The 72,089-nt window shown below is 41.0% G+C and overlaps 1 protein-coding gene across 1 annotated transcript; it reads left to right on the top strand.

Annotated features, from left to right (window-relative positions):
* The first annotated feature begins 23,885 nt into the window (after nucleotides 1-23,885).
* GAS2L3 (growth arrest specific 2 like 3) lies at nucleotides 23,886-45,021 on the top strand. Its single transcript, XM_075209244.1, has 10 exons — nucleotides 23,886-24,045; nucleotides 30,879-30,938; nucleotides 32,337-32,376; nucleotides 33,438-33,606; nucleotides 33,889-34,007; nucleotides 34,966-35,107; nucleotides 37,049-37,112; nucleotides 37,253-37,388; nucleotides 38,641-38,748; nucleotides 41,148-45,021. The coding sequence occupies exons 3-10, from the start codon at nucleotides 32,359-32,361 to the stop codon at nucleotides 42,429-42,431; spliced, it is 2,040 nt and encodes a 679-aa protein (XP_075065345.1). The 5' UTR covers nucleotides 23,886-24,045; nucleotides 30,879-30,938; nucleotides 32,337-32,358; the 3' UTR covers nucleotides 42,432-45,021.
* Nucleotides 45,022-72,089: the final 27,068 nt, after the last annotated feature.

Here is a 72,089-nt window from a genome sequence, read left to right on the forward strand (position 1 = left end):
AATAGAAGAAACTCAAAAATAAGTTGATAACTATGTGAAAGAATCAGAAAATATTCTACAGATATCTATTTGTTTAGATATGTGTAAGGCAAAACTGATGTAAGGCACTCATCCCTCCAGAACCATGTCTAGGGCAGAGTACCCGCAGATAGAAAGCAACCTTTCAGACAGACACAGTATACTGCTGAGAGAGCAGCCTGTCAGTTACACACAGAATACTGCTGATCAGTAGCGGTGTCTGTGAGGTAAAACTGCTCAGGAGTTTCTTCAGCTGTCTACTGTCCAGTTCCGTGAATTGGCTTCAAGGAGCATACCAATTTGTGAAGGGGGAGCAGTCCTATATTAAAATGACATGCTCCTCCTCAGATTTTAACCACTATATGTTATTATTTAAAAAGAAGCAGACAGGCCATAAATAATCACACCAGAGATAAAAGATAGCATGATCACTTGTTTTGACTGTGGCTGTTGCCTCAAAACAGTATGGAAATTAATCTCTGGATAATAAAACATACTTGCCAACATTATGTATTTTGCTTCCGCGAGCTGCAGGGAGGGAGGTGGCTGTGCGGTGGGCGGGGCTACAAAATCGTGTAATTTTGGACCCGGGTCCAAATGCCGCGATTTCCGAAGAATTGCGGTATTTTGACCCTAATTCTGCCCAATGCGGGAGGTTGCCATACTCTCCCGGGAGTCTGTGAGACTCACCCGAAATGCGGGAGTCTGCTGGACATTCCGGGAGAGTTGGCAAGTATGTAATAAAATGAATGTCTCATAATAATTTGACTGAACACTCATGTAAAATACTGTCTCCATTAACTTTAGAGAATTCTATAATAAAGCTCTAAACTGTAGGTAGATATATATATACACAGATTTCTCTCTATTACCACAAGGAACCTCATTAACTAGTTATTCCCCAGTGGGGTTCTTAGCTGCTGAGCATAGTTTCACACTCTATACAAACGGCTCCCTGGTCTGTTTGCCCCACAGGGAATTTGGCAGAGAATTTTGAACAGGTATAAAATTCAGCACAAGAATTTTTGTTCTTATCAGTCATTAAATTTTTTTTTTTTTTTTAAAGAAATACAGATTAGGCAACTGTCACAGAGAAAAATACAGTAAAATAATTACTACTTCTGACTCTGTTAATAGCCTCAAAACAATAATATAAATATCTGTGGTAATAATAATGTAAAAGTGGAAGATATTGTGAAAATTCACCTAAGTGCAGATAGAGTCTATTTATAACCCTATGTGCCCTTTGTAAACACACATATATATATATATATATATATATATATATATATATATATATATATATATATATATAAACATACACACACATATATATATATTTTTTTTTTTATTATTTTTTTTTGTCTGAGAGGCATGTTAGTGTCAGTAGCTGAGGGGGAGTGCTGACATTGGATTGCTATTTGGAGGCTTCTGGGGTACCTCATTGATGCATTGGTAAAGAAAGCATCTTCCGAGTTCTAGCCAATGCTATTATTCTGGGAGAAGACCCTGTTTTGGAGTCAGGACGTTACATTACAGCGGTCCGTTACAGACCATATTCATGTGAAGGTCTATGAGCACTTATTCAAGGTAATTTGAATTTGAATTTCTGGTACGGGAATTGCACATTTGTGGACTATCCCAAAGATGTTATACATTTAATGCACTATGTTGGCGCCCCTTTCTCTTTTTGTATTTTATTAGGCTGATACCTGCAGATAGGTGTCGAATGTATTGGGAGCTGCCATCTCATGTACTGAGTATACAAATAATTTTTTTCTGTCACTATCACTTTGTGGTTGCACACTTATAAGCGCATGTGTAGCTTAGAAATTTGGTGGGAATATATATATATATATATATATATATATATATATATATATCTATAATATAAATGCTTAGTGGCGTGTGTTAGTCTGTCTGTGTGTGGAAAAAATAAAACCAAGCTGCAGCGCCACCTGCTGGGCGGAGTTATACACTGACCTACTAAATTCTTAGTGTGTGTGGAAAAAAAAATTCAGAAAGGGCTGAAATTTGGTATACTAAGATGTTTTTAATTTGTTAATTTAATTTGTTAATTGTTAAAAGTGTTTATAAAGATTTTAAAAAAATATGTATATATTTCTTTAAGGAGAAGTGACAGTTGGGAGTGGTTGGTGGTTGCCGGGGGTGACAGTGGGGAGTGGTTGGTGGTTGAGGCCTGGGCTATGGCCAAAATTCATGACAAGAACCTTTTTAACACCTTAAGTAGCTTGATTTGACTAGAATGCATGAGTATCATGCACGGGTTAACTTGTGTATATATATATATATATATATATATATATATATATATATATATATATATATATCTGCTGACTTATCAAAGACAACTTCCCCCACTGGGGTACTTAGCTGCAATTGTCTCTTCAAGGAAGGGAAGCCAGCAGCAGGTGGATTCTCCATTATTTCAGTCAGGAGTCCATCTGAGGTAAACTCTAACTGAATTTTCACACCTTTGGAGTGCACCAATCAGCAGGAAGGGGGGGGGGGTCTCCTTTACACTCCCCGCACTGGAGGCTTTTCCTTTGGGGAGGATTATCCTACCGGCTCACTGGAGGTTTCTTTTGCGTTGCAGTCTTTTAATCTGTGCTGAGATTAGAGATGGTCACTGACCCCCGTGTTTTGGTTTTGTATTCGGTTTTGGATCTGGATTACTGTCGTGTTTTGGTTTTGGTTTTGCAAAACCGCCAATGCGTGTTTTGGTTTTGGTTTTGTTTGGTTTTGTCTTGCTATTTTGTTGGAAAATCAATGTTTTTGGGCCTAAAATAACCAAATTTAGTCCTCCACCTGTTTCTTGGATAAGTAACGTAATTGTAAAACTAATAAATTATCAAAAAAACTGTTTAATTCCTGGTAGGTAGGCCTTCATTAATTCTACACACAAACCAGATTGTCTTCCTCTCCATCTATGCATTGTCACGGTTACAAAAGGAGTACAGCTAGGAGTCACGAATATGGTAAAAACACTCTGTTTATTTGCAGAAAAGTATAAACAGCAGGTAATCGAGAGCAGTAGTAAATACCAGGTGCAAGCTGATGCAGGAAATAATAAGAATGTTCAGAAACCAGCAGGTAAACAGCTAATGCAGGGAAGCAGGATGTATGAACAGGTTCCAAGCAGGCATGAACCAGAGGAGCAAGGCAGAAGGAAGAATCCACAGGTTGCAACAAGGATATGACATCACAGGATGGGACAACAATAACCAGCCCTGTGTGCTGGGAGTAACAGGTATATAAAGGGAAAAAGAGACCACACCCAGGTGCATGGAATAATTGGAGAACAGAAAAGTTAACCCTTAAAGCACAAGAAATGCACAATAGCAGCACCTCTGGACATCAGAGGTACTGCTGCAAACACATAAAAAGAACAAATACAAATAATAAAGTCCAAAAGGTAGGAGCTGCCAGGCGGATCATGACATGCATATTGGCAATGCAGCCATCGTCTTTGGGTGTATATTACACCCTACACTTATAGTTAAATATGTAAATAAATGGACAAAGGCAGTTTGGTTTCTGTCTCTATATGCCCCCCTCCAGTTGTAGAAAACACACAAAAAAATCAGCCGTTATAGACTGTACAATATTATTTGAAATGGACAAAGGCAGTTTGGGGTCAGTGTGTGTATGACACCCTACCCATAATGATAAATTTCCAAAACAGCAACCTTTCAAGATGGTACGTGATATGGAAATGCCCCAAGTCCCTTTCCTCTTTGGGGGTAGATTGAACCCTAGACTTAAATAGAAAGTTTTAAAAAGATGCTATCGTCATTGTCACGAACATGCTCCCAGCTGAAAATACAGGATCAAATACAATGGATGTCTGTGATCTGCATATCTTAAGCTGGTCTCTGCCCAAAGGGTTTACCTAATTCAATTACCTGCTCCTGGGCTCATTTGGTCACACCTTTATCTAAATTGAAGATCAGGTTAATTTAGGTATTCATGCAAAGAGTTATTTTGGGTCCTGACATCCAATATTCTATTTCAGCATATCAGATTTATGCTCTCATCCTGACAGTCATCATCTGGATCTTCATCCTTACCCTCATCAGTGTGTACGTCATCATCACAGACTGTCACTCACCAGAATGTGAGTGCCTCCACTCTGGTACATGGTTCTCCATCTTTCCCGCTCACACCTGTGTGGAACCGCGGCCGTCCGCCATCCTGTCGCACTGGGCATGCGCAGGTCCCTTTAACAACTACACCTGACCACTAATGTGATTGATGGATCAATCACCCCTCCTCACTTAAGGCACCTGCAGCCTTAGGTAGTGGCCTGATCTTGAAGTCTCACTCCCAGTGAACTTCTATAGGTGTGTGCAGTTTCCAAACTGCTTCCAGCTCTACTCCTGTGTGCAGTTTCCAAACTGCTTCCAGCTCTACTCCTGTGTGCAGTTTCCAAACTGCTTCCAGCTCTACTCCTGTGTGCAGTTTCCAATCTGCTTCCAGCTCTACTCCTGTGTGCAGTTTCCAATCTGCTTCCAGCTCTACTCCTGTGTGCAGTTTCCAAACTGCTTCCAGCTCTACTCCTGTGTGCAGTTTCCAAACTGCTTCCAGCTCTACTCCTGTGTGCAGTTTCCAAACTGCTTCCAGCTCTACTCCTGTGTGCAGTTTCCAAACTGCTTCCAGCTCTACTCCTGTGTGCAGTTTCCAAACTGCTTCCAGCTCTACTCGTGTGTACAGTTTCCAAACTGCTTCCAGCTCTACTCGTGCTTCAGCTTCCACGCTGCTCCCTGCTCAACTCAGCGGCGGTTCCCATACCGCTACAACGCTTCACTTCTCAGCTGATTCCGGATCTACACAACTGGGTATGCTCTACTGACTATTGACTATTGCCTATTGCTCGCATACCAGTTGTATCCATTGTTGTTTGCTGCACAGGGTACAAGTACCCATATAGACTGTGTTACTGCATTGCTTCATTTAGGACAAGCTTTCACTCAAGCTACGATATCTCCTCACGCTACTACTTGGCGTTATTGTGCATATCTGCTGTGACCAGCTTCTCCTCACTGCAAGGCATCTACTCCATACAGACTATTCATTGTGCCTTCCATCTCTGCCTCACAAGACATTGCTCTACTCGCGCTGTTTCCATACAGCCACAGTTTGCCTTTCAACTTCACTCTCCTGCACCTGGACAAGTCCTCATTCCTTCTCACAGCAGTGGTACAACTTGCTGCACGCAGACCACTGACTTCCCTGCTACCTACCCGCACCTGGACAAGTCCTCCTATCACAGCGGTGGTACAACTTGCTATACGCAGATCACTGACTCTCCTATTACCTACCTACACCTGGACCAGACTCCTCACCATAGCGGTGGTACAACTTGCTGAACGCAGACCACCGACTACCCTGCTTCCTACCTGCACCAGTACTATTCTTCCCATCACTGCAGTGGTACAACTTGCTATACGCAGACCACTGACTCTCCTATTACCTACCTACACCTGGACCAGACTCCTCACCATAGCGGTGGTACAACTTGCTGAACGCAGACCACCGACTACCCTGCTTCCTACCTGCACCAGTACTATTCTTCCCATCACTACAGTGGTACAACTTGCTGTACGCAGACCACTGACTCTCCTATTACCTACCTACACCTGGACCAGACTCCTCACCATAGCGGTGGTACAACTTGCTGAACGCAGACCACCGACTACCCTGCTTCCTACCTGCACCAGTACTATTCTTCCCATCACTGCAGTGGTACAACTTGCTGTACGCAGACCACTGACTCCTCCTCTACCTACCATCACCTATCCACGTCCACTCCTCGTGTCTACATTATCTTCAGCCTCCAGTTTACTGCTCCAAGTCGCTGACTTTCCTCTAACCATAGCTGCAAGTCGCTGACTTCCTCAGACTATCTCTACTCTCCTGCTGTTGTGTCGCTCCAATCATTCACCTGCCTGCTTTGAGGTGCGTGCCATAACCCCGCCTCTCTAGCAGAGTTCCATCTAGTGAAACTCGGGTAAGCAACTCCTAGTGCCCGTGACACACACTATCAATTCATCGCCGATTGAATCCGCCATTAGAGAACAGTCAGTGCTTGGATGTCTTGGATGGTGAAGGCCTTCCTCGTGGAAGATGTAGTTCATTTTTATAAACATCATTTTCTCCACATTTTTTGGAAGTAACCTTCTACGGCGATCACTGACTAAGTTCCCGGCTGTACTGAATACTCGTTCAGAGTACACACTGGAGCATGGGCAGCTTAGGTATTGCAAAGCAAGTTTGTACATGGGTTTCCAAATGGCCTGCTTTTCCTCCCAGTAAGGAAAGAGACTGTCTGACATTTCCATATCAATTACCTCTTGAAAATAATCCTCCACCATCCTTTGCTTGTTTATACTCGTATTGGATGGAGTTATGGGCAAGGTGACACATTTTTTAGAAAAATCCTTCAAACCAGCCCAGATGTTAAATTGTTCTGGTCTGCCCCCTGCGTCTTCCCTGCTTCTTTTTTGGAAATGTAATTTTTACGAGCAGCAGCAGCTTGAGAAAGTGAAGGAGGACACGTAGTCAAGTCGAGGCCCAGTTCAGCGGCCAACTTGCTGAGCAATAGCTCCTTGCAAAAGTTCACATCTCGCTCATTTACAAGTAAAGACTCAATGTAGGTCTTAAACCTTGGATCAAGCACAGTGGCCAAAATGTACTGATCCGAGTTCAAGATCTTAATAACTCGAGGATCATTGTGAAGTGAATGAAGTACTTGATCGACAAGGCCAACATACTTTGTTCAATTGCTTGCTTTCATCTACTCCTTCAGTTTCTCAAGCTGCTTTTCCAATAGTCTAATTAAAGGAATGACTTGGCTCAAACTAGCAGAGTCTGCAGTCACCTCACACGTCACAACTTCAAATGGTTTCAGCGCCTTGCACAGCACTGAAAGGATTCCCCACTGTGCAAGAGTGAAATACATCCCCCCTCCTTTTCCAATGTCATGGCTTGTGCAATATGCTTGGATGGCTATGCGCTGTTCCTCCATCCTCTGAAGCATGTACAGGGTGGAATTCCACCTAGTTACCACCTCTTGCTTAAGTTGGTGGCAGGGCAAGTTAAACTGTTCTTGGAGCTGCTGTAATCTCCTACATGCTGTGGTTGAATGCCTGAAATGGCCTGAAATTTTACGGGCCACCGAAAGCATCTCCTGCACCTCACGGTTATTTCGTAGGTAGCTCTGCACCACCAAGTTGATGGTGTGAGCAAAACAGGGAATGTGCTGGAAATCACCCAGCTGTAATGCTCGCACTATATTGTTGGCGTTATCAGAAATGACATATCCTGGGGAGAGTCCAAGTGGTATAAGCCATGTATCAATCACATCTCTTCGTTTGCGTAACAAATTTTCAGCTGTATGCCTGTTAGTGAAGCCGTTGATACAAAGAGTGGCCTGCCTGTGACAAATGTTACGTAGTGGTGTACATGCTGCTGCTGTTCCTGCTGGTGAAGGTAAATGACCAACCCAGTGGGCTTCACAGTCATATAGTCTTTGGTTTGCCCACTTCCACTTGTCCACATATCTGTGGTTAAGTGGACAGTGGGCAAAATGGCATTTTTCAGTGCAATCTCTACATTTTTACACACTTTTCGGTATAGTTGTGGAATTGCTTTACGGGAAAAATGGTGTCGCAACGAAATTCTGTAACGTGGACACAAAACCTCAATTAACTGTGAAAAACCAGCTGCGTTTATTGTGGATATTGGATGTAGATCTAACACTAACATTGCAGCCATGGCGTCTGTGATTCGCTTGGCGACTGGGTGACTGCTGTCTTTTTTGCTTCCCCTAGCAAATGATTGTTTCACAGTTAATTGCTGAAATGTAGGACTGCTCATTTTCTTGACCTGCCTCTGGGCTGACGATTCACTCCCAGCAGCAGCAACAGCAGCAGCAGTGGGATTAACACTTTCTTCAGAGGAATCAATTAGAGTGCAGGAGTCATCCAGCCTTAATAAGTGGGATGCAGGGCTAACTCCAAGCGCTACTGAGGATATTGATGAGGATGGTGTGGTGGGTGTATTTTGTAGCCGTTGGGATGTCGGTGACCGGAGGGACTTAGCTGATGATGGAGTGCTGTTGTTTTTTTTGGAAGAACTTTCAGCTTTTCCCAACACTTTGCCATGAACTCTAGTTAAATGGCGTAACATAGACGAGGTTCCAAGATGGTTAAGGTCCCTCCCTCGACTGACTGTGGCTTGACATACACTACAAATGGCTAGACAATTGTTGTCTGGATTTGGGTAGAAATAATTCCACACATAAGAAGTGGATTTTTTTGTTTTATGGCCTGGCATGACAATGGCCTTTTTCTTGTCACGTGCCAGAACTGCTGACACTGGTGCAGGACTGACACAAACAACCTCATCCTCATCAACATCCTCATTAGCGCCCTCGTCACCTCCACAAATCTATCCCTCATCCTCATCTATTTCCAAAGTGGCATCCTCAATTTGTGTATCACCGGCTACACTCAGGCTGTTCAGGCACACATCAGCAGAACTGCTGAAAGGGTCCCTCTTTATGGGTACACTAACAGAATGCTCACGATTAGATATCCCACTGTTGGATGGACTCTCCACAGGGATTGGTGTCATTTGTGATTCAGAGCAAACATTATCCTCTAATGCCTTACTGTTATCTTGCAGCTCGGCTTTGACGCGTAACAGTAGTTGTGCACCACTTGTAGGCTCGGTAACATTTTTAGATCTGCCACTAATAGACAAAGGTGAAGGCCTCATTCTCTCTTTGCCACTGCGTGTATAGAATGGCATGTTGGCAATTTTTTTTTTATCGGCACTTAACTTTTCCTCAGTTACACTTCTTTTGCGCTTCAACACGGTAAAAAAAAATTTGGTGTGTGTTTTTTTGACTGCTTTCAAAAGACTGTGTAGTTTGACATCGCCTTTCCCAGATGACATACTGGGAACACTACCATCAGGACTGGTGACAGAACCTGGTTGCTGATTCTGCTCATATGTGGACTGCTTTGAATCCATTATGAGACCAACGCACTTGTAATGCTACAAATTGTTTTAGATACTGCTGACAAATATGACTTTTGACAGCCACAAAAAATAATGCAAAAGAATGGGGGACACCCCAAAAGCACTTGAGAGTGCTAAAAATTATTTTTAAGATTGCTGACAAACAGGACTTTTGACAGCCAGAAATATTAATGTAGAAGAATGGGGGACACCCCAAAAGCACTTGGGGGTAAATGTATTAATGTCCGGATTCTTCAACTCCGGCGTGTTCAGCGTCTTCGGCGATTAAATTTAAAGCGGCGCTGCATTGTACAATGCAGCGCCGCTTTAAATTTAATCGCCAAAGACGCTGAACACGCCGGAGTTGAAGAATCCGGACATTAATACATTTACCCCTTGGAGTGCTAAATATTATATTTTAAATCTGCTGACAGATAGTACTTTTTACAGCCAGAAATATTAATGCAAAAGAATGGGGGACACCCAAAAAGCACTTGGGAGTGCTAAAAAAAATAATTAAAATCTGCTGACAGATAGTACTTTTGACAGCCAGAAATATTAATGCTAAACAATGGGGGACACCCAAAAAGCACTTGTGAGTGCTAAAAATTATTTTTTAAATCTACTGACAGATAGTACTTTGGACAGCCACAAATATTAATGCACAACAATGGGGGACACCCAAAAAGCACTTGGGTGTGCTAAAAATTATTTTTTAAATCTACTGACAGATAGTACTTTGGACAGCCAGAAATATTAATGAAAAAGAATGGGGGATACCCAAAAAGCACTTGGAGTGCCAAATATTGAAAAAAAAAAAGACTCCTCTATCCTCCTCTCTTCTCTATCGATTGTTATCACAATTGGAATCAGAATTGTATTGTCTGTCCCTGCTCTAATCAGCCTGTGACTACCCCTTGCTCTCTCCCTCTGTCAAATGGCGATGGATTGCTGTGGAGGCAGGTATTTATAATTTTCAAGTATCGCAAGAACCGAGCCCCGAGATCCGACGACGTCACGATGACGTTCGGCCTCGATTTGGATTCCGAGCGGGCGGAGAGTACCGAGCCTACTCGGCTCGGTACTCGGAAAGGCAAAGTTTGGGTGGGTTTGGTTCTCGGGGAACCGAGCCCGTCCATCTCTAGCTCAGATTGTGGCCAGATGAAATCCAAGTCAACCCTCCGCCTCAGCGGGGAACTTGGCATTTCGCTGAAAATGGCCACTAATCAGACCAAGTCTCCGCGCTCTATGCCAGAGGCAGCGCCGGACCCGTTGGGAGAATACAGTGACAGTCGCATAGTGGCTGTCAATGCCTGCAGGCTGATTCTTTTCTATCTTCTTTCTTGTTCTTTTTTTTTAATAAACAAAAACAGAACTATATTCCATTTAAAACCTAAATGAACCACTGTAAAACACTAATCCACTCCTAACCTCACTGATATGTCAGTAACACTAAGAAAGTAATAAAACTCTAATCTAGCAGCAAATACTGCATACCAGTACTTAAACAGCCCAACTCCTAGGGCACTTAAACTAACTGTTTGTGGGGAGAGGAGTCAGCAGCAAACTTAGCTGTTAACTATGTAAGTGCCAACCCCATGCGCCCTCATACAACCCCATGGTAGCAGTGTCCCCCAGAGTGGATGAAGGAGAAATATATGTCTCTCTGTCCTTGTCTAAAGAAGAGAAAATAAAAAAAAACCAAAGTTTAATTAGTGTCAGAAAACAAACAAAACATTTTCATTTCTTTACTTTCAATCCTTATCATCAACTAGAGATGCTCACTGACCCCTGTGAAGTGGTTTTGGTTTTGGATCTGGATTAACTTCGTGTTTTGGTTTTGGCTTTGACAAAACCACCCTCATGTTTTGGATCTGTATTTTTTTTAGAAAAATTGCTAAAATATGCTAAAATCACATAATTTTGCTCTTTTTTTTCTTCCTACATTATTATTAACCTCACAAACACTAATTTCAAGTCATTTACAGTCAATTTTGACCACCTTACAGGTCACATTATTATTTTCATACACTTTCGGACAAATACTGCAGCGACCAGGCTGGATGCTAAGCGACAAAGCAAAAAACACAACCCAGTTCCTAGCACATATAGGACACATTGGAACACAGCAGTGGCAGAAAAGAAAAGTGGTGCAAGATGGAATTGTCCTTGGGCCCTCCCACCCACCCTTATGTTGGATCTTAAAAAGGACATGCACACTTTAACAAACCAAGCACTTCAGCCACAAAGGTGGCACTCCTTGTGGCTATGGTGCTTGGTTTGTTTGGGCCCCCACAAAACAAGGTAACAATGGCCTTAAGCCACCTAAGGTAACAGTGGTGTTAATGAACTCTACTGTGGCAAGATGTTGTTGTCATCATCCTCGGCCTCATCCTCACCCTCATCAGTGTGTACATCATCCTCACACATTATTAATTCATCACCGCTGGAATCCATTACAGAAGTCCAATTACAAAGTAGCATCCTCAATTTGTGTATCACCGGCTACACTCTGGCTGTTCAAGCACACATTAGCAGAAATGCTGAAAGCGGCCTTCTTTATGGGTACATTATCAGAATGGTCACGATTACACATAGCACTGGTGGATGGACTCTTCTCAGGGATTTGTGTCATTTCTGAATCTGAGCATACATTTTCCTCTAATGCCTTACTGTTTTCTTCCAGCTTGGCTTTTACACGTAAAAGTATTTGGGCACCACTTTTGGAGTCCGAATTACTTGGTCTTGCTTGGTCACGAGTGACCTTACAAGAAGATGCCTCAGTAACAGTTTTAGATCTCGCACTCATAGAGAAAGGCAAAAGCCTCATACTTTCTTTGCCACTGCGTGTGTAGAATGGCATGTTGGCAATTTTTTTTTTTTTTGGCAGATAACTTTGCCTGGATTACAGCTCTTTTTTCTTGACCACGGTAAAAGGTGTTTTTTTAGCTGTTTGTTTCCCTGACTTAAAAAGACTATGTACTTTTTCATAGGCTTTACCAGATGACGTACAGGGATTACTATCATCAGGACTGGTGGCAGCAACTGCTTGCTGCTCCTGCTCTTCTGTGTACTGCTGTGAATCCATTGGATAACACCGTACACTTTTTGGTGCAAATTCAGAAGAAAAGCCTGCAAGGACTACTATTTGTATTTCAGCAATGACAATTAGCAATGCAACTCTCCTTTTTGTGTTACCTATATAACACTGTAGAATTTTACTGCAGACTTACACCAACCCTGACAGCACTAGTATTTGTATTTTCTGCAATGAGATTTAACACTGGAGCTCTCCTATATATGTGTTATCTATATAACACAGTAGAACTGGACTCCAGAATTACATCAACCCTGTAAGCACTATTATTAGTATTTTCCTGCAATGAGATTTAACACTGGAGCTCTCCTTTCTGTGTGTTACCTATATAACAGAGTAGAATTGGACTGCAGAATTACATCAACCCTGTAAGCACTATTATTTGTATTTTTCTGCAATGAGATTTAACACTGGAACTATGGAGCTCTCCTGAATTACTTTGTTTAACATTGCTACCACCCTCCTCTTTCAATTCTCTAACTTTGCCTGCCCAACTACTCTACACTCTATACTACCCTTTCTGTGTCCTTCTCTCAAATGGTGCTATATCGCTGTGGAGGGCGGTATTTATAGATTCCAAAACTTGCGAGATCCAACGACGTCACAATGATGTTTTGCCTCGTTTTCGAATCCGAAAAAGCGCGAAAGTACAGAGCCGTACCCAGATCCCCTAAGTTTGGGTGTGTTCGGTTCCCGAGGAACCGAGCCTGAGCATCTCTATCATCAACCAACCACAAAAACATCAGAAAAAAAACAAGAAACAAAAACTCACACTGTATCCATTCGTTGGCAGCAACTGTTTCTTATGTAAATAATTCCCTAGCAACTGTTATCTCTAGTCTTTTGTATTGTTCTAACTCTAGCCTCATTGCAGCCAAGGTCAATTAGCTAAAACCATTTGTCTGTTCACAATGGATATCTCTCACCTACTAATAGCACTTAAATGTGAAACCTTATTTCTCCTTTTAGGATTTCTGAAACTAAGCCATTACAGGGACACAACAAACTTGTTTTACTAATATTAATACATGGCACACTTTTTTCCCTGGCTGCACTTTACAAAACACAGCGCTAGGCTACTTTGTCAATTCCTATATGTATGGAGAAAAAACAGGGCAGAAACCATCAATATAAAAAAATATATGCAGTTTATTACAGAAATTGCCTGTTGGTCTGATATTTTCATATTAAGGGTGATCCAATCTTTAAACAATATTTTTAGGAGGTATTTTTTGTCTATTTGAGCTCATAATATTAATGTTTTTACAAACAACAGGCAATTTCTGTAATAAACTCCATATATTTTTATATATTGATGGTTTCTGCCCTGGTTTTTCTCCATACATATAGGAATTGACAAAGTAGCCTATCGCTGTGTTTTGCTTTTAGTTGAATGTTTGGAGTTTGCTCCGTTTGGGGATTGGATTTAATATACATTGTACACAGCCTAGCGCAGGATATTTTTATTTTTTTCTGGCTGCACTTTAGTAATTATCCAGAGATGCTCAGGCTCGGTTCCCCGAGAACCAAACATAGCCGAACTTAGCAGATCGCTCGGCTTGGTACTTTCGCGCACCCTCGGATTTGAAAACGAGGCAAAATGTCATTGTTACATCGTCGGATCTCGCAAGTTTTGGATTCCTTTTTCAGATCCAACATAACGGTGGGTGGGAGGGAGGGCGGTCCCAAGGACAATTCCATCTTTTCTGCCACTGCTGTCTGCCAATGTGTCCTAGATGTGCTAGGAACTGCCATGTGTTTGAGCCATTGCTCTGTCGCTTACCATCCAGCCAGGTCGCTGCAGTCTTTGTTTGAAAGTGTATGAAAATAATTACGATTATGACGCGTCTTCCACTCTTTGTTGAGAAACCGAAATTCGTAGGTTTTGCGAATCTTACGATATTTCCATTCAGAGCCCCCAAATTTTTATTTTCATTTTATCGCTGCCAATAAACATTGATTCAATAATCCAATGCGATTATTGTGGTTCCAACGCACAAAGATATTTAATTGCAAAGCATAGCAGGATTTACAGCAAGTCATGCTGGAGCATAAAACATATAACAATAAACAGGACAGTATAAAAACCAAATATCTGGGCCCAGGTCCATATAGTTTGCAGTCAGGAAAATAGAGATTTTAGCAATGGCCCAGGAGCTTGCTTATATGCAGTTTCAGTTAACAAAAAAACCCACTGATGATGTCACTTTGTAGTACACAGACAACACTCAGAGGGGTCTTCGTTGGTCCAGGGTTAACGATGTTCCAGTTGTCTGCTGGTTGTAGACCAGTTCATTTGATCTTCTAACAAAGGAGGGGCTGCTCGCTCCAACTGCTGCCTATGCGTCTTTCCGCTGAAGGACCAGTTCAAACTAACCCACAAAGTACTTTTGAGTATTAATCTCATATTGCTCATAACTTGCGATCGCTACTCTGCCGAAACCGAGTTAATGCTGGTGAAATAAGCTTTAATATGATACCTTTTAAAGAACCTGAACCATAAATACCTTTACTATAGTTTTATCTATGTATATATAATCCTTTAATACATTTTACTAATAAATAAATGTGTACTATTTACAAGTGTAAGTGTGAATATAAATTAGGGATGTGCACCGGCGACTTTTGAGGTCTCGTGTTTTGTGTTTTGGATCCGGATTTTCGTTATTTTTGAGGTTCGGATTTGTCTCGCAAAACACTTGAGGAAAGGTCTCGGTTCGGATTTAAGGTATTGGATTCGGATTTTTTTTGAAAAAAACATAAAAAGTTTAAAAATCAAGTTTTTGGGCTTATTTTCACTCCTAGGCTATTATTAACCTCAATAACATTCAATAACAAGCATTTCCACTAATTTACAGTGTATTCTGAACACCTCACAATATAGTTATTAGTCCAAAACGTTGCAACAAGGTATCTTTCTGGACTGCGTAGAGGAGTGGGTCACCACAATATATTATAAACCCTGAACTTTTATGATTCGCACCAATAATTGTACCTGGACTGCGTAGAGGAGTGGGTCACCACAATATATATTAAAAACCCTGAACTTTTATGATTCGCACCAATAATTATACCTGGACTGCGTAGAGGAGTGGGTCACCACAATATCTTAAAAACCCTGAACTTTTATGATTCGCACCAATAATTGTACCTGGACTGCGTAGAGGAGTGGGTCACCACAATATATTAAAAACCCTGAACTTTTATGATTCGCACCAATAATTGTACCTGGACTGCGTAGAGGAGTGGGTCACCACAATATCTTAAAAACCCTGAACTTTTATGATTCGCACCAATAAATGTACCTGGACTGCGTAGAGGAGTGGGTCACCACAATATATATAATAAGAAAACCATCAACTTGTATGATTCGCACCAATAAATGTACCTGGACTGCGTAGAGGAGTGGGTCACCACAATATATATTAAAAACACTGAACTTTTATGAATCACACCAATAAATGTACCTGGACTGCGTAGAGGAGTGGGTCACCACAATATATTAAAAACCCTGAATTTGTATGATTCGCACCAATAATTGTACCTGGACTGCGTAGAGGAGTGGGTCACCACAATATCTTAAAAACCCTGAACTTTTATGATTCGCACCAATAATTGTACCTGGACTGCGTAGAGGAGTGGGTCACCACAATATCTTAAAAACCCTGAACTTTTATGATTCGCACCAATAATTGTACCTGGACTGCGTAGAGGAGTGGGTCACCACAATATCTTAAAAACCCTGAACTTTTATGATTCGCACCAATAATTGTACCTGGACTGCGTAGAGGAGTGGGTCACCACAATATCTTAAAAACCCTGAACTTTTATGATTCGCACCAATAATTGTACCTGGACTGCGTAGAGGAGTGGGTCACCACAATATCTTAAAAACCCTGAACTTTTATGATTCGCACCAATAATTGTACCTGGACTGCGTAGAGGAGTGGGCACTGGGCACCACAATAAAATATATAAAAAACCTTCAACAGATCTGCATTACACTACACATACGGCTGCTCCTCCATCCTCTCCATCATATACATGTTGGAGTTTTAGCGTGTGACAACCTCTTGTTTTTGATAATGTCAGTGCATTTTGAATATTTTTCAATTTGCCCCACACCACTGAATGTACTTTATCTATGATACGCAATACGCATCTATCTATCTTGACTGCGTAGTGTGGTGGCCCCGGTACACAATTTGGTACCGAGGCCACAATATAATTAAAAAACCCTCCACGTGTCTGAATTCCACCAAACAAGTATCTGGACTGCATAGTGGGGTGGCCCCGGTACCCAATTTGATACCGGGGCCACAATACCTCCTCCAAACATGGTACAGACAATTCGTCATTGAGAGACCCCAGACAGACAGGGTCGAAGTGTTATTGTTTGACTTTGTAAACCCAAAAAAATGTCCCTGTTGCACATAGTCGTGCAATGAAGACTGACTTTTTCATTTAAAGGCACGATCTTTAAAGTGTAGTGTTTGTAAGTCTAAGTCATATTATACTTTTGGTAAAATTGGTTTATTTTGTTCCTCTTTATGGTAATTAATTAGTAATAGAATTAAAGTAGGAAATAGAATTAAAGTATGAAATAGAATTAAAGTAGGAAATAGAATTAAAGTATGAAATAGAATTAAAGTAGGAAATAGAGTGGTATAGAGTTGTAGTGTGGTATAGATAGAGTGGTCCACACAATATAATAATAAAACCCTCAACTGGTCTGAATTCCACCAAACAAGTATCTGGACTGCGTAGTGGGGTGGCCCCGGTACACAATTTGGTACCGGGGCCACAATACCTCCTCCAAACATGGTACAGACAATTCGTCATTGAGAGACCCCAGACAGACAGGGTCGAAGTGTTATTGTTTGACTTTGTAAACCCAAAAAAATGTCCCTGTTGCACATAGTCGTGCAATGAAGACTGACTTTTTCATTTAAAGGCACGATCTTTAAAGTGTAGTGTTTGTAAGTCTAAGTCATATTATACTTTTGGTAAAATTGGTTTATTTTGTTCCTCTTTATGGTAATTAATTAGTAATAGAATTAAAGTAGGAAATAGAATTAAAGTATGAAATAGAATTAAAGTAGGAAATAGAATTAAAGTATGAAATAGAATTAAAGTAGGAAATAGAGTGGTATAGAGTTGTAGTGTGGTATAGATAGAGTGGTCCACACAATATAATAATAAAACCCTCAACTGGTCTGAATTCCACCAAACAAGTATCTGGACTGCGTAGTGGGGTGGCCCCGGTACACAATTTGGTACCGAGGCCACAATATAATTAAAAAATTGGGCATCAACTGTCACCGTTGTTTAATATCTGATACACCTAAATATGGACTGCACAGTGGAGTGGCCCCGGTAGTAAATTTGGTGCCGGGGCCACAATACCTCCTCCAACTTCCAAGTGTAGTGTTTATAAAGACACACAGCGTCGAAGTGTTATTATTAGTTGACTTTCTTAACCCTCAAATTGTCCCTGTTGCAAATATTCGTGCAATGGACAGTTACTTTTCTATTGAAAGACTCAAGCTTTCAAGTGTAGTGTTTATAAAATATAAACAACAATACAGTAGTTTTAGAGCACGTCAATACCTCTTGTTTTAAATTATGACACGGCATTTTACTTTTGGTTTAATTTCTTGAATTTTTTTACATTTGGTTTTACTTTTTGAACATGGCAAACGACTGTTGCTTGGTCATATAATGCAAAAAAAAAAGTTCCAAGATGAAATTGTCCTTGGGCCCTCACACCCACCCTTATGTTGTTGAAATAGGACATGCACACTTTAACAAACCAATCATTTCAGCGACAGGGCCTACCAAACAACTTTGGCTGAAATGATTGGTTTGTTTGGGCCCCCACACCAAAAAAGCTATTCATCTCTCCCTGTACAGACTAAACAGGCTCTACTGAGGCAAGATGTCGTCCTCATCCTCAACCTCTGATTCCTCTCCCCCTACAGTGTGTACTTCCTCCTCATCACACATTATCAATTCGTCCCCGCTGGACTCCACAACCACAGGTCCCTCTGTAGTATCTGGAGGGCAGTGCTGTACTTCATTGAGGAATTGATTATTCATTTTTATAAACATCATTTTTTCAACGTTGTGAGGAAGCAACCTCCTTCGCCGCTCACTGACCAGGTTCCCCGCTGCACTAAAAACTCTTTCCGAGTACACACTGGAGGGGGGACAACTCAGGTAAAATAGAGCCAGTTTGTACAGGGGCTTCCAAACTGCCTTTTTTTCCTGCCAGTAACAATATGGACTGTCTGACATGTCTACTTGGATGGTGTCAGCAAAGTAATCATCCACAATTTTTTCTATTGTGACAGCATCCAATGCAGCGAGAGTAGACATGTCTGCAATGGTTGGCAGGTCCTTCAGTCCGGACCAGATGTTATCAGCATCCCCGCCAGTGCCTCTTTTGGGAAAACTGAGCTTTTTCCTCGCAGCCATAGATGTGGAAGAAAATGAGGGTGGAGCTGTTGGCATGTCACGGTCCTCTTCAGAGGACAATCTCCTGACCAGCAGGTCTTTGCACCGCTGTAGACTTGTGTCCGCCGGAAACAGAGACACAACATACGCTTTAAACCGAGGATCGAGCACGGTGGCCAGAATGTATTCCTCTGACTTTAAAAGAGTGACCACCCTCGGATCCTGGCAAAGCGTACGAAGGGCTACATCCACAAGAGCTACATGCTTGGTGTAATCGCAATGGCTTACCAGCTCCTCCCTCACTTTCTCCAGCTGCTTCTGCAACAGCCTGATCAGGGGAATGACCTGACTCAAGCTGGCAGTGTCGGAACTGACTTCTCGTGTGGCAAGTTCAAATGGCTGCAGAACCTTGCACAACACGGAAATCAGTCTCCACTGCGCTTGACTGAGGCGCATCCCCACTCCTTTGCCTATGTCGTAGGTGGCTGTGTAGGCCTGAATGGCCTTTTGCTGCTCCTCCATCCTCTGCAGCATATAGAGGGTGGAGTTCCAGCGCGTCACAACCTCTTGTTTGAGGTGATGGCAGGGCAGGTTCATGCTTTTTTGATGTGCCTCTAGTCTGCGGTAGGCACTGGCTGAATGCCGAAAGTGTCCAGCAATTTTGCGCGCCACCGCAAGCATCTCCTGCACACCCCTGTCACTCTTGAGGTAATGCTGCACCACCAAATTAATGGTGTGGGCAAAACATGGGACGTGCTGGAAATTGCCCATATTTAATGCCCGCACAATGTTACTGGCATTGTCTGACACCACAAATCCCCATGAGAGTCTAAGTGGGGTAAGCCACTGGGAGATAATTTCCCTCATTTTCTCTAATATGTTGTCAGCGTTGTGCCTCTTATTAAAGCCTGTAATGCACAATGTTGCCTGCCTTTGCATGAGCAGCCATTTTGTAGATGCTGCTACTGATGCAGCTGTTGCTGTTGCTGCGGAAGGGGATGCATCTACCCAGTGGGCTGTCACAGTCATATAGTCCTTCGTTTGCCCAGAACCACTTGTCCACATGTCCGTGGTTAAGTGGACAGTGGGTACAACCGCATTTTTAAGAGCACTGAGGACACTTGATCGTACTTCTCTGTACATTTTTGGTATCGCCTGCCTAGTGAAGTGGAATCTCGAGGGGATTTGGTACCGGGGACACAATACCTCCATCAACCCTCTAAATCCCACTCCACTGATGGCGGACACCGGGCGCACGTCTAACACCAACATTGCAGTTGCAGCCGCAGTTATACGCTTTGCAATAGGGTGACTACTATCGTATTTGGTGGTCATGGCAAACGACTGTTGGACGGTCAATTGTTTTGTGAAAGACTTAGCGGTCTTACGACTTCCCCTCTGGGAAGATGACCGACTAACAGCAGCAACAGCAGCAGTGGCAGTAGTAGGCGTACCGCTGCAGGATTCCTCGGATGAATCCCGTATTGAGGAGGACTCAGTCTGGCTGCTGACTTGGGCTGCAGGACTGAATCTGATGGAGATTATGGAGGAAGTTGACGAGGAGGGTGTTGCTGGTGTGTATCCAACTGGACCACGGGATTTAGGTGTCCCTGTACCGATGAGGGTCCTAGCCCCAGTTCCTGAACTAACCACTGAACTATGAAGGTTATTCAGGTGACGTATAAGGGAGGATGTTCCTAGGTGGGCAAGATCCTTACCCCTGCTTATTTGAGCTTTACATAAGCTACATATTGCCATACATTGGTTGTCTGGATTTGGATAAAAATAACTCCAGACCGAAGAGGTGCATTTTTTGGTCTTCTGACCAGGCATGACGATGGGCTTTTTCATCCCATGGACATCAGCTGTTTCCCCCCCTGGTGCCTCATTTACAATAACCACATCACCATCCTCATCATCAAGTTCCTCCACAGCGCCAGCTACATCATCAATAGCCTCCTCCCGAGCCACCTCTTCCCGTACAGTGATGGGAAGGTCAGGCTTGACAACCACCAACACCCTTGGACTCGCCTTGGGGATTTGTGATAATTTCTCTTTAGAAGGCAGAGTTGTTTGCTGTTTTGTTGCTGACAGCATAACTCTCTTCAATTTTTTGTAGGGGGGGGGAGGAGGAGGAGGGCTAAGATCCGTGGGTGAAGCTGAACCACTAGTCATGAACACGGGCCAGGGCCTAAGCCGTTCCTTGCCACTCCGTGTCGTAAATGGCATATTGGCAACTTTACGTTTCTCCTCAGATGATTTTAAGTTTCTCTTTTTGCTACTTTTTCTTAACTTGGGCTTTTTGGATTTTACATGCCCGGTACTACGAGATTGGGCATCGGGCTTGGAAGACGACGTTGATGGCATTTCATCGTCTATGTCATGACTAGTGGCAGCAGCTTCAGCATTAGGAGGAAGTGGGTCTTGATCTTTCCCTACTTTATCCTCCAAATTTTTGGTCTCCATTATATGTAGCACAAGATACTGCAGAATGTGTGAACTTTGTAATATTGCAGTACCAATGGACTTATACTGCTGGATTGGTTTTGCAAATTTGGTTATAATTATTATATATTTTTTTTTTTTTAAATTTTTTATTTTTTTTTACTTTTTTTTTATTTTTAAAAAACTTGGGAATAGTGGGGAAATAACTATGCCCTTAGAAGCACAGAGCACAGGACACAGCACCACTGGACTGAACAGGACACGGCACAGGACCCAGCAGCACTACGGAACTCAGCAGGACAGAGCACAGGACACAGCACCACTGGACTGATACTGCAGAATGTGTGAACTTGGTAATATTGCAGTACCAATGGACTTATAATGCTGGATTGGTTTTGCAAATTTGGTTATAATTATTATATATTTTTTTTTTTTTTAAATTTTTTATTTTTTTTTACTTTTTTTTTATTTTTTAAAAACTTGGGAATAATGGGGAAATAACTATGCCCTTAGAAGCACAGAGCACAGGACACAGCACCACTGGACTGAACAGGACACGGCACAGGACCCAGCAGCACTACGGAACTCAGCAGGACAGAGCACAGGACACAGCACCACTGGACTGATACTGCAGAATGTGTAAACTTTGTAATATTGCAGTACCACTGGACTTTTACTGCTGAATGTGTGAACTTGGTAATATTGCAGTACCAATGGGCTTATACTGCAGGATTGGTTGTGCAAATTTTGTGGTAATTAAAAAATATTAAAGTAGTTTTTGGTATTTTTTAAAAAAAACTTTTTTTTATTTTTTTAAACACAGGGGAATATTGGGGAAATAACTATGCCCTTAGAAGCACAGAGCACAGGACACAGCACCACTGGACTGAACAGGACACAGCACAGGACCCAGCAGCACCACTGACCTCAGAAGGACAGAGCACAGCACACAGCACCACTGGACTGATACTGCAGAACACAGCACAGCACAGCACAGCACAGCACAGCACAGCACAGAACTAAACAGCACAGAACTAAACAGCACAGAACTAAACAGCACAGAACTAAACAGCACAGAACTAAACAGCACAGAGGACCACCTAACACACCCTCCCTCTACCCTGATCAATGCCCGAGTGAAGATGGCGGCGACTAGTGGGGAATTTATAGGATCCGAGTATCGCGAGATCCGACAACGGGATTATGAGTCAGAGCCTCAGTTTCACTTTTGAATTTGGCGCCAATACCCGGATCTGTCTCGGATCCGACTCGGATCCGCAACGTTCGGGTGGGCTCGGATTTCATAAATCCGAGTGCGCTCATCCCTAATATAAATGTGTGTGTTATTAATCCGTGCGATTGTGTCATTACACGTGGTGTACTAATCCCAATTGCACGATAAAACCATATTGATCAATTTAGTTTACTTCATCTAATTATTTGACTTTCACATAAGAGGAGATGCAGTAGTTAAAGAAAGAGATTAGAGAACAAATTTAACACTAACCCCTGTTCTGGTGCTTAATGTACAAAACAGATCCTCCCTTTAGGTTCTCTACCATACTTGGCACAAAGTTATCCAGGAGGGGTCTCGGTGGTGGGGGCGTGGCCACACGAATTGCGTTGCTAGACCCCGCTCCTGTCAAAGTTTGACAATTTTGACCTATCACAGCACCCACTTCACCAACGAAGAGGGTAGGCTGCGGGAGGTTACCCTGCTCTTCTGGGAGAACTCCCAAAAATTCAGGAATCTCCCGGACATTCTGGGAAAACAGGCAAACTATGTTCTCTACTGCACTGTATAATTTTATTGTTTATCATTATTATCATTCATTTATATAGCACCAATCATATTACATAGCTCTGTATAGACAATATGAAGTCATTCACATCAGTGCCTGCCACATTGGAGCTTAAATTCTAAATTAGACTACCAGAATGTTTTTGGAATGTGGGAGGAAAGTGGAGCACCCAGATGAAACCCAAACACAGAGCGAGCTTACAAACTGCACACAGAAAGGGTCCTGGAATTGAAATCATGACACCAGCTCTTGGAGGCAGAACTGCTAACCTCTGTGACACCCAGGGGAGGGCTGGCAAATTTTAGCCTAGGGGGCAAGACTCTACTCAGCAGCCTATTAGGAACATTTTAAAGAGAAAAAAATTCAGGTGGCCCAGTGACCCAGCCCAAGGTAGCCCACTATGGGATCAAACTGGGGGGGCAGATGTCCCCCTGCCCCTGGTGCTACCCATATACAGACAATGGTAAAATAAAAGCCAAAGGTGTAATATTACATTTGTTTATTGTAGCAGAATAAACAGCAGCAGTATATGTAATGAAGCTCAGTAGCTGTTCTAGATGATCAGAGTTGAGAGGTTAGACAAAAGCTAGGTCACACATAGTAACAAGTAGATGAATAGCCGTCTAGTACACAGAACAGGTAATCTAATATAAATCAGGTCATACATAACATGGATCTACAAGGTAATAGCAGGATCAATACATGAGCAGGGACAGAAACATGGTTCTGGAAACTGTATTTTTAAAGGTAGGAAAGCATCAGTATATAATGCTTATCCTACTGAGATTTCCAAATGACATTAAACAGCATCACCCATCGCCCCACCCCCCAGACAGCTGAGGCGTCAGGAATGATGGAAGCATCGTGCCCCCTATTTCTCACACATCTGCCCGGGGCGTCTGCTGAGAGAGTGAGGGAGTGTCTCTCAAAGGAACAAGTCTATTGGATAATTCGAAGACGTACAGTATAGAGCTCACCAATCAGAGAGAGCTAAGTGGGTGGAGGCGGGGCTGGCGGTTTGTCCGAACAGGAGAATTAGTGGGAGTGTGGCCGGGAGCTGCAGATATTGCGCAGTGTGAGGTGGAGTGCTGAGACAGCGTGCTGGGCATGTCATCTGTTACTGGGCGCTAGAACGGACCTCAAGCGGCACCTGGAATGCTCTAATAGTATTACCGTTAAGTAAGTAAATGGGTGACCATATGAGTTGTGCGATCTGTGGTGTATTGGAGCTGTGATTTAGCATTGGAGTATGACACGGCGCTTTGATTGGATAGTTGTCTTGTTCCGTGTTTTGATTGGTTTCCTGAGCTGTCAGTTCGGTTGTTGTATGTAGAGGACAGTGGTTGTTGCGGGTGGTCACATTATGTTCATGTGACCATCGAAGTATAGTTTATGTTAGAAGTACTTTAAATGTAGATACGTGAAATACCCAATGTACAATAAACAGTAAAGTTTTTTTATTAAAGCTAAACAGTTTAATTGAGATGTATTAGGGAGTGAGTGTTCTTAAACCAAAATGTAATTCGTGTAAGTATTGTGCTGGCTGTGGCTGGGGTCGGGTATGTATTATAATGCTTAGAATATTTCTAAAGCACGCTTTCTCCATAGGACTAATGTGTAGTTGGTGAGTAATATGTATCCTGTCAGCTTGCAGTTTTCAGGATGGGGAATGATGACTCACAAATATTGATGTTATGAATTTAAAAAGTGTGTCATGACTGGAATGAAAGAAGATTGACATTAGTTAAGTAAGTAGGGACAATATTTTCTTAAATGTGTACTTAAATAGATATGTATTTTTCAAACAGGAAAAAAATAAATTGTTTTTTTTCTGCATCTCAATATGCCTTAAAAAAAACATATCTAAAAATAAATAAATAATTCTATCATCATATGTCTTCTTAAATCTTAAACTAATTTGGGCAGGGCCATCATTACTGTCTTCTAGAAGTAGCCGGCCTCTCCCAGGGTGCACCTCTGCCAGCTGTCAATTTAGAGAAGAGCTGGAGAGTGCACCACTCAGAGGGGCTCATGTAGAGTTAAACACATAGGCACTCAAAACGTATACAGGAAAAAGATGCATGTTATAAAAGCATATGTACATGCATCTGTTCTGTAGCTTAAAACAGATGAGGTTCCATCTCTACATGAAGCCCATAGTGTGTGTGCTCATTCCAATAAAAGTTCTAGTGAAGAATGGGGTGGTGTGGGAAACCATGCTATCGGGATGAGGGTGGAGTATTTTGAGGAGAAGGGTGCTTGCGTGCCTTGACTGTCCAGATGACTGTGTCCCCCCTGTGTTCTGTTGTATATAGAATTACTGTGGGTGTATAGTGGAAACCAGATGTTTCAGCATGCCATGTTAATGGTTGTTCTTGTATGCCAGGGCACAAAGTTGGCTGTGTTATTGTAAAAAGTAAGGCGGCCTGTGCACTATTACCATTATTACTGTTACCGTTGGTACAGCAATAGTGCACTTAAATAATGATATTATAGTAATTTCAACGGTGGCTTTTTGCTCTCTGAGCTACGACCAGAAAGCCGGGTTGAATTTACTGAAATAACTGTAACAGAGTTAACGTGGCGCTAATTTGGGGGAATTGAATTACCCCAAAGATTATCATGGCACAGACATTTTTACTAGTTTAGATTTTTTCATGGTTTATATATGCAGGATATAGACTTACTGTGGTGGAAACATGTATCCATATTCCACAGTAATTGTATGTATGTGTGTGTTTCCTGTGACAATTTCCCTGCTTGGTTGGTTACTTTCCAGCTTGTGTAACATTACAGATGTTCTTTCCTATTGTCTCCCAAAAATCGACTCGGCACCTCTGATCGCCTCCATCACATCCCCCAGTTATGGTTGCCCAGAACCTTTTAATGTGGGATTTTGTCATTACCGCGTAAAAAAGACCATGAGATCATGTTTGATTTTGTTTTTGCTGGTTGGCACCGAATTGCATTAGGAACTCACATCATTGTTCTCTCTGGAAGGTATTTCTAACCTATACTTCTATGGTGCCTTTAAAAGGAGCAAGGGATTTTACTTTTGTTGTCTAAAGTCAGCTGGATAAGTAAGACACTGATCTTTTTACTATGTAAATGGAATGACAATTCTTTCCGGTACTGCCGTGGAGCTGAGCCCTTCCTTGACAGCTGTCTAAGTAATGTATTTTTCAAAATCCTGGCTAGTGGGATGGGCGTGTTCATAAAATCTCTTACATAAGTGGTAGTGCATCTTTAAGTACAACTTAAATTCTATTTAGTTGAACTCCACCCAATTCTAATTTTTACAAAAAATCTATTCTATTTCTTCTTAAATAATCTCATCCAAACCCTTGCAAAATACCTGACCTAATAGGGGTCCAATGCTTATCAAGATATATGCATCCTCCTGGCCCCCTCTAATGGCCTATCCCCAGCCTTTGATGGAGAACTTGGATATTCAGATGTTTTCACATATAGAAACTTCTCATGTGGCCAGTGCACTAATCCATACTATCAACATATTATAACACACCCACTATGTGTAGAAAGCACTGAATTCAGTATGTAGGTTAACAAACCTGGATGCACATACTTTCTGACAAACTTTTATTTTACTTTGCACTGTATCGTTTTATGTGGCCTGCAGTGTTTAGTTGTTATCACTTGGTAAACACCCTTCCATGTACTATGTAACATACACATGTGGCAGTGTTCAAGAACAAGTCTGAAGACAGGTCATGTTAATTACACATCACCTGCACTTCAATGTCTGTCCATGTATGTATGTATGTGTATGTGTGTGTGTGTGTATATATATATATATATATATATATATATATATATATATATATATATATATATATATATATATATATATATGGCTTTTGTCTCTGCAACCGAGCTTGGCAACCAGCCAACAGCCTCTGCATTTACAGTTACCCAAAAGATAGAATCATAAGGAGGATTTTTAAAGGTGCATTTTTCTACTCTGAAAAACCACAGTATTGTAAAGCCAGAATAGTAACATATAGTATTACATATCGATGGGAATCATGTCTCTAATAACCCTGCATGCATGTTTTATTAGCTCTACTGTCTGTTACTAATGAAGCTTCAGATACCTGCAAATAATCTTATAATCTTATCCAATGGGAGATATTAAATATTTCAATGGCATTTTATTAATTTGCTTAATGTATGCTTGCACCCACATGACACTGATGCACTACTGACTCTGCTCTTAACTCCCTATTGATTTCCCAAAGCACAGAAACAATCTGTGTAGTAGGGCCAGGGCTGCCAAGAGGAATTCAGGGCCCCGGTACAGCAACTTCATGGGGCCCCTCCCCGTTGCAGTGGAGAATTTTTTTCCACCGCAGCTTCGCTTCACGCCCCAATATATAATTGGGACGTGGCTATGGCGGGTGTGGTCATTCAATTGGGGTGTGGCTATCCCGGTAGTGGTCATACAATTGGGCGTGGTTATGGTGGGGGTGGTCATACAATTGGGCGTGGCTATGGTGGGAGTGGTCATACATATTTGTACACATTGGCCCCAGTGCACTGGGTTTAAACAGGTTAAAACAAAAATGGTTACAGGGTCCCCTTATAACCATACATAAAGGCATGCATTTGCAAACGTCACAGTGTTGTTAGTAATGGTGTGCTATCTCACTTAAATACCCGGTCTTGGCTATATTAGTCCACAGGTATAATAACAAGGCAACAGGCTGACATAAATAGAAGTCCTCCTCCGTTGGCAGGAACTCGCTGGTGGTGGTGGTGACTGGAGTTTGGGGCACACATTGCAATGAGAGAATGGTGGGGTGAAGATGTGATAAGGGGAGGTGGGGAGGATATTTGTCAAAGATTCCATACCCAATATTCCCCCATGATTCTCTCTATCCACTGGTCATAGGTGCCCCATGCTCTTCCTCTCTTTGCCATATATGATATGACAATGAGATGTTGGGACATGTGACAAGGTTTAGGCAGGAGGTTGGGTTATGTTATAAGTGGAGTGTGAGGAGGACATAATGTGACCCAGGACAGCAGAGAGGTGTGGGTGGTAGCTGCATGTGACTACATGTGGTGTGCCAATAATGTATGTTTCCACCACTGATAATAACAATAAACTCAACTTACCTTTTGGTCTGTCATTACCCCAATCTGCCTGGTTACCTTGAAGGCTCCAGGTCACAAAAACTCTGATACTCTCATCCACTGCAGCTTGCTGATAGCAGCTGTGTTGTTGATGTCTCTACCTCTTGATCTTCCCATTCATATGAAATGGCAGGGGCAATGCCAATACCGCTTAGTTTGAATAGGAGAAAAAAGGAGGAGTACAACCGCACTAGGTCTATAGCCAAGTATCCTATATATATCAGTTTATAGTTGATAATATACTTATCATTGAAATCAGCAGAATCGCTGAAAGGTGCACCCTATAACCTAGAGATATATTGGTAGCAAAAAGTACAGAACAGAGGCTATAACGTGGGGCACTCTAGCGTGCCCCACGTTATAACCTCTGTTCTGCCCTTTTTGCTACCTTAGTTTGAATAGGCCCAACTATTATCTTTGTGAGCTTCACCCAAAACAAGCAGCACCACTAAGTCACACAAGAGCACAGCAAGGGACTCTCGCGTGACGTCATTGGATCGGCGGACCCAGCGGCCGTCAGCAGCAGAGCCGCAACTGCACTGGACCGTAAACAAAAAAAAGTTGTTAGAAAAAAAAAAATGTTGAAAAAGAAAAGTCGCCAGAGCAGCCCGAGCCCCCTGGCACACCCCGGCCCGGGTAAATAGTATTTGCCCCCTCTTGGCGGCCCTGAGTAGGGCATCCGACAATTTATATCTCTAGTAGCAAAATATGTTTTAAAAACTGATTTGTAATAAATGTATCACTACTCTGCTAATCAGTTTAAATGCTTATTTTCAAGTATAAAGTAGTAGAAATGAACCGTCTCATTTGTCGGCATATGTGGTGGTCCCATGGATCCTGATTTTTTTGTTATTATTTTTTTGAATTATGTAAAGCAATTGTCCTGCATGTTAGCAGGTCTAATACTAGTAATGATTGTTTCTTGTATTTATCTCATGAAAATGCACCTGGAATCTTGCAGTGAACTATAAAACGGTAGTAAAAATGCATATCAAGTGGAGTGGATCCAATTCAGTCCCGTAGGAGCTTCCAGAAGTGCATCTCCGTGGAATGTTCAGTACCTAAATCATCTCTGATGTTTTTGAGTCCATAATACCTGGAAGTGTACGCATCCACACATTGTGTGCGTCTCCTACCAAAATATTGTACTGAATTGAATTGCCCCCTAAATGCGTAAGAAAAAAAGTAAAACTCGAGTGGATATGAGTCCAAAATGAAACCTCTGTTTGTATCTTTAAGCTATATCAAAAAGCCTAAATAAGAATATTGGTTCCCTGTCTGCTGAGAAATGTTGTCATATGTTCTCATTTCAAAATCCTACAAAGAAAGCTCTGTCTTAAAATGTCACAGAACAGTCTTCTAGTGCAGAAATTCCTTGGCAATTGCCCATCAGGCTGTGATATTCAGAATGTAAAGCGCTCCATTCAGTGACAGTCCATGTGGGCTGCTGTTGAATGTCTAATGTCACTGCTGGAGAGGGTAGTATTATACTCCACTTCTTCTTTCTTTTTTTTTTTTTTTTTTTACATTCCTGGGCAATATCCTGGCATTTTAGGGTTAAGAGAGATACTGCGTGTTTGTTGAATTAAGGGATTGATCAAAGAAACTATTGTGCAGTTGGCAAAATCCCAAATAAACTAAATATACTGTATTTGAATGAATGGTCTTTGCCTCATGCACCATATGCATAGTGAAACAACTTGAGCTATTGGGTACTTCACTACAGCTGCTGGCTGTTATCTCACATTCTTGACCTTTAAACTGTAGTAGTAAACCATGACCTGTATAAATCCAGCTTGTGTGAGCTCATGCTCCATCTTTTCAGCTTGTCATTCTTTTATGCTGAGATGATCCAACATGTGCATAAACGATGGGCAATTGTGCTGCTAGGACAGAAGCGTTATTATACTCTGTTCCATTCCTAAATCTCTGACCCTGTGTTCCTCTGGTTGCATATTCTGCTCTTGCTGTGTGGGAGTGCAGTGACACACATGTTCCTACACCAGTGGGGCTGAGAACACACATTGACTTGTACAATACTAAGGAATTGGAGAAAATTGTACACTCATGTCCATAATTACAGATACCAATAGGTCCATGAAAGTAGGAGATATATATTTTTATATATATATATAACAACCCCCCCCCCCCCCCACCATGCTTTGCTCCAGTTTAGTTGTGTGTTTCATTGTGTCCTGTATATAAATCACTTTACGCTTCTCATCGGATCCCATTCTTTTTAAAAGAAACCATTAATGTTAATTTCTTAGTTTTTCTACTAAAAATGATATAGAGTTCCTCTTTCATTCTTCACTCATCCTTAACATTACCCAAGGGGAATGAAGACATATAGAAAGGAATGCTGCAATATGATCTGTCTCACAAACTACTAAAATCCAGGCAAAGCTGGGCTTTCAATTTTCTTTCCATAATTAAACAGTCCTCAGTAGGGACATGAAAGTACGAAAGTGCATTCAGGTAATCAAATATAACTGATAGCAATAGAACAGAAAGCTGATGTGTTTGGTGGCCTGTAGTTACCATGCTCACTCTGATACCAGCTCCATTATGTGTCATTAGTGTAAGTATCGTGTGGTCCCTGATGACCTCTCAGATTGCTATTTTGTGACCTAATGCTGCGTTCACTGTTCTTGTCCTACCACACACTTACAAAATTGACATAATTATGCGTTCATAATATGTTTTCAATCCTCGCTACTAAAAATAGCAGGAACCAGTGCGGAGCGTGTGGCCGCTGAAGTTTTTTTTGAAAATATGAAATAATACTTTATGAAATCCCTCAGTGGCAGTGTTTATTTCTCTTGTTATAACTGTAATGTATGTTTCCTCTGAAGGTCATGGCACCCAGTATGAACTTGTAAAGCAGCAAGCAGACAGAAGTTCCTTAACAGCAGGTGGGTTTTCTGTGCTGGTCTCCGCTACTTGGAAATTGTCAGACAAAACCATATAAAAGTAATACATTTTTTTTACATCTGAAAACATTACATTATTTCACCGGACAAAATTTGCAGATGTTAAGCACATGCATTTGAGATGGGACTTGTAATATCACACTTTGATTTAAAAATTGCAACAACAAACCGTACAGTTCTTTTGTTTGTTTGTTTATTTTTATTCTTCTAATGTGTAACCTTCCCATGAGCGAATATATTTGCTCACGTTGCACCTTTTCCCCTATGTGATCGAGTTTCACGTTTAAAAGGGAGCCTTGTGTGCACAGGAAAATGTGTTTTCTCTATAAGAATGGTTTGATGCTCATAAGGTGCTGAAACTTTTATTTCTGTTTCACATAATTTAACTTTTGTAGCCTGAATAATATCTTTTCTAGTTTTGCCAAAAGACAAATCCACATAAAAATAACCCCTCTTTTTCTAGCAACTGCTGTGAACTTATAAATGGATTGAGCAAGTTCCATTTCTGTATTTTTGTTTGCAAAAGACAAATCAAGGCAACTTCCTAGAAATAAATGGAGAAATTAAAAGTACAACGATCTGCAATCCATCTTGTTTTGATTGGTGAATGAATATGCGGCTTATTCAATTAGCCGCGAGGCACCCCCAGACATTGCCTGGATGTCCAGCAGCTCACCTTGCAGGCTAATACAGTGCAGAAGTTTTACATCACATCTCAATGGAACGCGAGTGAAAATTAGCTGAGATTTCTATAAAAACTCTGATACAGTGGGGGAGATTCAATTTGCGCATCATTACCGTTTGTACGGTAAGTTTAACATGGATTTCTGCTCATGGCGCTGTGGCCAAAAATCAGTGTTGAAATGACAGTACTAACGGCAATGATGCGCATCATTTACCGTAGTAACAGAAAATATGGACAATGTATTTCCCTTCTGTATGCTACCTGAGTTTCTCCTAGGTTACAGTCACTCCCCCCCCCCCAGCCCCGCCCGCTAGAAATCTTGATCCCTCAATACTTATTTTTCAGACCCCTGATGATCCCATATTAACAGGATATTGGCGGATGGGTTCCTATTCAAGACCTAAAAAGAAGCAAGGGGTGATTTTTATCATTTGACAGCATATTAGGTTTTATGGGTTTTCATTTCAAAATGATGGGACCCTTATATATTTTATATAGGGATAATGAAGTCATGTCTACTTCATTCTATCGCAGCATCACAGTAGTCTGTGGAGCCACAGCTTAAATAGTGACCGTATTGACAGCAGTTTCTTAATTACAATTTCATTAGTATCCTGCAGTAATTTTGATTTTTGGCAGAATGTGAAATTGAATTCAACTTTTTTTTTATTTATTTTGCTTCTTTCTTGTTTTAGAAATCATAATCTTCAGAGAAATATGCATCATGCAATTCAGGTATATATTTGTTTCCTAATCACCACCACTACCAGTATGAAGCAAAGCAATGTAATCTCTCGCGCACAGGGTCCTGTCTCCCTATTGTCCCATGTCTGTCCACTGCCTGACTCCCTTGTACGCTCTGCTATGTATTTTGCTGCACTCCGTGTGCGTCCCCATAGTATTACTGTGTACTTACGTGTATTATCTCATTTATTTGTTACTTGCTTCTGTATGCGGCGCTACGGAATCTGTGGTGCCTTGGGAATAAATAATAAAGGCTTTGCATGACATCACACGCTGTTTGTTTTGCATGTACTGGTAAAGAAATCCATTAAAATAAATGTCTTAGGAGTAAATCACACATTGCCATAACTAGCAGAACCACAGTATACTGGTCATTGAGCAAATGGGTGTGGGAGGAACTCTACTCCAATTGTACTTGCACTCCCATGATCGCATCCTAGAGCTTGAAATGATGTAAATAGAGGTTTCTGACCCTGTTCAAATAGATGCATCCAAATGCAGCAATTTATATTCCAACTTTAGAGTATGAGGCTTATGTGAGTGTATGTACCAGCGGAAGTTTCTTCTAAACCGCAGGCGTCCATGGCATGGTTCCACCGTGGTTCTGCTAATTGGTGGGATGAGAAGGTTCTTCCCTTAATGCAGCCTTTTATATTTTTCTTTCTGTTCATGTACAGTGTAAGGAAGGAATTGCTGCAATGAAATACAAAACTTGTGTGTAGGGTGGTGGTCATTGTTAAATGATTTCTTTTTCATATCAAATTATGATGAAATGTATTTTTATTATATGTACTTTACACAAAACCCTGACATCATGAATGTAGATAAATGTAGGTAAAGTAGCTTGAGAGTAACAATGTTTTTTTTAAATAATGTAAAATCAGCATAGATCTCCCTATATATCTGCTAGTAACTACAATTCCTGGAGTTTCATACAATGTTACGGACTGCGGATTAGGTCATTTCGGAACAATACACTGTCTACAATATTTCATGTATCCATTTGATGCCTTTGTCCTTTCTTTTAAGATTATGACATGTTTATTGTCCAGGTTTGGTTTGGAGATGATCTTCCATTGTGTCCAAAAAGCCCTTTGACTCCAAGACATGGCCCGGGCCTGTCTGATGTTTCCCAGTATGATCAGTGGTTGGCTGTGCGCCATGAAGCTACGCTGGTACCTATGCAGGAAGATTTGGCAATATGGCTGAGTGGCTTGTTAGGTAAGTATTACTACACATATATGTTTGTAATCTAATGATGGCTGCTGTTAGATTTGAAACAACTAGTCAGTTTTTGCAGTTGAAACTGGAATTTTTTTGTAGGTAAAGATGTTCCCAAATATTTCAAGGTGCTCTATAGCCGTGTATAAAGACAGGTCTGAGTTGCAGTCAGGAAGTGTCTGAGCGCAGCTCCACCTTGCCATCAACAGGCGCTCAGCAGTGCCATGTGTATAGAACCTGCATGCGTAATGCCCACTTTATTCACACCATGTCTCATAACAGGTGTAGAGATTAGAGGAGAGCGATTTATGGAAGAGCTTGACAATGGTGTTTATCTCTGCCAACTGACCCATGTTGTGCAAAACACTATGAGACAATGCTGCACAACTGAAGAGCTGATGGTAAGTTGATGATGATGATGTCTCTTGTTTGCTTTTAGACCTCTATTTAAAAAAAAAAAATGCACTATCCACATATTTATATTTACAGATTTAAATTCATTTTCAGTGTACATATTCTTTTAAGCGCTCTTTACTATCTCTGCTTCTCTCGTATACTTACCCATATCATTGCTTCCCTTCGAGATCTGTCATAACAGGAATAGGCATAGGTAGTAAAAAAAACAAAAAAAAACCCCATAATGGCTTTTATTAGATACTAACAGATGAGTAAAACGCCACCATCACAAGTGGACAGTCCATCTTTAAATGAACATTCCTCCCCATATAGCATTAAGAGGGAACCCTTATTTGCTCTACATGAGGGTTATATTAATTTAAGAAGTTGTTATCCAAATTGGACAGTCCTGTTTTATATTTAAAATATTGGGCCTGACGCATTGAGGAACGTAAATGTCGGCGTTAAATTGCACTGTGCGCACCCAGAAATAGATTATACGCCAGTGAATGCAAGTCCATCCAATTCATCTTCGAGCGCAAAGTAAGCTTGCAACTTCTTGGCCAGAACGGGAGAAGAAAGAGGCGTATGAATGTAGTTAATGTATAGTAAGCCTGTGCCAAGCTAGAGCGCACATAGCAGCGTCCGATTCAGTGCAGCAAATGCCGTATTTGCAGTGCGTACTTACACCCGTATTGAATAAAAGCAGTTTTTTTCAGATCTGCTTCTAGTTGAATACGGATATGCGTAAGCCATAATGACGTGCGTTTTTTAAAAACGCACAGTGAGTTTGTTTTGTGTGCCCATTGTGTTTTGTGGATCATATCTTTGCTTGGTATGTTAAAGTAAGGAAATATTTTTGTAAATTTCACACAACTTGTTTTTTTGCTATAAAATTTGTGTAAAATTCACCTCTCCAGATAGCACATTATGATATCACATTAACACTTTTGCCCATTCCAGGGTATGCCTACGAGAATGGTTCCCTGCAGAAAAGATGCTCCATCCGGATCATTCTTTGCTCGTGACAACACCGCCAACTTTCTCCGCTGGTGTAAGAGCATTAAGGTGGATGATGCTTATCTTTTTGAATCCGAAGGCTTGGGTAAGATTCCACAGCATGGAAAAAGGTGTTTTTTTTTTTGTTTGGTATACTATTTGTATGAAATATGGAACATTCCCACTCACTGCAAATTTCTCCCATTAACTCATTACTTATTGTAGATGGCTTCATACACATTGTGGTAAATGTTCACATACTTTAATTATTTCTTCAGCAGACTGTAAGCAGAGTGTGTGATCTTGAGTCTATGCAGTTTGTGAAATCCAGGGTACATTTAAAATGGGAGTCTGTATCAGCTATCTCATGCTATTATCATCTTCCAAATTATCATAATAAGACGTGCTTACATGTTGCTAGTGTTAACTTGGGTTTTTACTAGTGGTAAAAATAACGTTTGTGCTTACTTGTTCAGTGCGTCTGTCCCCATGTACTTGATAAATGGCCTGCCTTAGGTTTCTGACATAGCTAATGTTGTATAGTGGAATATGTAAGAAAATTACCTTACTACTAAGAGTACTTTAATATGTAGCTTTTCAGCTCCTTATTTCTGTAAGACTCATGCCAGTTATATAAATTGCAAAGTAAAATCTTTATCATTTCACTGGAGCAAATCTAACTAGACTAATATGTGTAGTGACATTTAGGGGTCTGTTTATTCATATCTCCACCCACCCCCTACTACACCCCCATATATAGTGTGTTTCACCCATCTCAACAAACTGTATTTTTAATTTTTTTTGTACTACAGCATATTTGGCGATAACTGTTTTTTGTTTTTTTTTATTTCACGCCTTTCTGGTTCCCTAGGCCAGTCTCTCTTTATATTTAAAAAAACAAAACAAAAAAACACCATAAAAACAACAAGCGGACAAGCATTATATTTAATATAATAACTATATAGTGCTGTTTTTTAATAATTAACTTTTTTATTGCAGTACGGTTTAAAAATATTTTTTTAAAAACTTTTCTTTAAATGCATTTTGTTCTGGTAACGAGAACAAATAGAACACTTGGTAACAGAGACACATCTTATCACCCCCTTCACTTTGACATGGTTAGTTTATTGGTTTGTTGTGGGTGGGTCAGTTAGGAGAGAAGGTGCACAAGAGCCACACACTCTTCTCTGATTACTTTTAGTAGTATTACAATCTGGAAAATTCCTGCACACATAAAAATTAATTTCTGTACATTTGGAGCCATCCAGAATTTAATTTCCGTACATTTGGAGCCATCCAGAATATAAGTAGTGTCTGAGTAAGTTGGCTTAGCTTTGTTCTTCATTATTTGGTTTTATTTCTGTTACAAGGGCTTTTACAGAGCATGTGAAGTACTGGATAGTCTGTCTGTCATTTTTGTCATGTTTATTTTAGAAACTGTATGAATGTTTGTTTATTGACCTAGTTTTGACGATTAATGATTACTCTGTTTTAAATTCTTATGATGATAAACTAAAAATACCTTGCAACAAAGGATCCTCTTGAGAGACTGTTTTAAAGCTAAATATACTGTGACCCTCGTGATTGTAAAGAAGTATGTCATACTGGAGAACAAGATGTTGTCTAATACATGGTGTACTTTAGCTGATTCCCACCAAACCATGTTATAGAATATGCCTTTAGGATCTGGCTAATGTTCTGACCAACAGCTGCCTTGTAGCATTTGTCAGACCATATTTGACAGCTCATTATGAGAGTGTAAACTTACAATCTATTGCAATTAAATTTGAATGCCTTGATAAACCTTTTGAAGACTTGATTTGATTTTCTTACAAAGCTACTATTGTGTCTTGATGATAAATTATTAAAAAAAAGAAAATATGTAGAAACATAATGCAAAAGTTATTCGCTGCATCACTTTAACTAAAATAGACTTATTTTTCAGTGCTTTGTATGTGCTTAGTTGTATCTGCTTTCTCTATTTTCAAGTTTGGTTGTTTATGTGAATTCGCTTAAGATCTGTTCTCTCTGCTTACTTGTCTTCTAGTGTTGCATAAAGACCCCCGACAAGTGTGTCTTTGTCTCCTAGATGTTGGACGAATAGTATCCAGGTGTGCAATTAATTTCTGAATATTGTCACATTTATTGATAACAATCACAAAGTTCCATGACTATATAAGCAATAATTTCCAGAAGAAAAAATACTATTTCCTAACACACTCTTGTCTGGTTTTGTTTTTTTAAATCAAAGATATGGAGTGGAACCACCCGTTCTAATAAAATTAGAAAAAGAGATTGAACTTGAAGAAACACTGTTAATGGAATCTGGGCCGCTGGCTCCCACCACGATCAAGAAATCCTGCTGTCACCATGAACTACATGAGGCCGTAATATACAATTTTATTACATACTTATATCACAGACTTAGTGCAAGGAGTTCTAACTGAACTTGTCATCTCCCTGCCAAGAATATAGCTCCCTAGTACAGAAAAGCCTGGGGCTAATTGTAATGTTCATATTTGTGTAACTAAGTCTCATGCGTGATGTAACTCTTAGACCAACCTGCTGCCTGCAATAAGCTGATATTCTTTGCCTGGACAAACCAGAATTGGAATGTCTTTATATGCTTTATGTCAGAGGTGCCCAATCTCTGTCCTCAACAGGTCATGCTTTCAGGATTTCTTTATAATACACAGGGGAGTCCATCTATTTTCCTGGGCCAGTAATTGTTACACCTGTTTCTACAGACAGATATCCTGAAAACATGACCTGTTGGTAGCTCCTGAGTGCCTCTGCTTCATGCTGTCATTGCTTGGGCTTTTTTTTTTATTTTTTTTTATTTAAGATGACAGATTTCTCAAACATGGCTCACTAGCATCCCTCTACTTCACATGTACATTTTAAAGGCTGAAGTCTTTTACACTATTCCTGGTTAGGGTGTGATTAAAATAGTTTTAAATTAATAAAGTCAAGCTTTGCTAATCACCAAATCTGTAAAAGACAATTCAGAAGACATTGCAAAATCAGTGCAATCGTGGTCTCCCTGTTTTTAGTGGAAAACAACCCAAGTTGTCTGTCACTGGGTCTGTGTACATCTAAATTCACTGCTGAGTGGTCCACTAGCTGTTACTGCCTGTATGTTCCTGGAACTAGTATCGGTTCCTGTTCCCAATTTATTTATTTTTTTTGGGGGGAAAAGCAGCAGAATATTGCTTGTAGCCAGGAACCTTCCTATAACCCAGCAGTAAGGATCTGGCATAGCATCTTCCACCTGTACCCCACAGCATTGGTAGCATGTAGTTTTGTGTTTCCTCTGTGGCAAAACGCTGTTTTTTAGGGTACTGACATAATTGTGGTGATAATTAATGTGCTGCTAAAGTAATCTTGCTCAACTTGCTGTATCCTCGCATTTGCTGGCCATGTTATGAAAAAATAGCACATATTTCAAATACAGGTAGACATTAGGCAGCATTGGTAATTACATGAAAGCAGTGTTGACCATTCTTATGTGATCAGTGGAGAATGCACAGTGAACTAAAATTGGCCAAGTTCAATACAATGTATTACTCATTACAAGCATCTACGATAATTTTATTATACAAAAATATCAATGTAACATCTCAATTTTATTCCCTGCAGGTGACGCACATTGCTGAAGACCCTCCCTGCAATTGCTCCCACAGGTTCTCTATTGAATACTTATCTGAGGGTCGCTATCGGTTGGGAGACAAGATTCTTTTCATAAGGGTAAGTCCAGGGTTTTTTTAAAAACGTACTTGTGAAGTCTGGAAAAATATGTTCTCCCTACTAAAATGTGTTTATATTGAACCATGTACTGCAGATTCCCTTTCACAGCCATTAGATAACACTATAATATGTCTTGTTACAGTCGAAAAAGCCACTGTCTTGCATTAATTATGAGACTGCCCATTAAAAGGTTGTGAAGTACAAAATTTACTGCTATGGTTTATCACGGGAGAGAAATGTTCTAACATGCTAACATCCATTTGCAATTACTGCCTTTTTAATGAAATAATGCTAGTATAACCACGAGACACAATACGCTATTTTTATTATTATTGGATGTCATAGGCATTGCTGAGTGTACTTTTATTGCTCGGACATCAGGAGGTATTCCAAAAGATTTAAGATGATAAATTGGTACATTCATAAAACTCGCAGTGGTAATCAAAGCTATAGAAAAGGCAGTATATCCGTAAGTTTAAACAAAATATCTAGCTTTGAAATATCAGAATTCTTGCTTTTTAGGTGTAAGGCAGCAAAAGTGTGATTAGTGCTGCGATTCCTCCTGTTCCTAATGGATGGACATTGTTTTCTTTCCTTACACTGTGGGATCATCTTGTAGTCAGAGGCTTCCTGGAGGAAGCACATGTGTGTGGAACCCTGACCTTTTATGTGAATGAAGGAAATGATTTGAAATAAATGCTGTACATGTAGCGTATAAAAAAGGAAACCTAGTTTTATTGTAGTATTTAACCCAGAAAGTGTTTACATGTTAATTCAGAAATATGGGCACACTATTAGTTTATTTTTAAGGTAAACCTGTTACTGCTGTTTCAGAAGATATTTGCTTCTAGACAGCTATAATGAAATGGCAAGGAACTATCTCAAATGCAGCACGGTGGCTTAGTGGTTAGCACTTCTGCTTCACAGCATTGGGTTCATGAGTTTGATTCCCGACCATGGCCTTATCTGTGCGGAGTTTGTACGTTCTCCCCGTGTTTGCGTGGGTTTCCTCTGGGTGCTCCGGTTTCCTCCCACAATCCAAAAATATACTGGTAGGTTAATTGGCTGCTATCAAAATTGACCCTAGTGTCTCCCTTTGTGTGTGTGTGTGTGTGTGTGTGTGTGTGTGTGTGTGTGTGTGTGTGTGTATGTTAGGGAATTTAGACTGTAAGCTCCAATGGGGCAGGGCCTGATGTGAGTAAGTTCTCTGTTTAGTGCTGCGGACTTAGTGGCGCTATATAAATAAATGGTGATGATGATACAAATGTCCTAATTTCCTCTTAATTGTTTTTACAGACTGTAATTTAAATGTTAGCCATAAAACACTTAGTACCAAAGATGTATGTGTATCTATGTAGAACATATAGCACCAGCATTATTGAAGAGACATGTACACACAGATTTCTACTAACAGCCTGAAAATCCCCTCTTTACCTTTCCCTTCTTTCTGGGACAAGATAAGACATCAACTGCTCTCTCTGCCTCACAACTGAGTAACTGCAGAAAAGATTAGATGAGGGAAAGACTTTCACTGTTTACCTCCCTGAAAACAGAACACTGGCTGTACTACACGAGATAACTTGTGTGTCAGTTACATTCCCAGCTGTGTGAACAGATCTGCTATATTACATTAACCTATATATTTTCCTTTGCAGCACTCTTCATAACTGCCCACACTTGTTCGGATCAAGCAAAAACTGTTGAATAAATTGCATATATTCAGCTGCAATGTTCTTCCTGTCCTGTTTATTAGGGTGCAGAATTATTTTTGGTGGAGTTCTGTCATAAGAGACAATGGATTGTTTAGAGGATGAGATTTTTTTTTAAATAAACTGCAGTTATTCAAGGTTACCACACTACTTCAAAACCTTGTAGTGCTAAAGTAGAAATAAACATATTTTTTTCCCCCCATAGAACAGTTAATTTAACACGTTTAAGGATATGTTAAGTTCACAAATTCAAATCAAGTCTCAGGTCTCCTACTAATCTCAAAATTCTTCTCTTAAAATATTAGAATGAGGTACTAGTGCACATATAGACACATTCTTAACCCTTTCAGTCTGCAGTGCTGTCAATTTCAAGATATTTTGCAAATGTCAAAAAACTGCAATGAGATTTTTGCTGAAAATTGAAAGCATAATACGCTAAATTCAATGAAGTATTTTATTCAGTCTAGAATGTAATTGTTAGAATTGGTAATGCCTTCAGTCATGTTCAGTCTTTCTTGTGAAATACAGAAATCAAAACCGTTAATTTGATCGGTTTTTTTGGTTTTTTTCCAATCTAATGGCTGTCTGATAAAAATTAAATGCCAAAAACTTAGATGCTTAACTAGTATTTGCTAAAGAAATGCCATTTTAGGGATGTGGAATGTGAATCTTATTTTTTTTTTTTCCCAGATGCTACATGGAAAGCATGTTATGGTTCGAGTTGGGGGAGGATGGGACACTCTTCAAGGGTTTCTGCTGAAATTTGATCCATGCAGAGTGCTGCAGTTTACGACTTTAGAGCAAAAAATTCTACAGTTTCAGAAAGGAGGACAAAGTGAGAATGTATCATTACAATCGAGCAAAACTCCACAGCCCCCTGTAATGAACCCCTTTTCTGCAATCAGTGCATCTCGGAAACCAATATCGCCATCTACTACAACAGCCTCTTCAACCCCTAGTCCCAGGAGTCTACGGTCTCCAATATCAACTTTTCAAAAGGGAACAAAGAATACACCATCTGCAGCAGTACATCCCAAAATCCAAAATGTGCCAAGAAAGGGTTCGCCATTGCTTCCTGAGCCACAGAAGAAGGTGGCAAAGAAATCCAATTCTCCACCACTTATTGGTACTACTAGACTTGGAAGCAAAGGTACACAGAATATTGTTCCTAGAAAAAACCTTTATACATCTAGTGCATCCAAAACAGTTGCCCCTGTTCCAAGTGATGTTGGGAAAAGCAATGCTCATGCTGCTAAAGTAACTCAGAATACCAGAAACATGGCCCAACGTGGTGGTCCAAACCAGCGGGTACAGTTACCTAGAACTTCTCCCACAGCACCTGTACATCTCAAAACACTATCAAATAACGCTCCTAGCTCTCAATCACAAACAGGAACTTTAAAAATGGCCACAAATTCTCACAAAGCAGCTACTACTTCAACTAAATCTGAGTTTTCTAACAGGACTGACATTCTAAACCCAAACTGTAGGAGTACAACTACACAGTCCTCCAGGGAGTTGAAAGGAAGTAAGAAGGCAGACCTGCCAAAGAAAAATCTAATGGACAGGAAGCCATTTGTGGTGTCTTCCCGTGTGCCTGCTAAAATGCCCCCATTTCCGTACCTTTCTCAACCTGTTAATAAACAACAGACTGCAGCTGCTCAGACAAACGCTGTGAGCAGGAACATTACTAAACCGGTTCAGTCTCTGAAAAACAGCATCGTTAAAACTGTACCTCAGAAGACCACACTTCCAGGACGTACTCCCCTGTCAGTAGTTAAACTTCCACAATCTGCAACCAAAACACAAACTGCACCAAAGACAAAACCACTTGCAAAAAGTCAGCCAGTGCTCAGTACAGCAATAAAAGACCTACCCACTTCTAATACAAAGGTTTGCAAACCTGGCCCCAATTCCATGAAAGATAAGTTACCTAAGAACAAGAAAGACAACTATATTGTATCAAAAAAATAAGTGGTGATATTTAAATAAAAATGTTTCACCAGTCCCACGGTTTTAATAACCCTTAACTTAATTGTGCACTAAGAGTTGTTTGTATAAACTGGTTGTTATTTTTTGTCTTTCTCCTGCAGGTAAAGCACTTTTGTTTTATTTGTCGCCTAATGCCAAGTACAATCCTCTAGTAAGAGCAAAATTAATTACTTTGCGGGAGCTAGTGATAATATCCATATGCTACGATCACATCTGAGTGTTTTTAATAGATAGTTCTCGTATAAATTATCACATACTATTCGAGAGACTGAACAATATACCTAGTCACTCTTTCTTCATGCTGGCAGGAAGAACTAAAATATTGGGGCATATTCATTTAGCTTTCCGGTTCGTGGGATCGCGCCGGAACGGCCCGCAAAGTCAATCCACGGTACCGCAATAACGTGGATTTTCATTCACACCCCATAGGGTTGCGTACGAAAATCCGCGTTATTGCGGTACCATATTACCGGCAATACTGCGCATGTTTTGCGGTAACGCGCGTTACCGCGAACTGGAAAGCTAATTGAATATGCCCCATTGAATGATGCTGTGGACAAAAGCAAAACAAAGACATCTGCTAAGTCCTATCAGTCCCTTATCTATTCCAGGACATTTGAATTTTCTAATTGAAGTTTAGCCCAAAACCCATTTGAAATTGTATGATACCTTTCTTATGTAAATGTGTTTTTATGTAAATTTTAATTTCTTTTCTTTAGATTTTAAAGTAAAGTATAAATATGTAATTACCAAAGACACACTCCCATTTGTCACTGACAGTAGGGTATATTTATCAGACCTTCTGAAAAGAAAAAGTGGAGGTGTTGACCCATAGCAGCCAAGTGGATTCTAGGTATCCTTTAGTTAGTACATTCTAGAAAATACCTAGAATCAGATGGGTTGCTAGTAGTAACACCTCCACTTTTCCTTTTTAGAAGGCTTGATAAATCTACATCAATAGATCGGTACTAGTGAGTTACAAAGATCAGATATGCATCATAGTTGAACTATACTGTAAATAGAGGATAGAGTTGAATCTTTGATAAAAGCTCTTGTATTAAGAGATGTATGCAATGCTTTCTATTTGTTGGTGCTGCACTTTGCACATTTTAAAGAAGAACTCCACCCTGAGTTTATAAAATCAAAATCCCATATAATCCCAACTAAGAGGAGGCTGTCTGGTATTTGGGAACCCAGATGATGATGAAATGCTCACTCAGTGCACCTCCAGAACAGTCCGTTATCCTATTGGAACAGTCGGGAGAATTTGAGATGCCTGACAATTGCTCAGTTATGTCAAGAGCACTGAAGGGAATTATGTGGCAGCCACTCAAACAACTCGCTCCACACAAGGTGTCTGAGCACTAAAATAAAAAATGTTTATGCTCCTCAAGCAGGGGGAGTTAATGATTATTATAGAGGTGCCAGTAGATTGATCTTATGAGTGTCGGGGGTCAGATTATATGGATCAGGACAGTCCTATTCGTTAAGGGAGGTAGTTTTACTCTAATTGGTTATGGGCATGTGTATCTATGTACATAGTATAGAGCTGTAACACTTTGTGACCGAAAACATGAGATTACCAGGATAGGAGGTAAAACTGCTATGGAATTTGTTTTTCTTACAATGGTAATCCTATTTGTCATGAATATTGTTCCAACCAGTATGACCTGATCATAGTACTGTGCTATTACATTGTAAATAACATAGAATATGCTGAAAATTGCATCTTGCCTACAAAAACAAGTGGGTCAGTACAGTTATTTGACCTGAAAAAAAAAACCTGAGAAAAACATGCAGAGGGGTAAATATTTAAACCTGGGACTGTTCGTAACTATACTGTTAACAAATAACTGCAGGCACAAAGTAAAGCACTTGTTTTATTTTTCGTTATGCAATACTTGTATATCTGTTCAATTTCTTGTACAGATGTATTTAACCTTTGTGTGTTTGTTTTATCAGAACTGGATCATTGGAGTGTTATATTTTTCTAATGTTTTTGTTTTTTTTCCTCTCTTTTTGAATATGTAATATTCATTGTTATTTGTGGGAACATTACATAATCTTCAAATTTTATTCTATAAACCACTGGATTCGAACCTTGTATTTTTTGGCTCCTCTGTCGCAAATGTTAAAGTAATAAATAAAAATAGAATTATTATGGTATACATTTGAAATCCAAAGTAAACTGCAGCAAATTTGTTCCTGTTATGACTAAAATTTATAGTTTGCTGATAGTCCCAATGGCATCTGTTCATCATTATCCATTATTACTATAATATCTTATGTTTATAATGCCAATGTATTCTGCAGCCTTGTACAGAGAATTTTATTCAGGCCCACCAGTCTCTGGCACACACGTGCTGCTTTTCAAATACAAAGAGAACAAAGACCTGACCTCAAGGTCCCAGCATTGCTGACCACTGTTCTGTCCATATATATTTTTGACACTACCAGCTTGTTGTGATACAATGATTGGGAATCCCTGGTGTAAACCATATACTCTTTTGTGGACAGCAGGGATATGGTTTTGTACTAGAATTTTATTTTTTTTGTTTAAGTCATACACATTCATATTTGCCAAAATATTCTATAGTTTTTTTTTTTTTTAATAAAAAAAACAAAAACACATATGTGTTTTTGACATAAGACTATCTAGCATTTTCATCCCCTTCTTCTATTACACACAATTTTATAAAGGAAATTATACTTACGTCATCACCAGGATGCTGCCTTATTCTATCCACATACCCCATCACTAGTGATCCCAGAAGTCACATAATGTGCAGCCTTGATCATCCTCCTATATCCGATACAAAAGGAACAAGGCACTGAGAGAACCAGCCCAGAACCCTTTGATGCAAAAATGAGTTTGGTGTTTACCATAATTTAGACATGGCTGCTCCTCTAATTAAATGATAAATTCAGTACATTCGTAAGAGCTAGGGTTTATTAAGTTTAAATGACATATGCACTGATGTGTGTTATCATTTTAAACAATACTGTGCATTTTCCTATGTATTGTCTCAAATTGTTTATCCATGTCTTTACATATTTGTTTGATTACCTTACAAACAATGTAAAACATCTTTCAATGTACAATAAATATATGCATTGGTGTTTGGATTATAGACAATTGCACTTTAATAAAAACAGTTTGGGAAAAATGAATGTATTTCTGTGAAAAATCGGGACAACAAATGACAACATAGGAATGAGGTAATATTTCCTCATACTTACCGTTCATCATTGCACTTCCAGGAAATGCATGTGCTCTCTATTTAGTTCAATGATCTCGGGTTGGCAAGTAGCTACTGGCTTGTTTTTTAATACATGAGCAATATCCTGTTTTTGGGTTGTAATATTAGTTTTGTCTGGAATATGGTTTTGTTTTTTGTTTTTTTTTGTTTTTTTCTCTTGATATAATATTTTAGAAAAGGAATGCAATGAAAGTTTTCATCTTGACTGATATCAAATGCTTGACACAATGAGCCTGATTCATTGCAGGAAGTAAGACAAAACAATTAGTGTTTTCGCCTGGGCAAAACCATGTTACAAGGCAAGGGGTGAATATTTGTTTTTTTATTTTGCACATAAGTTAAATACTAGCTGTTTTTTCATGTAGCGCACAAATACTTGATAGCTTTATTTTTCCAGTGAATTTTAAAGTTGATCTAGGATATGCCCTACCCCAACTACAAATCAAATTCAGTATTACAAGAGAGCCAGTACAGTCAAAAATTAAACCATTTCATTAAAATAAGTTCATACCATGATGATAAAAACACAGCTCCAGCATGTCAAAAACTATAGCCCAATTACATCACTATATAACTGTTAATAACACAAAAATATACTGTTCCGTCATCTGCTGTATACAGCAGCAATAGTAATGCATGCTGTAGATAAAGTATGCTGGGTTAGACAGGTGACGAGTTTTTGTCTACTTCATGCAGACTTGGCGAGGGTTAAGTAAGACTTGGGCAGGTTGAGGATCCAGCTGTGACCTTCCAGAATAGTTGTCGTCAGGTGAATATGGCGGAGCAGGACAGAATGAGACGGGACCTTTAACAGGTCGACTACGTAAGGAAGCCCTGAGAACCAAAGATGCCTGCCATAACAGACATCACCCTTGTGAAAACCCTTGGGGCGGTAGCTAAGCCAAAGCGGAAATCCCGGGACGGATATTGGGCCTCATGGACTGCAAAGCGAAGAAGATATTGATCCTCCTACAAGATGAGGACATGGAGGTAAGCATCCTTTAAGTCTAAAAAAAGAAACTCGCCCTGCTCCATAACCGTGAGGACGGACTTCATTGACTGCACCCTGAAACTCAGGACTCTAACCCGTTTGTTTACGATCGAACGGAATGAGCCATTCGGCTTCAGAATCAGAAAGAGGTTTGAGGAAAAACCCCAAACCTCTTTCCAAAGAAGGGACCCTCGCTCCCGAAACTGAAAAGAGTTTATGGATTAACTCCCAGCGTGCTCTGTACTGGAGACTGCATGATGGCAGACCTGTGGTAGAGAACCTGTAAAATGGAAATTCACAAGATCAATCACATAGCCCCGAGTGACAACCCTCGAACTCTGGCATTGGGGATAATGCCGGTCATTAGTCCTGAAACAGCATGAGACTGGTGCCTACCACAATCCCCTGGCTGGGGTTCCTTCAGGCGGAGACAGTCTCTGCAGACCTGGGATATCCACACCTGGCAGATGCTCAGCCCCTAGAGGAAGTTGGCTGCCCCCATAATCATGACTTAAAGGAAAAAATAAACTAAACCTGTGTTGTCTAGTGTGGCTAACCGGCAAAAAGACTTTTTATAATCTGAGCACTTGAATGATCTGGTCCAACTGAGATGCGACGAGTCACCCCATCAAAGGGTAAAGACTCTAGCATGCACTTTCCGTCAGCATTCACTGACCACAAGCATAGCAAAAAAAGAACGTCTGCCCATACATAATGAGCACAGAGTTTTGAGATCGAATCCAAAGATGCTTGACCCATAGACAGTAGAGATGACCTTCCTGAACAGACTGCCGTTGCCACATAAGCAGAGCGAAGTAGAAAATCACAATTCTTATTCATGGCGCTCCATGTAGACTCTGCCAGTGGCAAGGGGTAAACGGATTTAAATTTTCCTGGCATATGAAACTTCCAGTCAGTTTTCTGTCAAGCTTCTGAAATTAATTTAAATTTAATTATTAAAAAGCCAGGGAGACGGAGGGAAACATCATCTGTTTCTTTTGCTGTTTAAAAAGGGAGAAGCCAACAGATTCTGAAACCTCAGTCTGAAAAACCCCCATACTAGGTCGTACACGCTCGGAGCAGTGGGGGAATCTTCAATACAATAAGAGTCTTCCCAACCAGACTCACTAAGCAACTTACCTTCCTTTTGTGAAAAAATGTCAGAATTAGAAATATGTGTCTGAACCATCTCTGAAACATGACTCGTTTATTAGTCATCCTATGCTGGTGCCAAGGAGACACTACAAAGAGGGAGAGGCCCTAGAAAGACACTTATTCGGACTCCTCAAGAGACAACGCCAAACCAGCCTCAGCCTGGGACACCCCAGTAGTGGATGGTAACAGCTGTGAAGATGGAATGTGTGGTGCCGAAAAGAACAAGAAGGGTAACCTATCAATCACTGAAACACTACCCGAGTAGGTTCAGTAAAGGATGTCATCAGAGACCTAAGCCAAGCCAATATTTCCACAGCCGCTTGAGCGGTCACAAGCTAACTTTGGTCACAGTACCCTGCCTCACATGTTGCACACGGGGCCTCTGGGTTCAACTATCCAGAAGACAATCTAGCATTACATTTTGCACAAGTATAATGCAGCACAAACTCTCCAGCAGACTCTTTTGTCTTGGAAGTCCCTTTCTTAGCCATAGCAGTAAAGGTCAAATTATACAAATTGCCAAAGTACAGTAGCACAGAATCTGTAAAATACAGACTGGTCACTGACATCTATATAGGAACTATAAATTCAATGGAATATATATAGGTGAGATCACTCACATATACTCAACTACACAAGATGTAACAGGGTAGAAAAGTACCAAAAGAAAAGAGAAAAGCAAGTGACTGAGGGGCACTCAGAACAATGGATGAGTATAAATATTTAAATAAAATACAATTTTATTGATATGCCTTAAAAATATTGATAATGATTCATCCTATACCCAAAAGCTGGCGAAGTATTAAAAAACAAAAACAAAAATGAATAAAATTGCTTAGCTCAAAGGTCCTGTATTGAATAATAAACTCTAAATAGAGAGTATCGCTAATGTAGGTTTGGCATATTAATATATTGGTTTTAAAGAAATTTATATATAAATTTCCCTTTCAAAGGGTTCCCTAATTGCAGATGTATCTCCTTGGTGTCTCAGTGTTAGGAACCCCTCCAGCCGGCACAACACAACCCGGAATCTACTCTGCCAATCAGGTGTTCACTGGAGCCCCTGATGGTGGGGACAGACTGGGCTGCAGACTGACAGAGGGTCGTGAAGTGTGTACCGGCTGGGGAGAACACAGGCAAGCGGAGTGAGGTCCACGCAGAGGTCAAGGGCCGGCAGCAGACAACAGTATCGGTAAACAAGCTGAGGTCAGGGGTCACAGGCAGATAGCAGAAATGGTAAACAGGCCGAAGATCAGGGTCACAGGAAACACAAGCGAAGTCCAATTCAAAGCCAGGGGTCATACACGGGAAATCAGTAGCAGTATCAGGATACAGGAACAGGAACAAGCAGGTCAGCAGACTGGAGCACAGAAGCTATAACCGGCAATGAGGTAGCAGACCTCATTGCCTTAAGTAGGAGGCCCAGCCAATCAGAGCCTGGCTCTGATAATCCTCAGCCCCTTTGACCTAGATTAATTAGCCCACAGGTGTAAATATGTTAAACACATGCGCCCGGCTTCTCACCGCCGGGACGCAGTGCTGAAGCGTCCATTCGTTGCCCCGGCAACGGCCGGGTCATGGGCGGAAGTGATGCAGGTAGGAGAGTCGTAACAGTACCCCTTCTTGAGGAGGGGTCGAGGGACCCCGACATCCAGGTTTCTTTAGAAATTTTTTGAAGAAATCCTTCAACTGTTTAGGCGCACACAGTCATCTTCGCGGAACCCAGGATCGTTCCTCTAATCCACGTTTTTTCCATTGCACTAAGAAGTGTACCTGCCCCTGCACTTTTTTGGAGTCAAGAACTTTCTGGACCACAAATTTTTGTGGTGTGTGCCTATTTCCCACAGAAAGCCCTGTCGGCTGGGATTGACTCGGGTATGGTACTGGTTTAAGTAATGAACAATGAAACGTGTTCGGAATCTTTAGTGAGCCAGGAATCTTCAACCTAAAAGATACCGGATTAATTTGCTTGGTGATCATGAACGGACCAATAAATTTAGGCCCTAGTTTTTTTACAAGGCTGTCTAAGCCTAACATTCCGAGTTGAAAGCCACACCTTCTGGCCCACTTTAAATGAGCAGGTGGTACGATGGCGGTCCGAATTTTTTTTAGCAGACAATGAGGATTTTCTCAAGGAGGACTGAACTTTCCTCCAAATTACTCTCAGATCAGCAGCTGTGGAACGAATCTCCGGGATACCAGCAGATTTGAGAGAATATAGTGAGTTAGACCTGGGATGGAAACCAAAGTTACAGAAGAACGGGGAAGTTTGAGTGGATGAGTGAGATGAGTTATTGTATGCAAACTCTGCCCAGGGCAGCAAAGAGGACCAGTTGTCATGGAACTCTGAAGTGTAACATCGGAGGAACTGTTCCAGTGACTGGTTAACCCTTTCAGTCTGCCCATTTGACTAAGGGTGGTATGCGGATGATAAACTGATCTTGATTCCAAGGAGAGTACGGAAGGATTTCCAGAATTGGGCTATGAACTGAGAACCCCAATCGGAGACGATGTCAGTAGGAAGTCCATGGAGCCGGAAAATATGTTGAATGAATAAGACGGCCAAATCCCGAGCAGTAGGCAGTTTGGTTAGTGGAACGAAATGTGACATTTTGCTGAACCGATCTACCACGACCCAAATGGTAGTGTGTCCTGCAGAAGGTGGTAGATCAACTATAAAGTCCATGGACAAGTGCTTCCATGGTTTTGCAGGAATGGCCAAAGGAACTAACTGACCTACTGGACGGGTCCTGGAGACTTTGTTTCTGGCACAAACCTCACATGACAAGACGTGACTCTTGACGTCAGCAGACAAAGATGGCCACCATACAGTACGAGAAAGGATTTCTATTGTCTTAAAGACTCCCGGATGTCCGGCAGTTTGACTATCGTGTGCTTCAGCAAGAACTGCCCTCCTCAGATGAACCGGGACAAACAAACATCCTACTGAAGTATTATCAGGGGCTAATCTCTGAAACCTCTGTAAAGTACAGCTCAGGTCTTGGGTTAACCCAGCATGAATCATAGACACAGGAACAATAGGTTCTGGGCTAGTGACCGGAGCATGATGTGCCAGGAAACTTCTGGACAGAGCGTCCGCTTGAATATTTTTAGAACCAGGACGATAAGTGATAATAAAGTTGAACCGGGTGAAGAACAGCGACCAACGAGCCTGTCGGGGGTTCAGACGTTTGGCTGACTGTATATATTGCAGATTCTTATGATCCGTTATAACGGAGATCTGGTGTGCAGCGCCTTCCAACCAGTGTCGCCATTCTTCAAAGGCCCATTTAATTGCCAGCAATTCTCGGTTTCCCACGTCATAGTTTGTTTCTGCTGAGGAAAACTGACGGGAAAAAAGGGCACATGGATGTAAGCGGTGGGTCTGAGGATCTTTTTGTGACAAGATGGCCCCAGCACCCACGTCAGAGGCATCTACCTCAAGAATAAACGGTACCTTAGGATCCAGATGTCTGAGGACCTGAGCAGACACAAAAGCTTTCTTCAGGGTTTCGAATGCAGTTCTTGCCTGTTGTGACCAAACAGCTGGATCACCTCCTTTACGGGTCAAGGTGATGATGGGAGCCACGATATCCGCAAAACCGCCAATAAACCTCCTGTAGTAATTGGCGAATCTCTGGACCGCTTTGAGGTTATTCGGTTGTACCCAGTCTAGGATTGCTTGGACCTTGGTTGGGTCCATAGAGAATCCTTCCGAGGAGATAATATAACCAAGAAAGGATACCTTCTGAACCTCAAACTCACATTTTTCGAGTTTAGCATAGAGATGATGTTTTTCTCAACTTTTGTAACACTTGTCTGACATGACCCTGATGTACTGACAACGAGTCCGAATATATGAGGATGTTGTCCAAGTAAACCACAACGAAATGTCCCAGAAACTCACGTAGTACTTCGTTAATTAGATCCTGAAACACTGCAGGGGCGTTACTCAGACCAAACGGCATGACCAAATATTCATAATGGCCGGAGAGTGTATTGAATGCCGTCTTCCACTCATCACCTGCTCTAATACGTATGAGGTTATATGCACTCCGGAGATCAATTTTGGTGAAGACTGTTGCACCTCTTAGTTGATCGAACAATACAGAGATGAGAGGAAGTGGATAGGTGTTTTTAATTGTGATGAGGTTCAATCCTCTGTAGTCAATACAGGGTCTTAGCCCTCCGTCTTTTTTAGATACAAAAAAACAGCCAGCTCCAACTGGAGATTTGGACGGCCTGATGAAGCCCTTTTCCAAATTCTCCTCAATATACTCCTGCATGGACTTGGTCTCGGGAGCTGAGAGGGAATACAGGCGTCCCTTAGGCAACTTGAAACCAGGTATGAGCTCGATAGCGCAGTCGAAGTCACGGTGAGGTGGTAGGGTATCCGCCGCTCTCTTAGAAAACACGTCCCAGAAGTCGTGGTATTGTGAGGGAAGTTGCTCCGGAATAGACTGGACCAACCGCAGCGGTAGTGACAAACAGGACTGTTCACAATAAGAACTCCAGTGGACAATTTCTTCTTTTATCCAATCCACTACAGGGTTATGCCGGGAAAGCCATGGGTGACCCAGGATCAAGGGCACTGATGAGCAATCAATAAGGAAGAAGGTTATTGATTCTGAATGGAGGGCTCCGATATTCAACTGTAGTGGCGGGGTCTCCCAGGAAATCTTGCCACCAGGTAACGGAGCTCCATCTAAACCACAAACCGTAACAGCAGACTTGAGTCTTACCATTGGAATTTCAGCAGCGCGGGCGAACCCGATGTCAAGGAAGTTGCCCGCAGCTCCACTGTCAATGAAGGCTGCCAGGTCCATGCAACGGGTATTGAACGTGAGCTGCGCAGGGATCAATACGGCATTTTTCGGGGAGACAATTTGCAGACCTAGGTGAACTTTCCTCTTGTTCTCTAGGCATGCTCGTTTCCCGTCTTATTTGAGCAGGAACGGGAGAAATGGCCTCTTGTGCCACAATATAAACATAGGCCTTGTGATCGTCTCCTGTCTCTTTCCTCAGGGGAAAGGCGATATGCTCCTAATTGCATCGGTTCCTCACCATCCGTGGAAACAGGAACAAAGGCGGTTGGAGGTGATGATGTCTCCTTTTCAGTTCTCCGCTCTTTTTATACCTTCTGTCAATTTTAATGGAGAGGTGCATCAGATCCTCCAGAGAGCTAGGAGATGGGTATTACACCAGCGAATCTTTGATCTGCTCCGATAGGCTGAGATGGAACTGACTACGTAAGGCGGGATCGTTCCATCCACTATCAGGTGACCATCTACGGAATTCAGCGCAGTATTATTCTGCCGACCGCCGGCCTTGTTTCAAGGCCCGTAGATGAGCTTCCGCGGAGGCAACTCGATCCGGGTCATCATACAGTAGACCCAATGCCTCAAAGAAATAGTCTACGGACTGCATGGCAGGACTGGTCTGTGGCAAAGAAAAGGCCCAGGACTGGGGGTCACCTTGTAGGAGGGAAATGATGATCCCGACTCTTTTATGCTCTGAACCGGAGGAACGGGGTCTCAACCGGAAATAGAGCTTGCAACTTTCCCTGAAATTCCAGAACAGAGATCTATTTCCAGAAAGCGATCTGGCAAATTCATCTTCGGTTCACAGGAGGAACTTGGAGTGGGTTGAGAAGTTTTTGCGGCTTCTTCTTGAACAGACAGACGCTCAGCCAATCCCTAGATCATCTGATACAAGGACTCAACATGGGCTGCTAAGGCCTGTGCTGCAGACGGTGTAGATCCGCTTCCATCCATCACAACCTCGTCTTAGTGTGTAGGCCGGTTATAATGTTAGGAACCCCTCCAGCCGGCACAACACAACCCGGAATCTACTCTGCCAATCAGGTATTCACTGGAGCCCCTGATGGTGGGGACAGACTGGGCCGCAGACTGACAGAGGGTCGTGAAGTGTGTACCGGCTGGGGAGAACCCAGGCAAGCGGAGTGAGGTCCACGCAGAGGTCAAGGGCCGGCAGCAGACAACAGTATCGGTAAACAAGCTGAGGTCAGGGGTCACAGGCAGATAGCAGAAATGGTAAACAGGCCGAAGATCAGGGTCACAGGAAACACAAGCGAAGTCCAATTCAAAGCCAGGGGTCATACACGGGAAATCAGTAGCAGTATCAGGATACAGGAACAGGAACAAGCAGGTCAGCAGACTGGAGCACAGAAGCTATAACCGGCAATGAGGTAGCAGACCTCATTGCCTTAAGTAGGAGGCCCAGCCAATCAGAGCCTGGCTCTGATAATCCTCAGCCCCTTTGACCTAGATTAATTAGCCCACAGGTATAAATATTTTGAGCGCATGCGCCCGGCTTCTCAACGCCGGGACGTAGCGCCGAAGCGTCTATCCGTTGCCCCGGCAACGGCCGGGTCATGGGCGGAAGTGACGTCCTGGTCGCTATACTGACGGCCGGGACGCAGGTAGGAGAGTCGCGGCGGCTGGGCACTGCTGCGGCTCGTAACACTCAGGCGATATATTATCTAAATAATTCAGAAAAAAACCCCTAGTGGTAGCTTGAATAATAGCTATCTAATATATAGTAATATGAGAACTCAATGGTTGATGTGTCTCAGAGAGACTGTGGTAAAGGAGCATTATATATAGACATTGAACCAAGGAATTGCATGGACACCCTAGGATTGAGACGCTAAATTAACCAAAATGAATCTCCCTTTATGCCCTCTATGTTTTCAATGAATGATCTATAAGTCAAGGGGTAGGGGAGAATGGTCAGAGCGTTCCCTACTTATTTAGCATATTGACACACAGAGCTAAGAAACGCCAACGCGCGTTTCGCTTATCAGCTTTATCAAGGCTAACCAGAGCCTCGTTCCTATGTGTCTTAAATAATCAGAGTCAGGTCAACCCCTATGATGACGTGAACAGATTCAGCAAATCACGCTGCAGTGTAAGGGACTTTGATGGACATATTTATTGACCAATAGAAAAGGTCAGAGCGATTAAGCTCCGCCTCCAAATCGCAGTGATAGGGTAATAATAAAGAAGCAAGAACTGAGTCTTTGCAAATAGGATCATAACTATTGAGAGCACTAATAACATCAGAGAGATTTCTGAAAGATGACAAGTGTAATCCAGAAATAAACATAGACAAAGGAGAAAGTTCCATTAATAAGGATGATGTTGTTCCAAGCGATCAGCTCATATATGATTTGATAAGTCTGACACTATTGAATTATAACTGATGGAGATAATTGTGTATAGTAATAAATTGATCTAAATTCATCCCTCTTTATAGTGGGGGAAAATATAATTTGTGATCCTATTTGCAAAGACTCAGTTCTTGCTTCTTTATTATTACCCTATCACGGCGATTTGGAGGCGGAGCTTAATCGCTCTGACCTTTTCTATTGGTCAATAAATATGTCCATCAAAGTCACTTACACTGCGGCGTGATTGGCTGAATCTGTTCACGTCATCATAGGGGTTGACCTGACTCTGATTATTTAAGACACATAGGAACGAGGCTCTGGTTAGCCTTGATAAAGCTGATAAGCGAAACGCACGTTGGCGTTTCTTAGCTCTGTGTGTCAATATGCTAAATAAGTAGGGAACGCTCTGACCATTCTCCCCTACCCCTTGACTTATAGATCATTCATTGAAAATATAGAGGGCATAAAGGGAGATTCAATTTGGTTAATTTAGCGTCTCAATCCTAGGGTGTCCATGCAATTCTATATATACTGCTCCTTTACTACAGTCTCTCTGAGACACATCAACCATTGAGTTCTCATACTACTATATATTAGATAGCTATTATTCAAGCTACCACTAGGGTTTTTTTTCTGAATTATTTAGATAATATATCGCCTGAGACACCAAGGAGATACATCTGCAATTAGGGTACCCTTTGAAAGGGAAATTTATATATAAATTTCTTTAAAACCAATATATTAATATACCAAACCTACATCAGCGATACTCTCTATTTAGAGTTTATTATTCAATACAGGACCACCGAGCTAAGCTTGCAGTGGATCTGCAATTTTATTCATTTTTGTTTTTGTTTTTGGTTTTTAATACTTCGCCAGCTTTTAGGTATAGGATGAATCATTATCAATATTTTCAAGGCATATCAATAAAATTGTATTTTATTTAAATATTTATACTCATCCATTGTTCTGAGTGCCCCTCAGTCACTTGCTTTTCTCTTTTCTTTTGGTACTTACTACATTTCTGATGCATGGGTGCACCGCTCAGGATGTTTTTTGCTATATTACAAACATCCTGATTGATGGGCTACAATATTGAGAGCTTATCAATAGACCTTGGTATGAGACTCACCTAGTGCGGATACCTTTCTTTTCTACAAACTATTGAAGTGAGGTTGCTACCTCTTCTGATTATCCTGCACAGGTGTTATAAGACACAAAAAAGTTTTTTTTTTTCATCCTATTTGTATAACTTTTTTCATAATGACAAGTTTAAGCATTTGTCGCGACCTTATAGATAGGCAAAAAAAGTGGACTAATAATGAGAAGTTAGAATTCTTGCAAAACACTACCACACAGGAGGGTAATTTGAAGGGATGGTCTGAAATTTTAACAGAGTTGGTCACATATGTATAAACAAGCCAAAACGTATTGGAACAGAATGATGTTTAATAATTATATTACTCAAAAAATGATACCGTGGGGTCTCCGTCCTAAATTATACCCAGCATTTGAGCTGGCCACAGAAGATTCTTCTTGAGCAGTATGATAAAGAGATTACTGCTCTTGGAGAAAAACTCAAGCAATTTGAAAACTGAAAATTTTCAGAAAATGTATGAAAAAATGAAGACTGACCTAGATAGTTATGAGAAACAGATTATAGATAAAAAAAAGAACCAAGTTTAATCGGGATAAACAGGATTATGCTCAGGACAGAGTTTTCAAATGGGATAATCGCTCCACCAAGCGCTCCATTACTTCATATAGTACCTCTGAAGTGGATTCTTCAGAAGGAGAGACCTCTTCGAACCAATCCATCAATAGATATCCCCTCAGAAGGGATTTTTTAGGACGAGGCACTTTAAGAACATACAAAAGTGGCCATGGGATCTTAATTTGGTGCTCTGGACTCTTACTAAAGAGCCTTTTGAGCCATTGGAGTCTGTGGATCTCCGTTATGTCACCTGGAAGGTAATGTTCTTACTTGCTATCTTTTCGGCTAATAGGGTGTTTGCATTGGGGGCGTTTTCCTGTAATCCCCCTTTTCTGGTGTTTCATGCGGACTAGGCAATGCTTTGCACTAAGCACTCTTTTGTTCCTAAAGTGGTCTCACAGTTTCACTTAAACCAGGAGGTCATTCTTTGGCTTTTGCTCCTCGGTCTGTCACGATATTAGATGTTAGAATAGACCTTGAACCCTGCTCAGGTGATGACGAACCTCCAAGAGGTGCGGAGTCTAATGGAAAGAGAGGTATTCACCAGGGATCCCCGCAAGCGAGTATGGGCTTGGCTGCTCTCTATTCGCAGGTCGTGGTCCTCTAGGAGGCACAGAGCAGGATACGGCAACCAGAATACAAAGGAGTCAAGAAGTTGAGCTGGAAACCCTGAAGGTAAGTACCTAGATAGATTGATCTGAGGAACGAGGTAGGATGAACAGCAGAGCATTGGAGCGCTGAGATTCTAATAGGTAGTACAGCATAAGTTAGGATCGAAGAGGATGCGCAGTGTTCTGTGGAACAGGCCACAATTTGGGTTGAGAAGTAGATGACACAGGCTAGACGGTGAGGCGATAAGCTGCAGAGTACAGAAGTGCTGAGATCCTGATGGGCAGTATAGCCTGGAAGAAGGATCGATGATGATGCGCAATGTTCTGCAGATAGCCACAGGTCTTGCTCATGGAACCAGTAACACAGAAACAAACAAAACAGATAGAAGATGACAGGAGTCAGAGAGAACAGTGTCCACACAGGAGGAGATACCTGAAGATCTGACAACGGTAGATAGGAGGAAGTGCCTTAAATAGTGAACTGACCTGCTGTCAGCCAATGTGAATGTAGGAGAAGCTGAAAAGTGTCAGGCTTGCACATGTGCAGCAACTGCCGGCCAAATGGCGTCAGAGAAAAGAGGAATGCCGTGGCAGACAGAATCGCAGGTGAGATATGTGATAGTAGCCCCCCTCCTAAAGTTGGGCACCAAACACCTAAGGTTTGGCTTTGTTGGGATGCTTGCATGAAATTTCTTAACCAAGGATGGAGAGTGAGCATCGGAAGCATCCACCCAAGACCGCTCCTCTGGTCCATATCCTTTGCAATCCACTAAATACTTGATCTTGCCTCAAGAAATTTTAGAATTCAGGATCTGAGAGATTTCAAATTCTTCAATTTGTTGGATAGCAGCACTAGGAGATATATTCTTATTGGAAGAAAATCGATTAATGACTAAAGGTTTGAGGAGCGAAACATGAAAAGAGCTTGAGATGCAGAGTGAATTATGAAGCTTGAGTTTGAAGGAGACTGGATTAATGACCCAAAGTGTATTGAAAGGTCTAATGAACCTGGGTGCAAACTTCATTGAAGGAATTCGGAGACAAGTATTTCTCGTGGACAACCACACTTTGTCCCCAACCTTAAGAGGAGGAATAGCTTGTTGTTTCGTATCTGCAAAATATTTATATTGAGAAGAAGTCTTCCTGAGACATTTCAGCGTTTGATTCCATATAGTGGCAAAGTCGCGATGGAGATCATTGGCAGCAGAAACTTGGAGGGGAGGGAGGGCCGTGAACATCAGAAGATTAGGATGGAGACCATAAATAATAGAAAATGGAGTGGAAGATGTAGATTCATGGTAAAGATTGTTGTGGCAAAACTCCCCCCAAGGTAAGAGATTCACCCAAAATTTCCTGAGCAGCAGAGGAATACAAACAAATAAAAGTCTCCAGATCTTGGTGTACTCTTTCGGTTTGACTGTGTGGGATTTAATAGTGTATGTGTGCATGGATTTTAGTATTGGGAGGAGAGCATTGCAAGGAATGTAGGGGGGAGGAGCATAGAAAGATGCATCCTTGGGAGAAGTGACAGAAACTGAGTGTGAGTGACAGTGAGCAAAGAGACAGCATGAAGCAGAGAGAGAGCAACAAAGAGACAGCATGAAGCAGAGAAAGAGAGAGAACAGCAAAGAGACAGCATGAAGCATAGAGAGAGAGGAGAGAGAGCAGCAAAGAGACAGCATGAAGCAGAGTGAGAGAGCAGCAAAGAGACAGCATGAAGCAGAGAGAGAGAGAGAGGGCAGCAAAGAGACAGCATGGAGCAGAGAGAGAGAGAGAGAGAGAGCAGCAAAGAAAGCATGCAGCAGAGAGAGAGAGAGAGCAGCAAAGAGACAGAATGAAACAGAGAGAGAGAGAGAGCAGCAAAGAGACGATGACGTTCGGCCTCGATTTGGATTCGGAGCGGGCGGGAGAGTACCAAGCTGAGTAGGATAGGCAAAGTTCGGGTGGGTTCGGTTCTCGGGGAACCGGACCCGCCCATCTCTAGTTTCTATAGATGCGGTTTATGTGGAATGTGTAAGAACACCCCCTCTAGCTGTATGAAATTAGAAACCTTCACAAGAGATAACTATACTTACCGCATTCATCAGTTTATAACATACAATATGACTAATGTCATATATGATATTGAATGTTCCTGTCATCTTTTGTATATAGGGAGGACCACGAAGCCCCTTAAAACTCGGTTAAGGGAGCACGTGAATAACATCAAAAAAGGCCTTGAAACTCATACTTTAAGTGATCATTTCAAAAAGATACACAACTGTAATCCCAAACATATTGTTAATTTTTGGGGGATAGAACGGATCCAACCACATTGGAGATATAAAAACATGCTCCAAAGACTAGCACAGTCAGAGATGAGTTGGATATTTAAAGTGAAAACCTTGACCCCTAGGGGTCTTAATGCCGACTTTGAGTTGAAATGGTTTATATGAAAGTTCATTAATAGCACCTGGTCGTAAGAAGTAATATATTATTTGCACATATAGTATATATTCTCTCTATTTGGTAAATAATTGGTTTTTGCTTAGACCTACATTGCTATGTATTAACGTTATATTATTACATGCAAGAGTGAGATGTGGTTTTTTTGGTTCCCTTCCTTCCTTTTTTGTTTTTATTATATGGTCATCATTAGTAAATTGTGATCTATGTATTAGTTAACTGATATGTGTTTTATATTTTTATATATGTCTTATGACCCATACATTTTTATCTTTTATGGATATCGATATTGGATCTTGTATGCATATACTGGAGTTGATAACTTAAGCCTTTTGAGGGTGGAGATCCGAAGCTCCTAATACTGTACATGCGCACTATGAACTTTAGAGAGCTGTATTGTGAACTCGTTGATGTGTCCAGTGCGCATGTTTTGAGAATGGATAATTCAAGCCTCGTTTTAATATCGAAACGGACTTCCTGATTTGTTGTAACGGATTGTGATTGGTTAGGAGGATCACATGACCGGATGTTTTAGGTTTAAAAGGACTTTGGTACAGCTTTGCCTGCTACCTTGATAAAGAATCTCTGATTCGAAATGCGTTGGACCTGCGGGGAAGCGGCTTCTAAGGACTACCTGGGAATACATTCTTTGACTGTCCGTGAGTTCATGGGAATCGGTCTGGTCATCTATCTGATACATGCTGTATTTATTTTCCCTTGTGGTACGCTCCTAGAAGCACATCATTCCTTGTTATATTAATTTATTTTATAATAAATGATATCATGCTATGATCTTTTTATCATTTTTGTATACTCTACGTTGGAGGCTTCCTGTGTAGAAATACCATTTAACCATCAGATGTGATTAGATGTGCCTATGTTCAAGAATCCATACTGTAAGCGCATTACCTACGGGGACTTCTTCACGTGGTTTATTGAGTGTTTACCCTTTCACACACTTGGAAGAGGGATCCTATTTATAGGACTGTCTGCACTTTGTTGGGACAATATTGCCCTATGTATGTTTTTTATTTGTTACAGCAGTTCATCTTGTGATGCTGGCACTTTTATTTGTGTGATCCATTCAGCGCCGTAAGTTGCATTTTTACTATTTATACTTTAATCCCAGGTTTGGGGTTATTTCTGTTATTTTTTTCCACCTCCACTCCCTTCCCCTCCCTTTTTCCCTTACCCTCTTTTACCCCTCCCCCTTGGAAAGTACATTCCAGTCATTTACTGTCTGTGCTATGATTTTTTTTCTTTCACGGTATGCATAAATGGTTAAATATTTGTCATTGAATGTGAGAGGGTTCAGTTAACCCACCAAACGTCGGTTGGCCCTTTCTTATTTCTATAAACAAAAAGCTGATGTTGTGGCTGTCCAAGAGACCCACTTTTTGGCCAAGGTCCCACCTGTGTTCTGGGATAACAGATTTCCTCTATGTAATACAGCTAATGCCCCGTTTAAAAAAAATGGTGTAGCTCTATTGTTTAATGCTAAAGTCAATTTTACTCTTCATACTAGTGTTGTGGACAGGAATGGGCTTAATTTGATAGTGATAGGATCTCTTGATGGTTACTATAGCCTCTATATATGCACCCAATTCCCACCAAGTTCCCTTCCTCAGAGCTACCTTCTGGGAAATTGACAAATGCAAAAAAGGTACTCTTATTCTTATGGGGGATTTTAATATAGTGGCTGACTCCAAGTTAGACAGATCTGCTGTTCCCACCTCTCGTATAGTAGACAGTGAGATAGGCCCTTCTGCTGCCTTCTCTAGGTTGCTGGCGGAGTTTGGGCTTTATGACGTTTGGAGAAGTCAAAACCCGCTAGAGCGAGATTATACTCATCACTCCTTAGTTCATAACTCTTATTCTCGCATTGACTTAATCCTTACGGATAAATGGGCACTTCAAAACACGAAGTCAATTAAAATTCTTACGATTTCGAGGTCTGTCCATGCTCCATTAGTTTGGACTTTGGCAATTTCCTAGCTCATCGATACCTCTGGGCTCTTGCCATTTGGCCCCCCATTTACTCACTACTTAAGAGGCTAGAGAGTCACTTTGGGAGCCTTTGATCCATCTGCATCGGTTTATAGTAATGGCTTTATTTCAGAAAATTTTTTGATCACCAATGGTACTAGGCAGGGGCGCCCCCTGTCACCCCTCATATTTTTGCTGGCTATAGAACCCTTAGCGGAAAAAATTAGACAGCATCCTCAGTTTCCTGGTGTTACCCCCACAAACTTTGTTTATTCGCTGATAATATTTTACTGTTTGTTACCAAGCCGGAGGTCTCGCTGCCGATTCTTCACAACCTGCTACTTAAATATGGAGATGCCTCATTTTATAAATGAAATACTTCTAAAACAGATGCTCTACCTGTTAATATATCGGGCCCTCTTCTGACTCTGTTGAAGGCATCCTATCCGTACTCTTGGAGAACCACCTCAATATTGTATCAAGGGATATTGATTACTCCACATATAGACTCTTTATTTGAAGTAAATTATGTTCCGTTGCAGTTACAATTGACTAATTTAGCAAGGTCGTGGCAGTGCAGCGAGATATCCTGGCTCACCAGAATTGCTGCTTTCAAAATGTCAATGCTTTCCAAATTAATGTATCTGTTTCGCACAATTCCCCTCATCTTACCTAAATTGTATATGGATAAACTTCGTCATGTTATGACACCCTATGTTTGGAGGGGGATACCTCCAAAGGTTTCTCATTCAGTTATGACACGATCCAAAAGAACGGGTGGTTTAGCCCTTCCCGATTTAGCTTGATACCAGGAGGCAGCCATACTTGCTCAACTCCATGATTGGTCTCTCCCAACTGCATATAAACCATGGGTAGATTTAGAAAGAGAGTTATTTCAGGCCTTTCCATTGCAAGATATTTTATGGGTCCCTAAACTTTGGCTTCCATCCTCATCTGAACTCCCTAGACTTATAAAAGATGTGTTGCAAGTGTGGGATAAGGCTTTAAAGTCTACGGGAATTACGACTCTCTCTACCTCTAACCTCTCCATCTTGGCCCTGGCAAGGCTCATCCCAGGTCTTAACCTTAATGTATGGTTTGCTAAAGGGGTTACAACTGTTAAAGCATTGTTTTTAGACCAAACTATATTATCCTTTTCGCAGTTATGGGACCAGTTTAATTTAGCAAACCAAGATTTTTATAAATATTTACAGGTTTACAGGTCCGTCATTGGATAACTTCTTTACGATCTCAACAACTTCCCTTGCAACAACCTCCCTCGCACATCCATGCTAGATTAACAACAGGGGCAAACAGGGCGGCCATTTCTTTTTGGTATTCGATCCTTACTTCTGGGAGAGAACTATTGAAGCTACCTTTCCAAAGTGCTTGGGAGAGAAACCTCGGCCTAGTATTAGATGAGAATCAATGGCACCATATCTTTCATAATGCATATAGGATGTCTAGGTGTTTGAATCATTCTGAGATGTTTTATAAACTACTCCATAGATTACATTTGACCCCTTATAGGCTTCATACGATTTGGCCAACACACTCTAAGACCTGTTGGAGGAACTGTGGGGGGACAGGAGATATCATACACATGTTCTGGAGCTGCCCTGTTGCCAATAGTCTGTGGATTGAAGTATATGCTCTGGTAGCCCATGTTATTAAGACTTCAATTAATTTTTCCCTCAGAGGTGGCACTTCTACAGTTATTTCCCTTGCAACTATTCTATGGAGAGCGGTATGTTGCTGGCCATATATTTATAGCAACTAGGGCAGTGATCGCTCAAGCATGGAAGTCTCCTTCCCTTCCCCATGTTGCCAAGGTAATATCTAAAACTCAACTAAGCTGTGATATGGAAACACTGGGTATTCCGTATTCTTCCGCCTCAGCCTCACCACATATGATATGGTTTATATGGAATGACTTTATAACTCAACACCCAGGCCCTCAAGACACGATAAATACTCCAGTATCTTCTCCACAGTAATGCCCCCACTTGAGTAAATGCACTAACAGCATGTGTAGTTTGACTAGATCATCAATGTATATGTTGTAACTATTGGAACACTTTATCTAGTAGAAAGCCTTCCCAATTTTTATGTTTGCATTTTCCACGATTAAAACTGAAAACAAAAGCAGAAGAGCGCTGGTTGAAATGAATAAAGTATATATAAAAAAAATGTATTGCAATTATTTGATGTAATACAATTTAAAACACTTTTAAATAATCATACATATATATCAACCCATACCTCTAATTTAACTGCCCCCAAAGAGGCGGAGAAACGCGTCAGTTTATACTAGTTGGCGAATGTATCAATTTTTCCAGCTCATCAACTACTAACGCTCACTGTGCTCTTTACTACACATGGATTCCCTCAGCTTCACAGAAGCCAGATGATCATCTGAAAATAAGGTACAAAAATAAGTATACTGCGAACATTGGCATTTTTTTGGCTTCTAATTGTTGCCTAATGGACTGATTTTGTTACTTTCAATACTAGTGGGAGCATTCCCTAACATGGATGGATTGACTTTATATCTGAGTACCTTGCATTTTGAATAAGAGGTGGCTTACACAGTACTCTTTAATTTGGATCCAAGTTCTAATAAATAACTGCAGTACAATTATCAATTAAAGGGCGCTGCGAAATTGGTCATTTTCATTTGTTGGACCTAATCCCTGTATGGAATTGCCCTTGGATAACACAATTTGACTATACAAACAAATGAAGTATTCCTTTGGTCTAAATACACAAGAAGAAATTATTACTGAAAATTGGAAGGTTTTGGAAATTTGTGGGTTCAAACATGTGTACTCACTAGAATGACAAATCAATGTGAGCTAATTGCATATCTCTAGTAAAGGGGAGTCTGTATTTTTGTATTTTGCAAATTGCCTTTACAATTTTTACTTGCCAACACTAGGGTTTATATTTTGTGTTATTATATATGTATGATTATTTTAAATTGTTTTACATCAAATAAATTCAATAGATTTTATTTTCTATATACTTTATTAATTTTAACCAGCGCTCTTCTGCTTTTGTTTTCACCTTTTTAGCAGTAACTGTATCTGCTTATTGTTGTAGCTGAGGTTGGTGAAGCATCCTAAGGAAGTACCGTTAGCACCCTATTGGTTGTTGTTTTTTCTTTTTTCCTTTTGCACAATTAGGTGTTTTATTTTCTGTCCCATTTATTTACAATATAATTATTTTTAACGCATACCAATAAAGATATATATTTAACTTTACATGCAAGTGCACCATAAAGAAATAGCCAAAACATTTTCTTCTTGTGCCTTATGTGTACGGATATATTTGGTTATGGATGTTAGTATCCCCTAAATTTGACGAACACAAATAAAGATTAACTGAATGATAAATTCAGCCGTATGGGTTTTGGAATTCATATGCTGTAGGAACCAATGCAGTTGATGACATTTTTGGCTTTGAAATAAATATGTATTAAATATCTTATTGTTTTTATTTGCAGTTGGCAGAGTATTTTATTGACTGTTTTATTTGCAAAGGAAAGTGTTTTGTGCCATATTTGCACAGTTTTTATTAACATTGTGTTTTATTCGCAATTTGCACCATATATATTATTGGCCATAAAAGTTTGTTGTAGTAGAATCATTTACCCTGACATTTCTTTCTTTCCTCTCTAAGACAGCCTTATATTTTCCATTCTGTGAAAAAAAAGAAAATAAATCCCTTTTAAAAAAGGAATCATTGTTGTCCAATGAATGATTATACTATCTTTCTATCAAACATTAGTCAAAAAGAATAAATTAAATAACTTGGAGAAAGTTCTTCAATAAAAAAAATTGTGCCTGTTAATTATTTTTGATCAATAAATTTGTATGGAGAAATTTTTGCAAGTGTTTGGGGTACAGAACATAAGGGACTCAAACAATAAAAGGGGGAAAATTGGCATGGAGAGGGGAATCAAGGGGAGTCCCCTCATCAGGAAGGGGATGTAGTTGCTCAATGAGTTTTACAACACAAGATAATTCACAGATAATAATTTTCAAAAGAAAAGAGAAGATGTTATCAATCCTTTTTAGAGAGAGTAGACATGAAATTGTCCAATGCAAAGGTACCTGTTAATTATTTATTGTGAATAATTTACCATAATCCTATCAGTTTTTCATATGTAAAAAGCATGAAAGTAAAAGTTATAAGGAGACAAAGAGACAGATGTAACAGAATAAGTTATTGGCAAGCTGTACCACAGCGGACCTAATTCATAAAGGCACGTTTCTGCCGATATTGTGCGTATCATACGCAATATCACTCTGCGTATGCCCAGAACCGAACCATGAGCAACTAAATCCAGCGATGTTAAATTCATCTTCTTACGAAATGGACACTTACTACAGCTTGCATTTTCTGGGAGGGAACAGGGCGGGAAAGGGGCATTCGCTCATAGTCACTGTACAGTAAGGGTGTGCTAAACTTGAGTGCACACAGCAGGGCCTGATCAGCCAATAGGCTAACTAGGCTGCAGCCTGGGGCGCTGGAGCCAGGGGGGTGCAGCATTGCCGAGATTTATTTATCTTTTTTTTCTAAAAGTGGCAGCCGGAGTCATCGGGACCGCCCCTGGTCTAAAGGAGCGGTCCCGACTGTCACTGTCACATGACAGGCAATCTGGCAGCGATCGCTGCTAGCTGCTTGTCAGTATGGCCGCGGTCGCTTCTTACTCTGGTCACGTGAGATCAGGACTTCCACATCTCACGTGACCACAGTAAGAAGCGCCCTCGACCACACTGACAGGCAGTTAGCAGTGATCACTGCCAGACTGCCTGTCATACACAGCGCTGAAGAGAGGACTCCACAGCAGGTAAGTCCGTTCTAATGTCTCAGGGGGAGGGGCGGCATATGGGCAGGTGAGGTGGCTAAAGGCGGCAGGTGAGTAGGCGAGCAGGCTAAAGGAGGCAGGTGAGCACTCTAAAGGGGGCAGGTGAGGTGGTTAGAGGGGGCAGGTGAGGTGGCTGGAGGGGGGGGAGGTGCTACGGCTGAAATAGCCTAGTGCGGCCGGAACCCTTAAAATCGGGCCTTGGTGCACAGCCACATCCGATTCAAGCTTTGGGCATCTCAAAAGTACTTGCTTTTCGACTGTATCTCTTGCTCCAGCTGCAGGGCTAGTCTAAGTTCTGAGTACTAGTGATGACAGTCACGTAAACATGATATAACATGTGTTTGCAATCAGGAACAACTGTAAAAATGTATTATGTACAGCAGACATTTATAACTGTTTTATCATTATTACCTATTTTATTAACAGGTGACATTAATTGAATTTCTTTTTTCCTGTTTTGTTGCAAATTTATAGTCCACATAAATATTGGAAATATCCTGCAGCTACTTGTCTAGCAGAGTATAACAGACCTACGCCCAAATTAATCAGTGCATAAATCTTCAGATCGGAATTAAATTCAGTAGAGCGCAGCTCAGATTTATGTGTGTTTTATAACAAACGCTTGTTGTGCTCAGTATGTGTCTCTTGATGAATCAAGCCCAGTTCTTCTGGTAGGAAAGCACAGTTCACCCTTCAAAATAAAATGCACTCCTGTTTGACAATAGTGACCTCTAGTGCTGTAAACTGTAAGTAGAAATACAATTCTAATTAGATCTTTTGCTTGTTTAAGCCAAAAGTTATATTGAACATTTTTTTTTGTGTATGGCTTTTTTTTAAGCTGCAGGTAATCATTTAAAAATACTTAATACCTGCGTAGCTGGTGAGGACAAGAAAGAACAGAAGTCCATCAAGTTCAACCTTTTCTTTAATTCTTAGGGTTGTCTGTGTATTAATCTAGGGGAAGGCAATACAAACCCCACAGAAAACAGCTGCCAAATATTATCCTCTTGTAAGGGAAAAAAAATATTGTAATGGTATTATTCACTAGATCATTCATACCAATACAGTACTTCTCTTTTTCATCCTCCATGACAGCCACTACAATGAGTTGGTGCTAATCGTAGGTAGAGACAGAAAAATAGTAATGTCCCCAGGTAGTATATAATGTATCTCCTCTTCTTCCCCTGTGTCTTTTTCCTGGCTCAAGCTGAGGTAGAGAGGACAAGTATTTCTATATGTACATGCAAATGTGTGCAACTGAGATTTCTGCATTTTTAATGCATGCCTGTTAAGGCACTTCTGCTAGTAGGGTGGTCCTAACTCTAAACAATGAGAGTCTCTATTTTGGGCCATACATGTGTTTTTAAATGGCAGTACAGCAAAAGCACTTCCCATCAGCTACAGAGGCCAACATGCCTCTCAAACACACAAGACAGAAGTGGAAGTTGCTCAAGTTAGCTGTATACACTAGTTCCAGGTTAACAACCAACTATGATTCTGATGACCACTAACTATAAAACTGATAATATGCTGGCTGAATAAAGATCTGTACAGGACTGATCTATTATATCAGTGCATGTTTGACCTATTACAAGATCACTATAGTTTACCCGGGAAAGTTAACTTACGTGTGGAATATCTGATACACATGTGAGCTCACTTGAATACGAATAAGTGAGGAACTGAAACATTGGCTGAATCATGGTTTGGATTATTGTTATATTCCTGATTAGTAGTTTCTAGATCAGGTTTGAATTGTAGTTTTTAATATGTTATAGTCATGTTTTTTATTGTCAATAAATGTATGTGATTTTAGATGTTTTCACGGTTTTATTTACAGATTAGAGTGTGTAACACTGTGGTTCTTTTAATTATTGTTTAGCGCCACTAATATGCTTGTCTTGAAAGACTTAAGGGAAATTGTGTGCTTTTTAGAGAGTGATGACATATCCATTGCATTGAACACTTTATATTGGAAGAGACATTAAGTATAGCATCTCCATGACTCCAATAAAAGATGGGTACTAGGAAGAGAACCATGGTACACTAAATGTTCAACTCACAAATTGCAATTCACCACCAATTATAAAGATGACCATTTTGATAAGTTTTGGTGTTGCGGTCTAATGAGTTTATGCACGTAATACCACTACATCTGAAGTAGTTTGGATGTCATATTTTTTCGGTAAGATTATGACAGGTTTTTGGGTTTTTTTTGTCCACACTACACCAAACATTTCTACATGCGTTAATAAAAGCTTTGCAAAACTGCTATATATATCTACACACCCTATCAGAATTTGTTATACTTATTAATGAGAGGGCAGAGCGTACTAGCAGTATAGCTAGTTTTAACAGGTTATTAGAATTTACTGGTTCATATTATACTTTTCAACTTTTAATATTTCACTGTTCTATCCTAACATGCAAAAGTATTTTTAATGTATATTAATAAAGCTTCATTATGTTTTATATTTATTTTTGCCCTAAGAGTGCCCCATTTAAGACACAATGTTTCCCTGTTTTTGTTAATGTCTAATGGATTGTGTGGGTGCACCATCTCTAGTTTCTATGGTTTCCATATAATGGTTATGTCTAGATATAAAGGTAATATAACCAGTCTCTAGAGAGGGCTTTTCCTGGTGCGATAAAATCCATGTTCTGTCAATCTTCAAGTTTAAGGAGTGTTTAGCACTCAATTATCTGCACAGGTCTACTCTATTATAATCTACAAAGGTATTATACAATAATAAGTCAAGCTAACCCTATGGCGACCTTTAGCGTCAGTAATGATCTCCTAAGGAGGCAAGAGAAGTGGCAGGATAATGCTGATGAGGAATTCCTCAATGATACTTTTAGTTTCAATAGAACAGCGGGTGATTGGACACAATTACTGAGTGATCTAAAAAATGTAATGTATAGACAAACAAAAGTCTTTTGGAATAAGACCATGTTCAAAAATTATCTTAAATAACAAATGATCCCAAGAGGCTTAAGACCAAAAATATACCCAGCTTTTGAACTATATAATGGTGAATTGAAAAAGAAATGGGAGGCAGCCCTAACTAAGTGTTCTAATGATTTGATAAACATACTGATAGAACATGACAGTTCACTTTTGAAATCCTATTCAGAGGAAATTACATCCTTGGGAGAGTAACTGAAACAGTATGAAAACATAGATAAATTCCAGTGTCACTCACCGGACCGTGAGTGCCTCTTCCCGGACATTTAGGAACCGTGGCCGTCCTCTATCCTGAGGGTCTGCGCATGCGCAGCCCTTTCCTATACTTCTGTGTATGTCCCTTTAACTTAATTGGCAGATCAGGCAACCTCCCTATATTAAGCACCTGTGGTCAACACCACGTTGCCTGATCTTGGAGTCTCATTCCCCATGAGTCTCTGAAGGTGTTCCTGTGTTTCCTTGTTCATTCAGCCCTGCTGATTCCTGTGGTTTCCAAACCACTTCTACCTCTGTGGTTTCCAAACCACTTCTGCTACTGTGGTTCCCATACCACTTCTACCATCTACTATATCATCGTGACTGTGAGCTGATTCCTATCCGCTGCCTCCGTGCACTACAGTCTTCTAATCACTTCAACTCTACCATGTATCATTGGGACTGTTAGCTGATGCCTATCCGCTGCCTCCGTGCACTACAGGCTTCAACCTGCAACTCGTCTGTGTTTCATCATCGTGACTGCTAGCTGATTCCTATCCGCTGCCTCCGTGCACTACAGTCTTCAACCTGCAACCCGTCTGTGTTTCATCGTGACTGTTTAGCTGATTCCTATCCGCTGCCTCTGTGCGCTTCAGTCTTCAGTCCTTGTCTACTCTACCGTGTTTCCTTGAGTCTGCTGCCACTATTGCTACCCGCTACTCTCCGTGATCATCTGTTCCAGTTCAACTCTGCTCCGGTGTCCCATCGTTACTGCACCTGCTGGTTGCTATTGGTTACCTCCGTGTTCCCGCAGAGACCCGCTGCTGTTACTTCTCAGCGCTACTCATCCATCTACTGCTGATCCGCTCTCCACGCCTTCCTGTGTTCCCTGCTGGTCTACCTACCTGTGCGCTGCACCTGCTAGACCCCTGCTTCACCCATCCAGGGACTTGTATCCTGCTGGCCTCCTGCCCTTCAGGTATCTCTGCACTCCTGTCTGACTGCCTTCTCCTGAACCACGGTATGCATACTTCCCATTGACTGTGCTGTGTATTGCATACCTTGCTGGACTGTGTTGGTTCTCCTCTGGAGTGTACTATCCGCTGAGTCTATTGCCATCATTGACTGTGTTGGTTCTCCTCTGGAGTGTACTATCTGCTGACTCTACTGCCATCATTGACTGTGTTATCTCATGCCGGATTACTTCAAGAGACTTTCTATATTGGCAGTGTTGTTCAGTCATTTATACATTTATATTGTGCATATTACTGTGGATCAAAGTCAAGGTGCCCGTGTATATATTGTGTTGCAGTCTCTCCCCGTGCACCTCCTCACATATATATTCAGTAGTACAACTTGCTAGTGGCAGACCACTGACTCCTGTTTACAGTTTCACCTGTTCCAGTATCCTCTCACATAGCAGTGGTACAACTTGCTAACGCAGACCACTGACTCCCCGGATACCTCCACTTGGATTCCATTCCTTCACTCAGACAGCGGTACAACTTGCTATCCGCAGACCGCTGACTCTCATCACCTCCTCGTTTCTGTTGGACATTCCTCCTCACTATAGCAGTGGTACAACTTGCTACCGCAGACCACTGACTACCTTCACGTGTCCTTTGTCCATACAGTTCCTCGTGTATTACTACCTCCATATTGCCAGTGCTGCTAGTCATAGACTTTCCTGAGCATCTCATCATCTGCTATTTCCTGTTCCGTGATCACCCTGCTACCAGAGTACCATATTACCACCTATACTGCTCTGGTAAGCCTATCACCTGGTGATCCCTGGGTAAAGACTCCTAGTGCCCGTGACAGTAAGATCAGGCCATGACAGACCCAGATACGGAACCTACTGCTAAAGAGATGCTGCAGCATCTGGTCAGCCGTGTGGAGCAACAGGATGCTCGCCAACAGCTGTTACTTCAATGTTACCAATCGTTAACCTCCCAAGGAACATCTGGACAGACTGTTACAGCTAGTATTGAAGCTCCTGTGCTTTCCTCCGTTTCCCCAGTGCCATCCCAGGTGTCTACAGCTCCTACGCTTCACCTGCCTACTCCGTCAAAATATGACGGGGACCCCAAAACTTGTAGAGGTTTCCTTAACCAATGTTCAGTCCATTTTGAACTCCAACCTCAAAATTTTTCTACCCATCGTTCCAGAGTGGCCTATCTTATCTCATTGTTTTCTGGACAAGCCCTGGCTTGGGCCTCCCCTCTGTGGGAAAGAAACGATCCAATTCTACAA

Source organism: Mixophyes fleayi, chromosome 4, assembly GCF_038048845.1.
Source record: "Mixophyes fleayi isolate aMixFle1 chromosome 4, aMixFle1.hap1, whole genome shotgun sequence".
NCBI classification, from domain to species: domain Eukaryota; kingdom Metazoa; phylum Chordata; class Amphibia; order Anura; family Limnodynastidae; genus Mixophyes; species Mixophyes fleayi.

Bases quoted from the DNA above. Each gene is read 5' to 3' on its own strand.
- GAS2L3 (XM_075209244.1), top strand. The intron at 35,108-37,048 runs GTAAGATTCCAC...CTTGTCTTCTAG, and splicing joins TTTTGAATCCGAAGGCTTGG to TGTTGCATAAAGACCCCCGA. The intron at 37,389-38,640 runs GTAATATACAAT...TATTCCCTGCAG, and splicing joins ACCATGAACTACATGAGGCC to GTGACGCACATTGCTGAAGA.